The 70,339-nt window shown below is 46.8% G+C and overlaps 3 protein-coding genes across 3 annotated transcripts; all 3 read right to left on the minus strand.

Annotated features, from left to right (window-relative positions):
• Positions 1 to 17,659: 17,659 nt before the first annotated feature.
• Positions 17,660 to 39,719, minus strand: LOC118832687. Its single transcript, XM_036740018.1, has 7 exons — positions 39,620 to 39,719; positions 34,985 to 35,037; positions 34,640 to 34,648; positions 26,748 to 26,850; positions 24,276 to 24,295; positions 22,943 to 23,147; positions 17,660 to 18,431 (listed from the first exon to the last, which is right to left on the minus strand). The coding sequence occupies exons 1-7, from the start codon at positions 39,717 to 39,719 to the stop codon at positions 18,115 to 18,117; spliced, it is 807 nt and encodes a 268-aa protein (XP_036595913.1). The 3' UTR covers positions 17,660 to 18,114.
• Positions 39,720 to 41,499: 1,780 nt separating this feature from the next.
• On the minus strand, positions 41,500 to 44,019 carry LOC118832652 (basic salivary proline-rich protein 1-like). The gene is made up of 2 exons (XM_036739982.1): positions 43,785 to 44,019; positions 41,500 to 42,260 (listed from the first exon to the last, which is right to left on the minus strand). The coding sequence occupies exons 1-2, from the start codon at positions 43,996 to 43,998 to the stop codon at positions 41,872 to 41,874; spliced, it is 603 nt and encodes a 200-aa protein (XP_036595877.1). The 5' UTR covers positions 43,999 to 44,019; the 3' UTR covers positions 41,500 to 41,871.
• Positions 44,020 to 49,140: 5,121 nt separating this feature from the next.
• Positions 49,141 to 52,426, minus strand: LOC118832646 (RNA-binding Raly-like protein). Its single transcript, XM_036739966.1, has 3 exons — positions 52,174 to 52,426; positions 50,367 to 50,591; positions 49,141 to 49,792 (listed from the first exon to the last, which is right to left on the minus strand). Exons 1-3 carry the CDS (start codon positions 52,349 to 52,351, stop codon positions 49,524 to 49,526), a joined length of 672 nt encoding a protein of 223 aa, XP_036595861.1. The 5' UTR covers positions 52,352 to 52,426; the 3' UTR covers positions 49,141 to 49,523.
• Between the last annotated feature and the right edge of the window lie 17,913 nt (positions 52,427 to 70,339).

Here is a 70,339-nt window from a genome sequence, read left to right on the forward strand (position 1 = left end):
GCCAGGAGACCCTGGTCACTGGACTGAAGAGTATGTGTTAGGGGTGTAAGGTGTAAGAAGACTGGGAAGGTAGAGGATGGCTAGGTAAGGAAGGACTTTGAATGCCAAAGGTAACATTTTGTGTTTGCTCCTAGAGGCAATAGGGAGCCACTGGAGTTTACTGAATAGGGGTGGGGGTGACATGAGCAGACCTGCATTTTAAGAAAATCATTTCAGTAGCTAAACAGAAAATGGATTGGAATAGTGAGAGACTTGAGGCAGGGGGAACAGCCAGGAGGTCATTGTTAATTCAAGCATGAGGTGATGAAGGCCTGCACCACAGTGATAGAAATAGGACAGAAGAGAAGAGGGAGTATACAAGAGATGTTAAAGAGGTAGAACCAACAGAACTGGGCAACTGATTGGATAAGATGAGTGAGAGAGAGTGTGGAGTCAAGCATGACACCTAACCTTGGAGACTGGGAGGATGGTGGTGCCTTTGACAACAATATGGAAGTTAGGAAGGGAGGGGTACAAAGAAAGGACTTGGAAGAGTGGATTTTATTCTACACTCAAAAGCTCCAAGACGTATCACATCATGGGATGTTTGGTCATCGTGCATCTTGTACTAATGATAAATATTTCCAGAAAGGCCACCATGAAAATAATTGCTGCTTATCCATTATCATCAATTACCGAGGACAAAGTGATAGAAAAATTCTATGAAGAACTTGAAAGGACTCCCCAACTCAAATCAACATGTAGTCTGATACTTGGTGTGACTTTAATGCAAGAGTGAGGAAAGGTAAGGATAGAGAGAAATAGATAGGAAATATGGTGTTAAACCTGAAAATTTGGTTGAAGGAAACAACAGAGCTAGGTGATAGAAAAATCCATGTTGTTTATTATTTACCCTTAAAGCATAGCGGAGCTAGCTTACTTGTACGTACAAGGAGTCAGAGCACAAGCTCTGGCTGCCTGAACAAAGCAATGAGAAAACTTATGTATGTTATTTTAGCAGAGCTAGCAAGCCTGTATGACCTCATTTTTATGAACCCCATGTATGTTTAACCATGATACAAGAAGAGGATTTTCCTTAATGAAATAGAGTTGTAAAGGATGCTGACAAAAGTCAGTTGAAACTACAGCCCAGCGTCTCTGCGTCTCGTTACATTCCATAACATAGTATATACCTGTAGAATATTAAGAGAGGTAATCTCTCTTGGGGTTAGGGTAATGTCCTTAATGATCTGGCCCTGTTGACAGAGGGAAGGGTATTTCCTGAGCAAACTTTTAGAGAGAACAAAGAAGTCCAGGTCCTGGATCTTCATCCAGTTACTCATTAATTCAGGCTCTGGGTCTAGTTGAAATTAAAAATGATATAAAATAGTATAATATTTTCCGCAATGGTTTGGAAGAAAGAAATGAGAGAGAGTGAAGACTTACAGATTATACAGAGCCTCATATCTCTGTATCATGGAGTCTTTCTTCAAAAAATGAATTGGGGGGCACTGGATATGGTGGGCCCCAAACAACATCACAGAGTGAAACTGACTCCATTTTAACAGATAAGAAAATATTTGTTATTGACAGGGGAGGTGTTCCTGAGTCAGCTGTCTGTGCCAAGTTCAGCCCACCAGAGCTAAGATCCAGATTATAACAAACAAAAAGAAAAAGTAGTAATGAGAAAAAAGTTATGACATACAATTTAAAAGATTTAACCCTGAATTATTTTAAAAATCTACTGAAGATTAAAAAATGGGAAATGGACAACAGAATGATGTTACTATCAACTATAAAAAAATTTCATCCTGAAGTTAAACCAATCTAAATTAATTGCTACGATGAGAAGTCCAAAAAAGCTCAGAAAGCACCTTAGTCAGCACACATTTGACTTATCTGCCAAATGAAGAGAGAAGGCTGCCAAATTATGCCAAATGCCAGGTTAGAATATAAACTCATTTGGAAAATCTTATGAATAAGGATGATGGAGTATTAGCTCACAGAGCAGAGAAAAACGGTGGAGGGGAAAAGCAGTCCAAAGGAACTTTGGCAAGATATCCATATGAATAAAGTCATCCCAAGGGCATTCAAGGAGGAAAGCAGAATGAGGTCAACAAATGAACAAAATAGGAAAGGTTCATCAAATTATCCCAACCTGTTTTCTCCTTCAAGGATAGTGATACCACTTCGCTCGGAGCCCACCATCAAGGTTTCCTGAGGAGCTTATAGAGAAGGCAGAGATGACGACAAAGGGGCGGAAGTGACTCAAGGAGATCTGTCTTGGAATTGGGAGGGCATTGAGTGACCAGTTTGCAAAGTATTGAATCCCAGCGGGTGGAGGTGGGGGAGGGGGTCCTGAGGCATGGAAAAATTCTCTGACCTTACTGATTATTAAAAAGATCATGAAGAGGGCATCTACAACTGCCACTCACATACCTCCTCTCCTACCTAATAGAAAATATCAACGTGGGTCATCTACACAGAAATCGAAGGCCTCCTCAACGACTGTATTAGTAGGCTTTCACAGAGGATATTCACCAATGGACTACAGCTTTACCATCTCACAATGAACTAAAATATAGAGAGAATATAAGATGCCATCGTGTTGAGATTGTTTGTTGATTTTTTGAAACGGGTAGAAAGATGCCATTTTACAGAGCTCTTTTTTAAAAAAAGCTGGTTTCCTTTTTTTCAACGAACAAACATTTATTTTCTCCCTCTCCCACATCTCCCCGCGCCCACACACACTGAAAAAAAGAAAAACAAAAGCCTTGTAATAAAGGTGGATAGTCAAGAAAAACAGACACCCTATAGAACCTGGGATAGACAATCACAAAGAACCCAGAATGGAAGACGAGGAGGAGGGGCTGGACGGCTTTTGAGAGATTGCAAAGAGGTGTGAGAAGACGCCTTCCCCGAGGTCTGTGGGTCTGGAATATCGAATATAATGGCAGAACTGTGTTCACTGTGTTGACTGGTTTTCTTGATTTGTTCGCTTCTTTCTCTTTTTCTTTTTTTTCTAAAACCTTTTGTTGTAAGGAGTGACTTTCTGGGAAGGAAGGGGGAAGGATACCAAGGGAAATCTAGGCAAAGTGGAAACCAAAGATAGGAAAAAAATGGGTCAAAATTGTAAACAATACATTTACTGAAAAAGATAAGCATGATTCAGAGGGTGATGGAAAGGTACTAGTGAGTGTGAGCAGATTAAAATGGAGAAGCGACGAGGTACTTCTGAGGATTGGAGTAAAGCCTTCGACAGCAGACAAGGTGGGCAGGTTGAGGGGAGAGCGAGGAATGACAGTTGGTGGATGGTACAGTGGCTCACCTGGTGCCTTTGCAATGTGGGGACCCTGTGGGAAGACAGGGATGATAGTCCCACAGGGTGGGCAGGTGTGGAGAGGTTGGGATCTGTGTCACTGGAGGGAATGTTGGAGCACATGAGACACATAATTGGGGCGCAATGGACAGAGTGCAGAAACTGGAGTCAGGAGGCCCTCAGTTCAAATCTGGACTCAGACACTTGCTAGCTGTGTGACCCTGGAAAAATCACTTAATGTCTCTGTCTGCCTCAGTTTCCTAATCTCTAAAATGGGCATGATAATAGCATCTACTTCCTAGGGTTGTTGTGAGGAGAAAATGAGCTCATATTTGTAAAGTGCTTTGTAAACCTTCAAGTGCTATGTAATTGTTAGTTGTTATTATGATACACCAATATAGATATGGGTTGCTTCCTTAAAATAGAAGCTTCTTGAGGGCAGGGGCTGATTCACTTTTATCTCCATATTTCCAGCACCTAGCAAAGTGCCAGGCACATAGTAGGCACACAATAAATGCTTACTGATCAATATGTGGAGAGAGAGAGGTTACTATGAGTGCCAGAGAATGTCAGGATAACAAGAGGAAGGTGGTCTGGTTACTTCACAAAATTTAGGACATTGGAATCTACAGTCTGTTGCACTGCTTCAACTCCCATTACCTAGACTCAAGAATACCCTTCTTTGGGGTTTCTGTTTTGCTTTTACCCAACAGCCCTCAGAGCTGTCAGCAATAGAAGGGTGGACATTGTACCCATGTGTGTTGGTAAGCATAATGGGCTCCTTAGCACTTAGTTCACCAAGTGCCCTTGAAGAGTTTGGCTTTTGTTCCCTTTGAGTAATTCAGTGTCTTTGATTGAGTCTTACTAGGTGCTAAGCCCCAGGCCCAAACCTCTATTAGGTGTAAAACCTTAGTGGGTGTGGACTGGCAGCTAAGGTGGGGCCCAAGGTGGGGCTAACTCCAGGGAGGGCCTAGTTTACATGTCTGGGACAGCAGAGTGCTTTTAGACCATGTGGGTTTAAGTTGGCCTCTTTGTGATGATTCTAGGTCACGTGGGTGAGTCGCATGTGTGACTCACCCCTGACCCTGAAAAAAATATAAAACCAGGGGTTGGCTGTCTCTTCTTTGGAGCTCTTACCTACAGCAGTGGTGGTGCATGTGACTCTGGGCCAGCCCTTGTTCTGAGCTCCCGGGCTGAACCTAGATGTTGGTAACTATGAATTGTATTGGGTCTGTCTGTTGATGTTTGTAATTTGTTTCTATTTTGCTCTAAAGTTCAGGGTGCTGGCTTCTTCCCCTGAACTAAGTGAATGATGTTTGTGTGCTGAATTAAAGTAAGCTTGTCAAACCCCTTCACGTAGCTTTCCTTAGTTAAGCAGATCAAAAGAACCTGTGCTTTCGCTGCGTGCTTGTTGTTGGGGTTGTGTTGGTCTTACACCCCCACAACAGCTGCCAGCCAGATTGTTGAAACACCATGCCTGCTTTCAGGCAGAAGGGGCCTAGAAGTCCCCTGCTGACCCTGACTTGCCCCATTCCCCTACCCAGGGCTGGCCAAGAGCCCAAGGAGCTCCCCAGAGCTGGGGCTACTGCTCAGGCCCATTGGGCTAAGGGCTGCTCCTCCTCCTCCTCCCACATTCCTCCTGCTGCACTCAAGGTCCCAGGTCCTCAGGGCTCTGCTCCCCCCAGGAGGCTGAAGAGACAACCAGGGGCTCGGTGGGAAGAGCTCCCAGATCCAAGGAACCAGACAAGACTTGGAGGTGGTGAGGCTGCAGCAGGCCTCACAAAGACTTCCCTTATAGCACACAGCTGGCCTGAGGCCTCCAGAAAAGGCAGTGAAAGAGGCAGTGGGGGAGAGGATGTGGGGCCAGATCCTTGAGATGAAAGCTGGGCCTGGGAAGAGGGGCAGGTCCCTGATGGGACCACCCGGCTCCAGGGTGGTGCTTCAGCCAAGACTTGGCCCCTGGCTGCTGGCTCCCTGAGGCAAAGACCCCACATCCCTGCCCTGGTTAGGGCTTTACTCAAGAGGGCCTGGGCAGAGTGAGTGGGTGTGAGGGAGCATGAGTCTTTCCAAGCCACTGAGGCCAATGCCCAGGCCATCCCCTGCTACATTATCTTACCTGGCCCTAGGGTCACTCAACTGCTTTATTATACTGGGTCCTTAAAGACAGACAATCCTACTTACTCCAGGGTTTTGCTACCCTCCTCCCAGAGGACCCTTTTAGAAAAAAACCAAACCAAACCACAAATAGAGCAATAGAACTTTTAATTATTAAGCCAGAAAAAAGGTATGCCAGTGAAATGAGCCCAAATGCAGAGGCTTAACTGTATGAGTGGCAGGGACCAGAACACAGAGGACCAGGAAGCCTGAACTAAGATTGGGGCCACCTGTGAGCACATGCTCCAGGATAGCAGGGGAGGGGACCCAGGGAGGCTGACTTTAGAGGGGGGGCCCAAGAGTGTTAGCGAGAGCCGGTGGTGCCCCTGTCTGCTGTTTCACTGCCTTCTGTCTCCTTCTTCATCCTGGAATCCCCTGAGCCCAGCCTCTTGGCCTTGCGCTTCATTGTGTCTCTGGTCCAGCAGCTTCCTCCTCCCCCTCAGGCTCGTTGGCACTGGCTTTCTGCTGAAGGCTGCTGTTCCCTTTCTTCTCCTCCTCCTCCTCCTGCATCTCAAGCTGTTCCGGCTCTTCTTCAATGTCTTCCAGCTTCTCCTGCACAAAATCCCCTTTCTGCTTGACTGACGCCAACTCTTTCTTAAGGCCCTGGAGATCATCAACCCTCATTTTGGCAGATCGGGAGAAAGGGTCCTGCAGCCCAGTCTTGAAATAGAGGCCCCTTTTGCCTCTGCGGCGGGCTTTGCCTGATAATAAATAACAATAATAATGGTGATGAAACAGCAATAACAGCGTGGCAGCGATGATGCCAACTGGCATCGGGCAGGGCTTTCAGGGGCCCAGTCAGACAGTCATTATCCCTTCCACACCACATCAAGTTTTTGGCCCTCCCTTCATACCAAAGAAGAAGTCTGAATTAATATGGCATTAAAAGATAAAATATGTTGCCGTCATACAAAACTTTTCTGTGTCATCTGCTGGGCTTCCACCAAATTTCCCAAAATTCCCATTTAATGTCTTATGCTGACCTGCGATATGTTGAAACCAGGATGGGGAAAGTCGTGATGTGGAAGGATAACTGTGTATACGTACATAGTCTATGATCTATGTCTGTATCTATATATCTATGTCAGTCACAGATTTGGAGTTGTATGGGATCGTCACTTGTCACCGAGACCTGAGGAGCTGAAGATCACATAGCAAAGCAATAGGAGAGCCAAGAGGCAAACCCAGGGCCTCTTGCTCCTTCCATTGCAGCATACTGCCTTAGCTTACCCCTGAACTCTATATCCTCCCCTCCCTCCCTCTGAGTACTCCCTTTTTGATCATAAAGTAGTTGAGGTGGGTTGATTTTCCCCTTCCCAGCATCTCTTTGATGTGGCATCTCCCAACACTCCCACAGCTACCACAAAATGCAAGCCCATCTTCCCAGGACTTTGAGTATGTCCTCTCTCCAATCCCTCCTGCTCAGGCCATCAGAGTCATGTCTTTAAGTTCTATCTCTTGTCCTATCCAATCCCTCCTGCTCAGGAATCTTCCATAATGGCCAAATGTAGCCCAAGATATGAACACCTTTGCCCTACCCTGAGACAGAGTGGAGAACACTGGGGAGACCAGCAAAGCTGGTGGAGTAGGAGGAAGCTCTTCCTCACAGCCATTACATCAAAACCTAGGAAAGAGGACCAGACTGAGCCATGACTGAACAATCCAAGAACAAAGTAGAGGGAGTCCTTTCTCCAGTCCAGGTGAGCATGGACAGACAGAGACCTGAAGGCCCTGGGTCTGGGCTTCAGCCAGGAAGGCACAGCACAGAGCCTCCCAGCCTGGGACTGAACAGGGGCTCATGGCAATGTATTCGGGGAAGGAGCAGTCATAGATCCAGCCAGAAGTGAGCCTGACATTATATACCTTGCAATGGACTGGAATAGGAACCAGCCAGCAGCTGTGGCTCTGACCACAGAGCAGGGTTGGAGGTCCAGAATGGATTAAAAAGGAGGCTTGTGGCTGGTGCAGGGCTGACTTGCAGCTGTTCTCCAGTGCAAGGAATGGTTTCCCATCCAGCTCAGACCAAGGACAAAGAATATGATCAAACAGCAGCAGCGGGCCCCAAAGCAGGATGCCAAATTCAGGCCCTGGCCCAATCTGAAGCCTACAGCTGAGTAACCAGGCCAGCCAGGGAGCTCAGACCAAGGGCAAGCCTCTGGTTCTGTTGTTCTGACAGGCCAGGGCCAGCAGCGATCTATTGGAGTTTCAATAAGGGGCAAGGCTGTGGTTATGTGCTCTAGACCCAAAGCAGGGCAAGGAGCTCGCACCAGGAGGGCAGCAATCAGACTTTGCCCTCGGTGCCACTGCTCCACACATACTGAATGGCCCCTGAGATACTTGAAGAACACAGTACTCAGCACCTGAGGGAAGCAGCAGCAAGAACCCCAAGCATACAAATCAGAACCAAATAAGGCTCCTATAGTCCCTCCTGAGGTGTGCAGAGCTTGGTTATAACACAAAATCTTGTTCACGAAATCAGGCAGAAAGAATGAGTAAACAAACAAAAGACTCCTTTAATAAAAAAACTATTATAATGCCATGGATGCCAAAGACACAAACCCAGAAGAGAATAAATCTGGAAAAATCTAAGAATTGTTGGCCTGTCTGGAATCCATGACAAAAAAGAGCTTGGATATCATATTCCAAGAAAGAAAATTGTCCGGAGCTATTAGAACCAGAGCACAAAGTAAAAGTCACCTCCTGATAGAAACCCCCAATTGAAAGCTACCATGAACGTCATAGCTAAAATCCAGAGCTTTCAGGAAAAAAAAGAGTAAAAAGACTCCAAACAGCTAGAAAGAAAGAGTTCAAGTAATAAGGAGGCCTTAATCAGGATCACACAAGATTCAGCAACTGCTACCTTAAAGAATGAGAAAGCTTGTAACACAATATTCCAAAAGATATAGACTTACAACCACGAATGACTTACCCAGCAGAACTGAGTATAATGTTACAGGGGGGAAAATATGCCTTTAATGAGATAGAGGATTTTCAAGCATTTCCAAGGAAAAGACCAGAATTTTGTACAAACTTTGAAATACAAACACAGAAGTTAAGAGAAACAAAAGAGTGCACATATGTAAGCAATAAGAAGGAACCATATGAGGATTAAATGTTTATATTCTAATAAAGGAGTTGATATGTGTCCTCTCAGAACCCTAGTGTCATCAAGAGTCATAGAGGGAGTTAAATCAGAAAGAAGGCCCGATTTATGTTTTGTTACATTTTGATGATCTTCAAAGGAGAAAGTAAAGGGGGGAAAGGGCATACGCTAAGGAAAGCACTAGGAGGAAGGGTGACAAAAGTAATTATCACACACAATTGGAGTGTGCAAGTAGAAGACAAGGAGGAAGGGGTGAGCAATATATTTGAACCTAACTTTCATCCGAACTGGTAAAAGGCAGGTAGAACACATGTAGAGTTTGGTGTAGAAATACATTCAACTCAAGAAATAGGAGGGAATGGAGAGAAGGGAGGGAGGAGAAGAGGGAGGCTATGCTCAGAGAGGGATTAATCAGATACAAAATAAACTCTAACTTAAGAAGGTGGATCATAAAGACTAATAGAAAGAAAGGGTAAGAACCTGCAACCGGGACTGGTGAGGGAAAGAGGGCCAGGGTTACAGAAACAGATTTCATCAAGCATAGAGCACCAGTGCTCAGCAGACTCCTCTCACACCACCCCCTTCTTCTTTGTTACATAGGAGTGGGGAGCAAAGAGTGGGGGGGATATAAGAGACCAGAATTGAGGGAAGTACACAACTAATGATATTACCTGTGAATGTAAGTGGTATGAAGAGGGAAAGCAGATGGATTAGAAAGCACAATCCAACAATATGATGCTTGTGAGAAAAATGGTTGAAACAGAAAAAGTCACACCAAATTAAAATAAGAGGCTGGAGCTAAATCTATTGTGATTTAAGTCTACTAAAAAAAGAGCAGGGGTTACAATCATGAACTCAGGGAAGATGACAGAAAAAATAGATAAGTGAAAGAGTATATTATGCTGAAGGTACTATAGACAATGAATTAATAGCATGGACAGAATGGTATGGCATCTGAATACTTAAAGGAAAAAGCTAAACAGGTTCCAGGGAGACATGGATAGTAAAACTATAACAGCAGGGGAACATAATCTTTGGCAATTATTTATTGAATGGAAATAGAAAGGAATGAAGAGTTTTTTAGATGAGCTTGGCACCTTTACAAAAATTGATCGTTATCAGGGCATAAAACTTCACAAACACAGAGACACAGAAAAGATATTAAACACATCCTGTACTGAACACAATGCAACAGTTATATTTGATAAGGGGCTATGGAAAAAAGGATTAAAATTAATTACTGGCTTACTTAATCCTACAGGATTGGTGGGTCAAGGAACAAATCGTAGAAGCAATATATAATTTCATTAAAGTTAATGCCAACAGCGAGACATCATACAAAAATTTGGGAGATGGAGCTGAAGCAGTTTTTAGGGGAAACTTAATATCTCTAAACACTTTCCTTAACAGAAGAGAGAAAGAACCGTTTTGTGAATTGGATACTCGAGCAAAAAAAACCCTAGAAAACCAAGAATTAAAAACCAAAAAAGAGAGATTCTGAAAGTCAAAGATGAAGAAAATTGAAAGCAAACAAAACAAAAACAAACAAAGATTAAGAAACAGGGTCACACAACTGTTAAGTGTCTGAGGCTGGATTTGAACTCAGGTCTTCCTGAGTAGGTCCAGTGGTATTTACACTGAGCTTGCCTAACTGCTTATAATAGATAAGCCAATAGCTAATTTGATTTTTAGAAAGAGGAAAACCAAATTACCAGTAATAAAAATGAAAAAGAAGAATTCACAATAAATGAAGAAGAAATAAAGGAAATTATCAGAAGCTATTTTGCCCAAGTATATTCTAGTTAAACTTAGAACTGAACTGAAAGAATATTTGCAAATATATAAAAAACCCAGATTAATAGAAACAGAAATAGAGAATTTAAATAAACCAACTTCAGAAAAAGAAATTGAATATGCTTCAAATGAAATCTTAAAGAAAGAAAGACCTACACTAGTATTTACAGGCAAATTCTATCAAACATTCAAAGCACAATTAATTCCAGTATTATATAAACTGAAAAAAAATAGGAAAAGGAGTTCTAACAAATTCCTTCTATCTATAGAGATGAGAAAAATAATGAAATTCATTTGGAGGAACAAAAAGGAAAGAATCTCGAGGGAAATACTGAGAAAAAGTGAGACATGAGGGGGCCTAGCAGTAGCAAATCTCTAATGAACATTGACACAAACATTCTAAAAAATATTATTAAAGAAGCTATAGAAACATATCAAAATGATCATACAGGATGCTCTGGTTGGATTTAAACCAGGAATGCAAGGTTGGTTAGATGTTAAGAAAATTATCAATATAATGGATCCTATTGATGATAAGAGCGACAAAAATCTTATATTTATATGCATTGATGCAGAATATGCTTTTGACATAACATGGCAACCATTTCTATTTAAAAAAGTAAAAAGTATTTGAATAAATGGCTCTTTCATTAATATGATAAGTTGCATCCATGTAACAGCCAGAGGCATCATTATTATAATGGAAAAAATCCCAACCAATAAGATCAGAGACAAAGCAAGGATGTCTATTATCACCCCAACTCTTTGATAAAGTTTTAGAAGTGCTTGCCCTAGGAATAAGACAAAGACAAGAAATTTAAGGGAATAAGCATGCGCAAAGAATGAAAAAGGAACTATCACTTTTCAGAAATAATAAATATAATGATCTAAGTAGAGAATATAAGAATCAACTAACATTTAATTGAAACAATCAGCAACTTCAGCCAAGGGTTGCAGTATATAAAATGAACTCACATAAATCAAGATTTCTGTATGTTACCAAGAAAATTCAGAAGAAAGAGCTAGAAAGAGAAATTCAATTTAAAATTACTACAGAATATATAAAATATTTGGGAATCTACCTGCCAAGACCCACACGGGGACTATATTAATACAACTACAAAAACTTCTTTAGATAAATACAGACCTAAATCATTAGAAAAACATTAATTGCTCATGGGTAGGCCAAACCAACACAATAAAAATTATAATGCCACCAAACTTAATTTGCTTTTTTGTTGCCATACCAAAATACCAAAGGAATACATCATAAAGCTAGAAAAATAATAGAAGAAACAAAATTATCACTTTTTGCAGAAATTATAATGGTTTACTTAGCCCTAGAGCATCAACTGAAAAAATTGAGACAATAACTATAGCAAAGTTTCATGACATAAAGAAAATCCATATAGACCATCAGCACATCTGTCTATTAACACCGAAACAAAGGAGGAAGAGATAGAAGGGGAAATTCTACTTAAAATGTATAAAATATTTGAAAGTCTATCTGCCAAGATATGCAAGGGAACTGTGTGACTATAACTACAAAACTTCATGCTAATAATTAGAGAAATACTGATTGCTCATGAGTAGGTCGAGCCAATATAATAAAAGTAATAACACTGCTTAAATACGTTTACTTATTCAGTGCCATATCAATCAAATCACCAAAGGATCATAGAGCTGGGAAAATGATGAAATTCATTTGGAGGAACAAAAAGGAAAGAATCTCAAGGGAAATGATGAGAAAAAGTGAGATATGAGGGGGCCTAGCAGGACCACATCTCAAACTACATTAAAAAGCAATAATCATCAAAGTGACTTGATACTGGTTAAGAAATAGAGAGCTTTATCGGTAGACCAGATTAGATATGCAACATAAAGAAACAGCAGAAGCCAAAGACCATGGCTACTGTGCTTATATTGTTTGTTTTTTATTCAGTTGTTTCAGGTGTGTCTGACTGTCCATGACCCCGTTTGGGGTTTTCTTGGCAAAGATACTGGAGTGCTTTGCCATTTCCTTCTCCAGCTCATTTTACAGGTGAGGAGATTGAGGCAAATGGGGTAAGTGACTTGCCCAGGGTCACACAGCTAGGAAGTGTCTGGGGCCACATTTGAACTCAGATCTTCCTGACTCCAGGCCTGGCACTCTATCCACTGTGCCACCTACCTGCCCAACTACAGTGGTAAGGGCTCACTATTTGACAAAAACCGCTAGAAAAACTAGACAAAAACTCACCATTTGACAAAGTGATGACAAAATTCAGAGAAACTAGGTATAGACCAGAATTCACACCACGTAAGTGTCAAATGGATATGTGACTTAGAAGAAAGAATGACTATCTTAAACAAATTGGAGGAGTGAGGAAGACATCACCTTTCAGGTCTAGAAAAAAAGTTCAGGACCAAAAGAGAAAATCATAGAAGTTAAAATGGACATTTTTATAACATAAAACTTCAAAGATTTTGTGCAACAAAAAAACCCAGTGCAGTAAAAATTAGAAAAGAAATAGCTAATTGGGAGAAAATATTATAGCAAGTTTGATACCCATCAGATTAGTAAAGATAACAAAAAAGGAACATAACGACTGTGAGCAAGTTATAGGAAAACAGGAACACTAATGCATTGTCAGTGAAGCTGTGAATCGGTCCAGCCATTCTGTAAAGTGATTTGAAACCACAGTGAAAAAGGAACTAAATGGGGCATATCCTTTGGCCCAGCTAAAGCACTTCTAGGACTATATTGCCAAGAGATGAGAGAAAGAAGAAAAGGACTGGGCAGCTAGGTGGCACAGTGAGTAGAGCACTGGGCCCTGGAGTCAGGACCTGAGTTCAAATCCAGCCTGAGACACTGGACACATTAGCTGTGTGACCTTGGTGCAAGTCACTTAACCCCAATTGCCCTGCCTTCCCCCCTGCAAAAAAGAAAAAGAAAAAAAAGAAGAAAGTCACCCATATGTACCAAAATATTTGTAGAGCAGCAGGAAGGAACTAGAAACTAAGGGGGAATAGCTGAATAAATGACAGTACAGTAATGTAATAAATACTATTATGATATAAGAAATGCCAAAGGGGACAGCTTCAGAGAAAGCGTGAGGAGGAAAGTCAAATGTGTTCATTGAAAATCAATAAAATGCAATTGTTTTTAAAAAGGAAAGTGACAGGTTAAGTAATAGGAGGGCAAGGCAGTGGGTAGAGGTAAAGTACTGAGGAGGGCTAGGAAATAAGAGGTGTGCACAAACGTAAGATAAAGACATTGGGAACAAAGCAGGCCTGGCAATCATGAGCTCAGACCAAGGTAAGCTCCAATAGATTTAAGCAAAAGAGACACCTAGGGAAATCATGCTATGTGTCAGCCATGTTGGTCAGTAGACAGTGTAAGCCTGGAATATTGTTGTGACGTGGGAGATGATGAGTGGGTGGACTTAGAAAAACAGGGAATGACTTTGATTTCTGAAGGAAGACAAGCAGCACAAACAGCATAGTATGGTTTTATGTAGATGCATCTGTGTGTCTGTATGTGAGTATGATTATAGATAGGAAGTGTATGTATGACTACGTAAGGGTATGTATGCGTACGTATATATGTTTGTGTATATGTGGATGTATGTATATATATATATGTATATATATTTGTATGTATTCACACTTACTTGTAGCCTTCTTGGGGGGAGAAAGGGGAAAAAAGAATAAAGTAAAAAGTACACAGCAGAGAGCAAAAGACAAGTCACAAGGAAGTGAAGAAAAGCTGGACAGCTCGGAACACGATGTGGAGTATTTATTCTATAGCATTTCCAGATGTGGAAACGTATTGCTGTATATTTTGGATCCTCTCTTAGGTTCTGCTGTACACGTGCCAATGGTTATTTTTTATTTTCTAAATTCTTATTGAAGTTTATAATATGCTTCTTTTTCTTATTGTGCATTTAAATTTTAGTATTTAAGGTTAAAATAATTTTTTTAAAAAAGAAAGCAGTTAAGTACTGAATTTGGAGTCCAATGGTCTTGAACCATGGCCCTCCTAGTAAGCAGGTCTATGGCCTTGTTCAAATTGCTTCAACTCTCTGGGCCTCAAACTGATTTCTCTATTCAGAAAATAAGAATGTCATGTTGGATGATCTCTAATGGCTCTTTTAGCTCTGATAGTCCATGATCTGAAGGGCTGTGACTGATCTGGACTTGACTGATAACTACAGTGGCTCGGAATGCTGTAGCTTAGCCAGTGGTGGCCTTCTGTCTACCAGGGCTTGGGGGGGGGGTGCCATAGTATGCTGAACATTTCTGGGATGTCCCATTCTTGAGGGATATGGCGGAGCTGCTATCCTCCTCCTTGCCCCCTCCCACTCTGGGACAGAGGGAATGTAGTCTCCCATGATTGTAGGCTGGCAGGGCATTGGGATAAAGAACCATTTTTAGGCTGAGTAACCCCAAATGTATTGCAGGGAGCCCTTTTTATCTCATCCATTTTATCCCCAATCTTCCCCCACCCAACCCCCCCACTGCCCTTTTGCTTAAGACAGGGACATTTAAAAATTAGAAACTTACCCTCATCATATTCTCACCCCAGGAGAACAAAAATGCACGTAATAATATTGTGCTATAGTAGATGTTCCAGACATGGAGTCAGGAAGACTTGGGTTAAAATCTCACTTCAGATATATGGTAACCCTGTGACCTTGGGCAAGTCACGTAGCCTTTCTGTGCGTTGGGTTCCTCCAATGTAAAAAGAGGGATTGGTCCTGGCCTCTGAGGCTCTGTGATTCCAGCTAAATGCCTGACACTATCCCAGCCTCAGTTTCCCCATCTATAATATTAAGTGACTGGACTGATGTTCTCCCCATTGAGACTGTCATGAATTTAATTACTATCTCCATGTATGTGACTACCACATCGATATTTCCAGTCCTAGACTCTCTCTTGAGCTCTAGTCCTGTCACCAACTGTCTACTGGACATTTCAAAAAAGATGGCCCTTCCATTGTTTTCTCAAACAGAATGCATCATCTGCCCCCTACCTTGGCCAACTTCCCAACTTCTGTATTGTTACTGAGGGCCCCACCACACTCCCATCCACAGAAGTTTATAACCTGGAAGTTCCCTGGCCTCCTTCAAAACTCAGCCCAGATCCCACATTCTTCTGGAGGCCTTTCCCTGGCATCTGCAACCACCTGCCTTCTTACTGACAATACCTTCCATCTGCAAAGAGGAGGCTCTTCCCTCTGAGTCCTCTATTTTCCACTTGATAGAATGGGTGGGGGAGGGGGGAGATAGCAAGGCAGGAGAGGGAGGGGTGAAGACATGAGGTGGGGTGTCCCTGAGAGCCCTAATCCCTGCCAGATTGACTCAAGGCTTCCTTTGTACTGTTCCATGAAGAAAGCCCTGCCTCCAGCTCTGAAACCCTCCCATTCTAAAGGCCTTCCATATGGAGGCCACCTCAGTTTTCCACTTCCTCTATCCCCTTTCCTCTTTACAGTAACAAGTCTATACATGCCTCATGCAGGGCCTGGGTGCTGCCACCACTATCAAAGGGGGAGGGGCAGGGAGAAAGGAGGAGCCATCTTTGAGAGGGAAGATGTGAGGGGATATAATATATATAATATATATAATATTATATATATAAAATAAAAGGGTTTGGTTTTATGGGCTCTAAGGGTTCTGTAAAATCTGGGTGGTTCCTAAGAGTCCTAGTTTCTGATTTTCCCCTCCCTCCCCCAGCCAGTTTCTTTCTGTAAGATAGGCCTTTAATACTGAGACAGGCCTGGATACCTTAATCTCCCATCTCTGTAAAAACCCTCAGGGTGGCCCTTGCCCTGTGAGACTCAGTTTCTCTCAGTAAAGTGGTTCTGAACCCCTTAGGTACCTCCATCTTTGACCCCTGCCCTGATCGATTTACCGTCAGTTTCCATTTCCTGGTCTCGTGAGTCAGTACCAATCAAGGCGTGGTCCTTAGGGTCAAGCAGTGCAGCCTCAATGGAGGAAAGAAGCTGACTGAGAACTCTTTGAGGGACTGACTTCCCAGAATCCTCTGGGCAGGAGAGGCAGCCTGCACAAGCAGGGCCTGCCTCTCGCTTCACTGCCCCCCACAGCTTGAAAACGGCGAACGTCATATTGCCCTTATACGCTGTTCTCTGCATTCCCAGAGCCTCGCACCAGACCTCGGCAGTATATTATACCCCATGCCTTTCTCTTTTTTGTGATCGTCCTCTGAGATACAGATGAGCCTCTTTGCTCATAGGCCAGGGTCAGTCTGGCACATGTATCCCAGGACATGATGCTCCCAATGTATTCTCTATCACTGGAAATCTTAGAGATGGGGTTGGATGACTGAGGGCCAGGAATTCCTGCCTGGGTCCAGCTTGGACTGTGTACCTCTGAGGCCCCTTCCAACTGTGATCACTGACATTTCTGAAATGGCTCCCTAGGCTATTCCCCCATGCCCCTGTCTCTTGTTGGACGCCTCATTTGAAGAAACCCCTGGGGCCTTGGAAAAGTGCAAAGCACAGGGGAGTGTCTTTCCTGGCTCCCCTCACCTCTCTCAGTGGTCGTAAACAGTTTAGGGATCTATATTCAGCAGGAATGACCTCATCTTGCCACTACATCACACTCCCTTACTGGATAGAGGCACCATTGGAAGAGGAGAGTTCATCAATGATTGGGCTAATATGATTGGCAAAGACCCAACTGAGGCACCAGGTGGTCTGGATGCACACAGCCTGTACACAACTCATCTGGTCATTGCGAGCTCTCCACTCCACCTTTCCATTGGCTCAGAGACACAGGCACTGTTATTCTTCACCCAGAAATTTTCCCTCCCTCTCCCCAGACCTGGGACTAAGGACCCTAAGCTCTTAAGGAACACTAACCGAAGGATAGGTGCAGAAAATCTCAGAGTGTTGGTATAAAAACTTTCCATAACACAAAGAAAACAGAAATTCTCATGACATCCAATGGCATAGGGGCAGGCTGAAGACCAGAAGGCATGCAAATGGCAGACTACTAGAAGATGACAAAGAAATATGCCCCCTGATTGTTCGTTTCCTGGATTAAACCTCACGGCCCTGGCCTGGGTATAACCCTACCCATGAGATGCCTGAATGAGGAAGCAGGAACATTCCGCAGCCTCTGATAATAGGCCTTCGTTATCAGTTTCCCAAATAGAAAGACAAGCTTGATAGCTGCATATCTTACTGAGAGCAATGGGGTCCTTGCTGCTTTGCCATATTAGCTCCTGACAAACAGGGATTCCCACTAACTTCAAGATCCACACCACCCGTGCCCCCCACAGATCCTTTTTAAAAAATAAACCACAAACAGAGCAATAGAACTTTTTATTGTTGAACCAGAAAAAAGTTATGAGAGTTAAGTGAGCAAACTGACAGGGGCCTTACTGTAAACTCCTAGGGAGAGTCACAGCTAACAGGGAAGGGGCCACCTGTAGAAGGGAGGGGAGCTAATGAGCCTGGGGAGAGTAAGGTTGAGGACAACAGGAGCATATGCTGGAAGATACCATGGGAGAGGACCTGGGAAGGCTGGCTCTAGGACAAGGGCCTAGCTGTGACAATAAGGGGCGATCCTTTGATCTGGGACCCACGGGTGCTAAAGAGCACTGCTCGCCCCGAGGGTGTTTCTGTTGCCCTCCAACTCCTCCAGGGCTGCCGCTACCACTACCTCCACCACCACCACCCCTCCTCCATCATTCTAGAGCCACCCCAGCTGGTCCTCTCTGCCTTGATCTTCATTGTCCTCCTCCTCCAGGCGGGCCCCTCCTAAGCATGGTTTCCGGCGTCGTCATCGATGCCTCCACTCTCCTCCATCTCCATGTTGGTCTCAGCATCCTGCATGGTATTGTTGCTCTCCATCTCCTCCTCAGGTCTATTCCTCACGTAGGGTTCACATTGCTCACTCGGATCACTTTCCATCTGCTCCAGGCTGGCCAGCAGAGCATCCACCTTCTCCTCAATCTTCACCAGCTCCTTCTTAATTTCCTGGAGATCATCGCCTTTTGCTTCATCGGAAGAGAACGTAAGGGCCTCCTCATCATTCATGGAAGAGACGCCACTTTTGCCTTTGCGGGACATGATTCCTGAAAATGATAGTAATAGATGTGATTCTCCTAACTGGCATTTCTCTAGTTTTTAAGGTTCACAACAGGCCTAATGGAGAGGACCATTTCATTGGGTTCTTGCCACAAGGCTATCATAAAGGAACCCCAGCTGTTATGATCACCACTTGGTAGACCAGGGTCTCCAGGGCCTGGTATAGAATAACTGGACTTTATACACAGGGCATGAATACACTCACTGGAGACAGGGGTGTGGGAGGAGAAAGCCAAGTGTCCAAAATGCCAGTGGCAAGGGAGGTAAGGGAGCCCCAAAGGAAAAGGGATGGGGGTGGTGGTGGTTTAACTGCACATGAAAAAGTATGTTCATGTGAGGTAATCCATGAACCAGACATGTCAAGCTTTGCTGGTGAGCTTTTGGTTGAGATCAACAAAGAGACCATGGGAAGCCACCACGTCATCACAGAGGACTCGGTTGCTGGGGCTGAAGTAGTGGGAACTTTCATGGGAAGGGTGGACATGACTGCTCCCTTGCCCCTCGAGTCTGTAATAGGGCAGGAGACCAAAGTTGCAGCTAGTGGGCACGTGGGTGGTATGCACCCTAGACTCAAAGAGAGCAGACGGGTAAGGTTTCCAAGGAAGATTAGAGCAGACCAAAATTCTGAAGGAAAGTCAGCCCAGGGGGACAGGAAACTCTCAAGAACGAAATTTGGAAGCCCCAGAGGGACAGTCCCAGTGAAGCTGTCTGAAGAGACAGATGTGTGGCCTTGGAGTCAGGCAGCCCGGGTGCAAGGCCTGCCTGGACCCTGACTTGCCCTGGGGCACTGGCCTTTCAGTGCTCCAGGCAATACTCAGACTTTGAATGGCAGAGAAGGTGCCCACCTGCATTGGGAGAAGGAGCATCCTCATTGAGGATTTCCACCTGCCGAGCTCGTTTTGCCTTTGAAAGTTTTGAAACCATCCTCAAGATAGTTGGTCCACAAAGCCTCCTTTTGTCAACCCACCAGGGGGTCCAAGTGCCTCCCCCTTTGTTCCAACTCCAAACCTGAACCCTTGGATGAGTCTGAGTCAGCTTTGACCTACAACTTTTGAAATGTTATTTTTTTAAAAATTCTGAAGTACACAAGAAAATGACCATTGGTTTATGTAAAGCAGAACAGCAAAGGGAGTTTCAATGCCCACCCTTCTCAACTCCACCTCATCGAGCCGTTCTCTCCCTTTGAGGTGCAGCTAAGGTACCATCTTTGCCAAGAAAGCCTTTAGTGCCCCTCCTGCCTATCCTTACCCCAAAGTGAAATCCGCCCCCCCACTTGCTCAAACAACCTGGCATTTGTTTAGTGTTTATTCTCTCATGTATGGCCCAGCCCTCAAGCTTCTTGAGAGTCAGGATTGTTTCATTTTGTGTGTGTGTGTGTGTGTGTGTGTGTGTGTGTGTGTGTGTGTGTTTCCCCTAGCACAGTTCATGGCACATAGTAGATACTTAAATGCTTGTTGATGGATCAATATTAAAAACAATTTGCTTTTCTTTTTAAGTAAATAATAAATTCAACATGTCGTTTTCTTGGCTGGGAGGCCTTTTGGTTCACCTTCCGTTCTCTTCTGTGTTTCAAAAAACCTGTTTCAATGGTCCCTTTTTTCCCTTTTAAAAATCAATTTTGTTCAATTAACAATTTTTTCTCCCTCCCTTTTGAAAAAATGAAAAAAAATCAGAAAACAAAACTCTCTGAACAAACATGTATAGATGAGCCAAATAAACTCCTGCGTGTCTGCAAATGGGGGTGTCATTCAGTACTCTGAACCTATCACCTCTCTGTCTGGAGGTGAGAAACATACTTTAGCAGCAGCCTCTGTGATCCTGGCTCACTTTTCTTTTCCTGTTTTGGTTTGTTTTTTTTCCCTTTTCTGACCACCCCTTACTATCCCCTTACTATTCCCCTAGCCCCCTCACCTCCCCTTTTCTGGCCACCCCTTACTATCCCCCTGGCCCTCTCACCTCCCTTTTTCTGGCCACCCCTTACTATCCCCTTACTATCCCCCTGGCCCCCTCACCTCTCTATTTCTAGACACCCCTTACTATCCCCCTGGCCCCCTCACCTCCCTTTTTCTGGCCACCCCTTACTATCCCCTTACTATCCCCCTGGCCCCCTCACCTCCCTTTTTCTGGCCACCCCTTACTATCCCCTTACTATCCCCCTGGCCCCCTCACCTCTCTATTTCTGGACACCCCTTACTATCCCCCTGGCCCCCTCACCTCCCTTTCTCTGGACACCCTTTACTATCCCCTTACTATCCCCCTGGCCCCCTCACCTCTCTATTTCTGGACACCCCTTACTATCCCCCTGGCCCCCTCACCGCCCTTTTTCTGGACACCCCTTACTATCCCCTTACTATCTCCCTGGACCCCTCACCTCCCTTTCTCTGGACACCCTTTACTATCCCCTTACTATCCCCCTGGCCCCCTCACTTCTCTATTTCTAGACACCCCTTACTATCCCCCGGTCCTCTCACCTCCCTTTTTCTGGACACCCTTTACTATCCCCTTATTATCCCCCTGGCCCCCTCACTTCTCTATTTCTAGACACCCCTTACTATCCCCTGGTCCTCTCACCTCCCTTTTTCTGGCCACCCCTTACTATCCCCCTGGCCCCCTCACCTCTCTATTTCTGGACACCCCTTACTATCCCCCTGGCCCCCTCACCGCCCTTTTTCTGGACACCCCTTACTATCCCCTTACTATCTCCCTGGACCCCTCACCTCCCTTTCTCTGGACACCCTTTACTATCCCCTTACTATCCCCCTGGCCCCCTCACTTCTCTATTTCTAGACACCCCTTACTATCCCCCGGTCCTCTCACCTCCCTTTTTCTGGACACCCTTTACTATCCCCTTACTATCCCCCTGGCCCCCTCACTTCTCTATTTCTAGACACCCCTTACTATCCCCTGGTCCTCTCACCTCCCTTTTTCTGGCCACCCCTTACTATCCCCTTACTATCCCCCTGGCCCCCTCACCTCTCTATTTCTGGACACCCCTTACTATCTCCCTGGACCCCTCACCTCCCTTTCTCTGGACACCCCTTACTATCCCCTTACTATCTCCCTGGCCCCCTCACCTCTCTATTTCTGGACACCCCTTACTATCCCCCTGGCCCCCTCACCACCCTTTTTCTGGACACCCCTTACTATCCCCTTACTATCTCCCTGGCCCCCTCACCTCCCTTTTTCTGGCCACCCCTTACTATCCCCCGGTCCTCTCACCTTTACTCCCCCCCCCAAAAAAGAATAACATTAGAATTGTTTCCTGTGGCTGTTGATGGCTTGGATCTCTTCCCTTGAGAAGGACTGGTTCATAGCCTCTGACCATTTCTCTGTGGGAAGAATAGTTCTTGATTTTATCAATTTGAAGTCAGCCCCCTCTTCTATCGTTACCTGTTTCCCTTCTAATTTTAACTGCATCGGTTTTGTACGTACAGAACATATTTTGGGGGGGTGGGGGGTATGGACCCAGCCCTCCACCCCTGTTCCCCTCCCCCCAGTCCGGGCCCAGCTCCATGTTTCCTCCCCCAAACCTCAGGCCACCACAGGCTGACAGGGTACCAGGGGGCCTTAGGAGCCAGCTCTGCAGATACATGTCTGGGGGAGGGGGGGGTTACCTGACCATTTCCCCCTCAGCGCCGCCTCCCTCTGGCGTGGAAAAGGGGCACGCAAGACCATCCCCCTTGGCCATCCTCCCCCTCCCCCTCCCCCTCCTCGGGCAAGGGGCGCACAAGACCATCATCCCCCTTTTGCACCTTCCTGGCACAAGGCGATCCCTCCTCGCTACAGACCACCCCCTCCCCTTTCTAGCATGGGAGAGGGGCGCAAAAAACCATCTCCCCTCTCGCCACCGCCCTCCCCTTGGCGCGGGAAAAGGGCACATAAAACCATCCCCTCTCACCCCCGCTCTCTTGGCACGGGAGAGGGGCGCACAAGAACATCTCCCCTGGCACAGGAGCGGTGCGCCTAAGACCACCCCTCTGGTGCTAAAGAGGGACATACGAGATTATCCCCCTCCACCCCACCCCCCTCACAGAGAAGGGGTGCCCAGGACCACACCCCCCTCGCCACCGCCACCTCATCCAAGCACCACAGCAGTGCTCAACACCACCACCCCCCATTCCCTACTGCCCTCCCTCTCCCGCACCCGGGACCACGGCCCTCCCACCTCACCCCGACCCCCAGGACCCCCCCTCTAGTGAGCAACCCCCCTCCCCGCAGGCGCCCTGGAGAGGCGGGGCAGCCGCCGGGGCGCGCATCATGGCCCAAATCGGGCTAGTCGCCTGTGCCCCACGGCTGGGAGGGGATGGGGGGGCACCGCTGCGGCAGCCCACCTGCCCGGGGCTACTCGGGGCTCTTGCCTCTTCCCAGGGTACCCTGCGTCAGCCGGGCTGCAGGCCTGGGCCTCTGTCTGGGGCGCCCGGGGTGTCTCTGCGGGCGCACGAGCGGGCGCGGAGGCGGCAATCGGACAGGCAGACGGTCGGTCCCTGCCCAGACCCACCTCCGACTGGCAGCGGCGGCGGCGGCGGCGGCGGCAGAGGCGGCAGCTGGGGCAGCAGCAGCAGCAGCAGCAGCAGCAACAGCGGCGGCAGCAGCAGCAGCAGCAGCAGCAGTGGCTCCTCGCTCCCTCGGGCTCTGTCACCGACTGTTCCAGCTGCCTGCTGGGAGTCTGGCCTCCTGGGCCTCACAGGACTCGATATCACCACCTGCCACAAGGTTGGACATTGAGGGAGGGCCCACAACAGGCTAATCACCTCCCCTCCCTCCCTCCTTCCCCCTCCCTCCGTGGACTCTTCGCCAGTCACGGAGAATCTGCCTGGACTCCCTCCGCAATGGTTAGCATACTCCCACCCCCTCGTGCCCTCCCCAGCGCAGGGATTCGGGAGCCCAGCTGTCAGTGTACGAACCTCACTCCCTTCCCCCACGCCCCCTCCCTTCCTGCCAACCTGTCAAGGCCTGGGGGGGCCCTGCAGCCCCCCAACATCGCACTCCAGAGCTGCCCACCCCTTCCACTGTGCTCTCCGCAATGTCTGCCTTCCCCCGAAACCTCTCCCCTTTCCCATTCCTTCCACCTTCTGGCTCCCTCCAGATGACACAGCCTCCCTGGCCATCCTCTCCAACACTGGTTGCGCTTTCCCTCGTTCCCCAGCTCTCTAGGAGTGCGTGGTCCTCTGGGAGCCTCACTGCCCCTCTCTAGCTTACCACAATCACTTAGCAGCCGCTCATCATTCTGGAACTTGTCTTAATCCACGTATACATTGCCCACCCACCTCACAAGATTCTGGTGGCTGTTGTTTACTGACCTACAGGACTGTCTCCCTCCTGTTTTCAGCGTCTGACTCCCAGTCCTTCCTCCCCAACTCCTGCTTTCCCAGGGTTGGGGCGGTGGACTTCAACAGACAGACGGATGCTCCATAAAACACCGACCTCTAACCCTAACTCCATTCCTTCTTCAATTGGATCATTTCCCATGGCTTCCTCCTGCAATCCACCCGTTACCCACAGACATGGTAAAGTGGAGCTTGTAGCCCCCACAAATGTTTCTCTTTCCAGGGTCATCATTTGAGATGCCTACCTAACCTTTTGGGTGTATAGCTTTCCTCTTTACCTACCAAACAGCCCAACCTTGTTCTTCATCCTCACAGTGACCACCAGCCCTCCGGCCCTTCGGGTCTTTCCCAGGCCATGCCCCCTGAACTGACTATATTGTTTACCTTTTTTCATTGGTGAACCAGCTCAACCTTGAATACCTCAACCACCTTAACTAGCCCCAATCTTGCCAGGCTGAGCCTCAGCTTACATCACTCCCCCCTTTCACTGCCTTCACCTCTTACTCTCACACTGCTGAAGGAACCTGGAGAAGAATCAGGAAACCTTGCTAACAGGGTCCACTCCGAATGTATGGGATGTGATCTCGACTGGGTCCTCACTGTCGCAAGATGACACCATTCCACTCAGCATAGCAGTTTTTCTAACCCTTTTCATTTCTCCTCAAATCTCCTATGGCATCCTCCCAGCTGAAAACCTTGTTTCCCATTTCACAGAAAAATAATTGAGGCCACTAGCTTTTCAGCTCCCTCTTCTCCCCTCCTCTTCCTCTCACATCACCCCGCCGCCTTCTGCCACTATCTTATCCTTCACCCCTGTCTCACATGAAAGACGCAGACCTTCTTGCTAAGGCAAACCATTCTACCTGCATCCTTCCGCCTATTCCATCCCATCTTTTTCCGTAGATTGTTCCCTCCATCATCCTCACTAATCTTCGATCTCTCCCTGTCTGCCGGCTGCTTCCTTGCGCATTAAATACACCTCCTGACTCTACAAACACAGTTGTGACTCCCCAAAGCTTAAAAAACCTTCCATGATGTATCACTTATCATCCTATCTATCTATCCTAGCTGTCATCCTAGATCTCCTCCCTTTCATGGCTAAACTCATTGAAAAAGTCATCTGCAAGCTGTGTCTCTACTTCTCCTCTCCCTGTCTTCTAAACTTTCTGACATCTGGACCCTGACCTCATCATTCAAAGGTACCATTATCTCTCTTCAGTGCCAAATCTCGTGGTCTTTTCTCAATCCTCATCCCTCTTGACCTTTATGCTGCATTCGATGCTGTTGACCACTTTCTCCTGGACACTACCCTTTCCAGGTTTTCAGGAAACTCTTTATGTTCTCCTCCCACCTGCCTGACCTCTCCTGAGGCTTCTTTGCTGGCTCTTCATCTAGCCCACATCCACTCACCGTGGGTGTCCATCAAGCCTCTGTCCTGGCCCTCTTAACTCCTCCTTCTGTGCCATCTCCCACATCATCTCCCAACTTGGGGCATTTTTGCTGGAATTATCTCCCTCCTCATCTGTGTTTCCTGGCTTCTTTAAAAACTCATCAAGAAGCATTTCCCAGTCCCCTTAACACTAGCACCTTCCCTCTGAGATTCCATCCAATTCACTTCATATATGTTTTGTTTATACATAGTTGTTTGCATCCTTGAGGGGAGGAACTGTCATTAGCCTTTCTTTGTATCCCCAGCACTTAACACAGTGCCTGGCACATAGAAAGCACTTAAGAAATGCTTGTTGACTGACCAAAAAAAGTGCAGAGAGGGGGAACAAAACCCTTGTAACAAATACATATGGTCAAGCCAAATAAATTCTCATGTCCAAAAATGTGTGTCTCATCCTTGGCCTTGAGTCTGTTCCCTCTTTGGCAAAAAAGTAGATAGCATACTTCATCATCCATGAAGTGGTCATTATTTGGTTGCCATTCCACTTGCTAGGTCATGAATCACTCAGAGCCTGAGGGTTCAAACAAGCAATCCATTTCTTAACAATATATTCCAATGGCCCAAGGGGAAAGTGGATGAATGCCTCTTGTCAAGAAGATTAAAAGCATTTGATAAGGAGGCTCTTTGGCATTTCTTGTACGTGTTTTGTCCAAAGGGCCCACAGTTGGGTCCTAGATCAGTCCAACTGGGAAAAAAATTTAACTCGAACTATCCCAGGTCTGTTCCACAACTTTCTTGCTCTAAACAATCCTAGATCACCACTATCCTGGCCTACAACACTCATTAGAATGACGACGATTCTCAAGTCTTTCAAAGTTGCTTATTCTTATATTGTTATAGTTACTATATAAATTGTTCTCCTGGTTCTGCTTACTTCACTGTATCAATTTGTACAAGTCTTCCCAGGTTTCTCTAAACTGGTCCGGTTCATAATTTCTTAGAGCACAATAGTGTTCCATTATATTCACATACCCACAATTTGTTCAGCCATTCACCAGTTGGCGGACATGGCCTTTGTTCCAGGGTTTTGCCACTACACAAAGAGCTGCTGTGAATATTTATGAAGAGAAATACTTATGCAATACATTGGCGATTGTGGAGGTTTTCTGGCTTTTGGTTGGGGATATATAGTTCTTGTGTATACCTGATGAAATGATTCATTACCACCAACATAAGACTTAGGTTTTTGTTCTTTTCTTCCAGAGATAGGAAGTCAGTGCAGACAAGTATGATAGGTTTCCTGGTACTTCTAGTCTCCAAATATGCAGCACAAGTTGGTGGTACTTCCCTTTCTCCACAATGGCCACAAGTCTCACACTTCTTGCTGATATCTACAACCATCTTGGGCCAATAGAGTCTGTTTCTCCCCAGCTTCTTTGGCCCATATGTCCCCAGATCTCAGGTAACGTTTTCACATTCAGAGCGAATGGTTAGTGATACTCACTACCTAGCATTAAGTGCTTCCTGTTGCCATGTGTGGGATCAGTGACAGTCCTAGGATAAGTCCTCCATCACACAGCTCCAACTTCTGCCACTAGGAGACCGGCCCTTGACTCCTTTGCCATCACCACCTTGATCCTTGGCTTGCATCACTGCATACAGATCTTCATCGGCCATCTCCACTCTTTGCTGTGGACCCACAGACAACTGAGGTGAAGAAGGCTGGCCCAATATGCTACCATCATGCTGCTGACTGTTAGAACTCTGCTGCCCTCTGTTTGCATTCCGGTCCTTTGGTTGTTACATATGGCTTTCACTCCTCTTGTTATTACCATAATTTTGGTGTCACATGTTTTTTTGGACAAGGCATCTTCATCTACGTTAGTATTTTCTGGTTGGGAGTGAATGCTGAATTCACAGTTAGGTAGGACTGCTGCCCATGTCTGCCAAACAGCATTCAACTTGACACTGGTCCAAATATGTCAGTAGACTGTTGTCAGTCCACATGTGTTACTACATAAGTGTAGTCTTTGAATTTCTTGGTAACAGCCTATTTCAAAGCCAGGAATACCCGCTTGTACATGGGATCTCACTGTTGCTCACATGTTGGCAAATGCAACTGGTTTCATGTGACCATTGACCTCTTAGTAGTCTGCTCCTAAGACCTCCAAGCTGGCATCCATATGCAGTACAAAAGGCTTGCTTGGGTAGACACAGGTCAACACTCATGCATGTGTGTGTTTGTCCAACAATCCCCAAAGGGCTCTGTTCATTTCAAATCAACTTTATGTTTCTCATCTTTCGGCTTGACTATTCAGCGGTTTAGTAATAGCAGCACGGTTTGAAAGTAACCGCCAAATCTGAGAAAACTTCTCAGGGGATCTCCAAGGTGTTTTTTTCCCAAGGCCAAGTCAGGAATGCTCCTATGTTCTCTGAGTCAGTTCTCACAGTTACACTTGGTAGAGGCTCTGTACAATTGCCATTTTTCAATGGAAAGTTTCAGGCTGTGTTCTTTTAGCTGATTCAACACTGTCATCAGTCCTTCCTAATATTCTTCCAGGGTCTTCTCAAAGACAATGATGCCATCAAGGCACGCCAACACTTCCAGGTAGTTCATGTCTCCAACTAATTTTTTCATAGATCTTTGGAGAGTGGCAGGTGCCCTTGAGATGCCTTCAGGTGTACGTTCAAACTAGCAAAAAAAGTCCAGTCTTTGCCTTATCTTCCTCTACAATAGCAAGCCTGCACAAATTCAATACAGAAAACCACTAGTTTCCAAAGTGATGATCCAAGGCATCTTGAATTCTTGGCACAGTGTATTGATCTGCTTTGTTTCTTTTGTTTCAAGTCTGGTAGTCTACACACATATTATCTCTCTATTCTTTGGAACCATCAATATGGGTATTCCGCAGGTACTATTGTACCCTATGAACCACCAGGTTCTTGAAGCAGTCTCTGAAGTCATATGTCATGGACAAAGGGATCTTCCTAGACTTTTCCTGGAATGGTCTCCAGTCAAGTGAGCTGAACCTTGCTCCCTGTGTGCATCCCTCATCCCATTCATTCAATGAGACTTCATCTGTCCTATTGCTTCCTCCTCAGCCTCTCCTTCCATTCTTCTGGTACTGGGGAATCCCCAAAGTCCAATATCTCAAGGACCTACTTCAGTGACTGAAGAGCTAGAAATGTCCATGTAAGGTCCACTATCACCACTTAACTGGGGCCTCCTACAGAGATGGTCAAAGCATTCAGGTCAGGAGTCTCAGCTTGTTCTTTGCAGTATTCTGAAAAGACTGGAATTGGTCCCAATTAGAGCTGATGCCCCATTGACACATAAAGAATCCAGCTAGACTGAGCCCAGAATGTCCATTCCTTTGTTGATACCAACAATATCTTCATACAATTTCTAATGCAATTTCAATGCATCCCAAATATGGGCAGTTTTTGTCACTGCATCCTTCAAGGTCAAAGCCAGGAGAGGCTGTATAGGTATTTTCAAGTGTCTGTCATAGAATCATAGGAACATGATGGTCACTTGTGCTCTACTATCCATGACAGTAGTTCATTCTATATTCTGAATTTTCATAGTCAATTCTGTACCCATGTTCTTTTTCCCCTATTAAACTCAATTTTGAAATTCTGAATTTAACAAACATTAACCAAAATGAAAAGAAAGAGAGGGTTATGCATGGAACTGGGAGTCTTGATTATGCACAGCTTGCTTTACTTTTAAATTTTTTATATAGTAAATTCACGTTACTTTCAAGACTGTCCTTGTTTGTCTGCGATTTCTTCTGGTCTTCCTTTTGTTCTCTTCAGTTCATTTAAAAAAACAAACAAACGTATTTCAATGACCCTCATTTTTTTTGGTGACTCTATCTCTAATTCCCCTCTCCCCCCCAATTCCTCCTGAGAAAATGAATAGAAAACCTTTTGTAACAAGTAAGCACAGTCACAGAAAAGAAATCTTCATACTGGAGGTGTCCAAAAAGTCTGTGTCATTCTGCACCAAGTCCTCTGGAATTATGATTGGTCCTCGCATTGATTAGACTTCTTAAGTCTTTCAGAATTGTTTTCCTTTAAATTGTTGTGAATCAATCACTCTGCATCAGTTCATAAAGACTTTCCAGGTTTCTCTGAAATTGTCTTCATACATTATTGTTCAGTCGTCATGCAAAAGATATATTACTATTCTATACATTATTATTCCCCCAGTTATGTAAAGCAGTCCTTTAGTGGTTTTATTGGTATGGTACTGAATACGAAAATTGATTTAAGCAGTATTGCGTTGGCTCAGCCTACCCAGGAGCAATATTTCTCCAATTGCTTTGGTCTGTAAAGAGCGACTATAAATATTATGGCACATATGGGCCCTGAAACCTGCTCTTCTGATCAATGATTCCTTCCCTGGGACCACCAATTTAGGAAAGATGTAGCCATTTTCACTTCACTCATACCTTTACCTGTTACCTAGCCACCGTAAAAAAATTTCCACCCAGACTCCGGGCTCTCCTGAATGGGGACTCTTTCCTTCACGAAAATCATTTTAGGAAGGACTCCAGGCATACCTTACATCATAACTTGGCCCTTTCCTACCTCTCCAATATTCCTACCCCGTACTTGCTTCCATATACCCTGAGATCCAGTGACACCGGCCTCATTGCTGCTCCTCACATACAACATTGTGTTTTCTGGCTTCAAGTGTTTTCATTGCTTGTCCACTATGCCTGGAATTCACTCTCTCTCTTCTTATCTTTGCCTCACTTTCTTTGAGAAGACTTTCTTTGTCTTCCTTAGTCTTATGCCTTCCCTTTGAGACTGCTTCCAAATTATTCTGTATCCATCTCATTTGCATATTCTTTACATGTTGTTTCTCCCTGAGACTGTGAGCTCCTTGTAAGCAGGGACTGCTTTTTTAAAGCATTTAGTAAGTGCTACTTGTCAGGACTTGATCTCTGGATATCTCTCTACTCCTACCTCTAAGCCCCACTCTGTTTCTAACTCTCCCATTAGGATATAAGCTTTTTTAGGGCAGGACTGTCTTGTTTGCTTGTATATGTCCCCCCATCTCTTAGCGCAGTGGCGGGAACTTAATAAGTACTTAATAAATGCTCCCTCAATCTACATATCATGTATCTATATATCTGTCCACTTCTTCTTTCTTTGATTTCTTGCGGGGGCTGTTTTGAATAGAATTCTAAATTTCTTTCCAGAACAGTTGGTCCAATTCACAGTTCTACCAAGAGCATATCAATGTACCTGTTTTTCCTCGGTGCTTCAAAAATTGTAATTTTACTTTTTTGTCATATTTGCCAAACTGATAGGTATGAGGTAAAACCTCAGAATTGCTTTAAGTCAAGTTTCTCTGATTATTAGAGATTTGGAACATTTTTTTTATAAGGTCATTGATAGCTTGGATTTCTATCATTTGAGAAGGATATGGTTTATATTCTTTGCATCTAATTCTTGGGGAATGGCTCTTGTTATTATAAATATGAATCCATTCCTTACATGTTTTAGATGTCAGACTTTTGTCAAAGAAACATGCCACAAAGATTTTTCCCCAGTTACCCATTTCTCTTCTAATTCTTAGCTGCATTGCTTTTGTTCATGCAAAGTCTTTTAAATTTATGTAATCAGAAATGTCCATTTTATCTTTTGTGATGCTCTCTATTTTTTCATTGGGCATGAACTCTCCCTCTATCCATAGTTGTCGAAGATATTTCCTTTCTCACTCTAATTTTTTAATGCTTTAAATTTAATAATTATATATTTATACATATACATACATATACATGTATATGTGTGTGTGTGTGTGTGTGTGTGTGTGTGTGTGTTGTTCAGTCACTCAGTCATGTCCAACTCTTCATGACCCCATGGACGATAGCATGCCAAGCCCTTCCATCTTCCACTATCTCCTGAAATCTGTTCAAGCTCATGTTCATTGTTTCCTATCTATCCATCTCATCCTATGCCCTCCCCTTCTCCTTTTGCCTTCAATCTTTCCCAACATCAGGGTCTTTTCCAATGAATCCTGTCTTCTTATTATGCTGCCAAAGTATTTAAACTTTGACTGTATCTGTGTATATATGTATATATGTATGTATGTAGCCGTTTGGAACTTATCCTGGAATATGGTGTGAAATGTTGCTCTGTACTTAACTTCTGATATGTTGCTTTCTAGTTTTCCCAGAATTTTTTTTTTGAATAGTGAATCTTTACCCAAGAAGTTGGGGTCTTTAGGTCTGTTGAACATTATGCTACTGGGTTCATTTATGTCTGTATATTGTATACAGAATCTGTTCTAATGATCAAGTGCTCTATTTTTTAACCCAATCAGTCTGTTAATTCTTGCTTTGTAAGATAGCTTGAAGTCTGGTACTGGTAGACCTCCCTCCTCCCCTTTATTTTTTATTATTTCACTTGAGATTCTTGACTTTTTGTTCATCCAGATCAATTTCCTTATTATTTGTTTTAGTTCTATAAAGCAGTTTCTTGGTGGTTTGATTAGTGTGGCATTGAATAAGTAAACTAATTTAGGTAGTATGGCCATTTTTATTATATTACCTTGGTCTGCCCATGAGCAATGTTTTCCCAGTCATTTCGGTCTGTATTTACATAAAGAGCTCTTGTGGTTATATTCATCTTCAGGTACCGGTGTCTTAGTAGATAAACTTCCAAATATTTTATATATTCTGTAGTTATTTTGAATGGACTTTCTATTTCTATAGAGTCCTGAGGACTTTTGTGGAAATGCTGATGATTTCCATCTGGAAGCAGTTGCTGAATTATTATTTGCTTCCATTTTTAGTTCACTCTTTAGGGTTCTTTAGACAGACCATCAGGTCCTCTGAAAAAAGTGATATTGTTTTCTCTTTGTCCATACTTAATCTCTCTATTTCTTTTTCTTGTGGTATTACCATACCATTGGTAGAACCCTATTAAATGATAGCTGTGATAATGGATATCCTTGCTTCACCCCGATCTTGTTGAAATGGTAATAGCGGTTCTGAGTTTTAGATAGATATGACTCACCATAAGAAGGAATTGTCCATTTCTTCCTTTGCTTTCTAGTGCTTGAGCAGAGTAGGATTCTGGATTTTGTGAAAAGCCTTTTCAGCATCCATTGATATAGTTATGTGGTTTTCATCATTTTTGTTATTGTTTGGTCTATTATGTTTTTCATTTTCCTTACATCAAACCATCCTTGCAATCTCGGTATAAATCCAACCTGGTCTTAGTGCATAATCTTTTTAATATATTGCTGCAACCTATTTGCTAAATACTTCATTTGATATTTAATATTCATTAAAGATATTGGTCCATAGGAGCGGTTCTTAACTTTTTGAGCCATGGACCCCTTTGGCAGTGTGACGAAAACTAGGAATATTGTTTTAGAATAATGTTTTAAAATATATAAAATAAAGTAATAGGATTACAAAGGTTAGCAATTATATTGAAATACAGTTATCGAGCTGTTAAAACAACAACAACAGCCAGAAGCAGCTCATAGATCCTAGATTAAGAACCCCTGGTCTATTGGTTTTCTTTCTCTGCTTTCTCTCTCTGGTTTTGGTATCAAGGCCATATTTATATCATAGAAAGATTTGGGAAGGATCCCTTCATTTCTTACTTTTGTGAATAGTTTGCATAATATTAGAGTTAACTGTTCTTTGAGTGTTCGATAGAATTGGCTTGAAATCTATGTGGTCTGAGAGTTTTCTTTGGGAGGTCACTTATGGCTTGTCCAATTTCTTTTTTTGATGTTGGGGCATTTAAATCATTTAATTTTTGTTCTCTCAATCTGGGTGTTTTGTATGTTTGTAAATATCCATACATTTCCTCTAAATTATCTGTTTTCTTGGAATATAATTGGGTAAAATAGTTTCTCACTGTGACCTTTATTGTCTTTTTAATTGTGAATTCATTTGGTTTGGTTTTCCCCACTTTCTTAGCATAGCACACTAGCATGTGGTCTATTTTAGTAGTTAAAACACCTCCTACTTTCATTTACCAACTCGATGTCTTTTTTCTTTCGATTTTGTTAAGATCTTCATTGATTTTCAGGATTTCTCTTCTGTAATTTATTTTTGAAAATTTGTTGCTTTTCAATTTTTTTAGTCGTGTATCTTACTAATTGATATGCTCTGTGCTTTTTTATTGATGAATGCATGTATATGTAGCTCTCTATGTGTATATGTGTGGATGTATACACACGGATATGTTTTCCCTTCAAAGTCTATGTTAGCTGTAGCACATACACTTTGGTTTTTTGGATGTAATTTTCTGTTTCTATGATTTGTTCTTTGTTGTTATTGTTCAGTCACTTCAGACTCTTCACGACCTCATTGGGGGTTTTCTTGGCAGAGATATTACAGTGGTTTGCCATTTCCTTCTTCAGCTCATTTTACAGATGAGGAAACTGAGGCCAACAGGATGAAGGAACTTGCCCTGGGTCACACAACTGTTAAGTGTCTGAGGCCAGACTTGAACTTACAAAGATGAGGCTTCCTGATGCCAGGCCTGGCATTCTATCCACCACGGTACCATCTAGCCGCCCTTACCAGTTTTTTTACGATTTAGTCTCTAATTAATTTTTGATCTTTTCTTTAAAGGCCCAATATTGAATATGAGTTTTATTACGCCATGGTCAGTAAAGAATGCCTTTGATATTTCTGCTTTTATGCATTTGTTTCTGAGATTTTTGTGCCCTCAAAACATGACTAATTTTTGTAAAAGTGCCATGGATATTTGAGACTATGTGAACTGTTTACACTCAATAGTCATCACAGGTCTAGCTTCTCTAACTTTTCTAAAGTTCGATTCACATCTTTCGCTTCTTTATTTTGATATTATTTTGTAATTAGTTAATTTGCTTTTCACTTAACAAACGGGGCCAGGACTGTCTTTGGTTTTTATTTGTACCCCCAGCACTTAGCACACTGACTGGCACATACATAGCACGTCCTTAATACATGATTATTGACTGACTGCCTCAGTCTGCACGTTAAGTTCATCACCTCTATCAGGAGGTAGGTAGTGGGGCAGATGGGGTGTTCATGGAGGACTAGCCTCTCTGGTGGGAGGGCTGCTTATCCACCTGTCACCCAACTCTCACCTGTGGCTCCAAGAAGCTGGAGCATGTGCAGCAGCCACACCCCAATCGAACTGTCTTAGCAGATAGTTGAGAGGGATATCTACCCCAAGCACATGAAGATTTCCCCCAGCAGAATGGGCGGATGAGAGAAACTTGTTCCAATGGCCCTGAAGGTGGCAGAAGCAGGTGCTATGAAGCGCTTGGAGCTTGGTGAGACATTGAAGATGCCAAGGCTATCCATTGCATCCCGGCCACAGGACTTCAATGACATGGAAGAGAGAGTGAGGCTGATGACTTTGCACAAATCACGTACAAATCAAGATCTCACCCAGCATCCCCTATTTTATTGTCATTATTTTATTACCTTACTGTTTTACCTACCTTGAAGTCCTGTGGTGACAGGTGAGGGAAGAAGTAGCAGGTGTGGATACACTGGGGGCTGCAGTGGTAACCCTGCCCACAGGTGGCCCAGAACATAAGGTCCTCTTCTCACAGGACTGAAGCAGCAGTGGGATTCAGAAGCCCCCTGGGGGTCTGAGCAGCTTTTTTTTTAAGGACTGCACTTCTCACCTCTGGGCATGAGAAAGGAGCTGGAAAAGGTACCCTAAAAATTGTCTGCTTCACCCAACCCTGGCCTACTTCCCAAGCAGGTAGGGATCCCATCCTTCGATCAAAACACACACCAAAAAAATGTACACAAATTTTTGCAATGGTGATTCCACTCACCATTGGCACGTGGAACTCATGAATGCTCATGGAGAACATGAAATCCAGTAGACCTGAAAGAGGAATGGCTCATGTTGCAAGAGAACTCAGCAGGTAACATACAAATGGCAGCCCAGAGGGCAACAGAGGGCTGGTAGGTAAAGGCCAGCTTGCTGAAGTGGAAGCTGCATATATGTTTGTCTGGAATGGTCGCTGTGATGGGGAGCACTGTGAAGCTGGTGTAGGTTTCACAATCAGGGCTGTAGAGCCACTGTGTTGACCTCTCTGTTGGATGCCTGTGAAATCTGGACAGTCTACCAGCGCCAAGCCAGGAAACAGAATTGCTTCCATTTGAATTGTCTTAGGAAGATTCTGGAAAGATAAGGTACCACGTCCTATCTCAAGCTGAACTGCCAAACATTCAAACTCTACTAGAGAGAGCACAACTCTGATGGGCTGGCCACATTGTTCAAATGCCAAATGTACGTTTGCCTAAAAGACTATTTTATGGAGAACTCACCCAAGGAAGGCGCTCACATGGAGGCCATACAAGGACATTCTCAAAGTCTCTCTGAGGAACTTTAGTGTCTATTGTGAGACATGGGAGATGCTGGCCCTGGCCTGGCCAGCATGGCGTGCCCACATCAAAGAAGGTGCTGTACTCTATGAGCACAAAGGAAATGTGAGATGAGCAAATCTAGAGACAGCTCCAGCCCAAATGTTCACATGGACTATTTGTATCTGGCCTGTGGTAGAGCCTTCCAGCTCATATTGGACTGATCAGCCACAGCTGGACACACTGGACCTTGACCCTGACATTGTGGTGACATTGGTCTTCGAGTACGAAGGACAAACAACAACAGCACACTCAGTCATGAGGCCCCTGGAATTCCAGTTGATCATTACGTTGGCCAGATTTTCCTCTTTACTTTCTAGAAAGAAGAGGAGGGTGAGAAAGAAGGAGTGTAGTCTGGTTTTGATGCAATCTGCCTCTCTTCTCTTTCCCTCACCCAGCGTCCAATCACAAACACATTCTTATCCTTACTTTCTTACTTAATTGTCCCCCATCCTCTTCCTTCCAGTGTATTCCTTTTCCCTCCTTCCCTTTCTTCTTTTAAGGGCACGCACACGCACACACATGCACACACACGCACGCACACATATGCACACACACATGCACGCACGCACGCACACATACACACATACGCGCATGCACAAATGTGTTCTCAGATCCTCCCTCTATGACCCCTAATGATCCTAAAATTCTGAGGAGACACATGTATCATCTCCCCATATTGGGATGTAGCAGTTTGTGCTTATTTATTCCGTTATGATTGCTCACTCATGTTTAATATTTAATATTATTTTAATTAATTTATTTTATATATTATATAACTATAACAAATAAAACAATATATTGAGATTTATTTAAAGTATTAAATTAATTTTAATTTAATATTTCCAAATTCCTGACAGTTATTAATATTTCATATTCCAGAATGAGAAATCAGATTTCCTGGGAATTCTTAGGAATTCCTGAAATAATGTTATTCTGTATTTTTCAGGATATTTTGTTTAGGTGTTTTAAAATACTATCGAGTGATCATAATAACCAACAGTAATTTTGTTTCTGAAAAGGGGTTATAACTCAAAGTTTCAGAGGTTTTCTATAAAAAAATTACAAATATGTGACTGATGATTATTACAAACCAATGTATTTCGACAGTGATTTAAAATGTATCTGGCAAGGAGCTTACTGATTTCCTTTATCTTAAAATATTTCCAACAGTCTTCATATGCTTTACTCAATATCATGGATGGCTAAAAATTGTTTAATAAATAAAAATATTAAATTTAGTAGCATTTCCAAAGAACTGTAGTCTATAGCAAGAATTCAAACACTGGAAAACTCCAGTGAACATTATTGGGTTGTACTCAAATCATGTAACATTCAAATCTAGAATGGCTAAAAGCATTATACAGAATCATGTGTTGAAGTCACCAATTTAAGGACTTACATTGCATCCACAACTTATTTCCTGGACCATCACTCGTAGGATTTGTATAATGTATACTATACACATAAACTTATTAATTTTTTTGCAAGAATCATTCGTGATTAGCCACATTAGACACAGCTACAAATACACACATATAACGTGGAAACAGTTCAAAGCATATACTGATGAGATCATGACTGCTTCTCTCCTATGTGCTTATGTCCTGGTTCCAGTAACCTTTGACCGTGCATGTCAGCATTCCCTTCTTTTGCTTTCAATTCGATGTCAATGGCTTCCTTCAAATCAATAACATCTCCATGTTGATTATTAGCTTTAATACTTTTTTAAAATTTTCAGATTGATTTTTCTTAGAGTTCAGGATTCAGGAAAAAAACCCATGAATTTCCTTAGAAATAGTGGGAAGAAATTCTTGCATGGAAAAACCATTCATATTTATCTTTTTAAAATTTGTTTGTATGTGTGTTTCTTATGCTTCCTGGGTTTGCACTTCAAAGTTTCTACACATCTTTTAGTCTTTTCATCAGGAATGCTTAGAAGTCCTCTATTTCTTTAAAGATCCGCTTTCTGCCCTGTAGAATTATACTTTTTGCTGGGTAAGTTAATTTCGGTTGTAAGCCTGTAACTTTTGCCTCCTTGAATACTGTGTTCCAAGCCCTCTGCTCATTTGTAGTTGTGGTGGCAAATTCTTGTGAGATTCTGACTGTGGCTCTTTGGTGCTTAAATTCTTTTTTTCTTTTTCTAGCAGTTTGTGGTATTTTTTCTTTGATTTGCACACGCTAGATTTTGGCTATCATGTTTCTGGAAATTTTTATTTTGGGTTTTCTTTCAAGAATCAGCTAGTAACTTCTCTCCATTTTCACTCTGCTCTCTGGTTCTAATAGCTCTGGGAAGTTTTCTTTGATCATTTCTTGAAATGTGCTATCCAGACTCTTTTTTGTTTTTCTTGATCACAGCTCTCAGGGAATCCAATGATTCTTAAATTATTTCTCCTTCATCTGTCCAAGTCAGTTGTTTTTGATATGAAATATTTTACACTCCTATTTTTATCAGTCTTTTGACTTTGTTCTAATATTTCTTTTCTCATGGAATCACTAACTTCTGTTTGGTCAATTCTAATTTTCTAGTTTTTTGTTGGTCAAGGTTTTATATCTCTTGTGCTAAGATATTAATTCTCTTTCCAATTCTTTCTTTCATAGTTCTCATTTCTTTTCCAATAATTTCCTTTAGCATTCTTGTTTCATTCATAAAATTTATTTTTAGCTCTTTTTTCTAAACTCCTGCTTCATCTCTCCTAGGAATTCTAGTTCAAATTGTGCCAAAGCTGTATTTTTTGTTAAGGTTTGGCTTGTAGATGCTTTGGAGTAATCGTATTTCTGTGTGTTTTGTGTCTTGAGTGTCTCTATAACCATCCTAGCTCTTTATAGTGGGATTCTTCTTTTCATTTTCTCATTCTTCCAGCTGATTTCCTGACTTTGAACTTTGTGTTAAGGCCAGGGTCAGGGTCAGAGCCACATAGTTGTTGCTTGTTTCTGTAATTATTCCTCACTCAGCACACAGTCTAGGTCCTTGGCTGTGCTTTGCTGTGGACTTCTATCCCTAGGCACAGGTCCCCTCCTCAGTCTGCACTAGATCTGTGACCTAGCACTAGGCAGTGAGTAATAGAGCTGCCAGCTGGCACCCATTCTTCTTACATTTTGGACAGAGTTTTTACCTTGGAATATCAGGTTAATGCTGTAGAAATAGATCATGTGGCTTTTTAGTAAGGTGCTTGATAAAGTTTCTCATATTCTTGTGGGAGAGATGTGCATTTAATGATAAGACAATCAACTGGATTTGAAACTGGTTGAATGGCCACAGCCAAAGAGTAGTTACTAATGATTCATTGTGAACTTGGATGGTAGTCTTCGGTGGAGGATTGTAAGGATCAGCGCTTCATTGGCTCTGTGCTTTAAAGCATTTTGAACAAGGATATGGTGAAGGAATAGAACAACACTTCCAAAGACAAGATACAAAACTCATCATTATATAGCTTTGAAAATAGTCTGGAAGTTTCCATGTTCATTACTGGGCACCCCACCTTGGGAAGTCCATAGATAAGCCAGATTGCTGCCTGGGAAGGACAAAGCCACAACCTCATCCTGTGCAGAGATCACCTGAATATGAAATGAAGGAGTTTAGCCTGGAAAGGAGAAGGCTCAGAGGTGGGGGTGGGGGGCAGAATATGACAGCTGACTTCAGGCATTTCAGTGGCTATCATGTAAAACAGATACCAGCCTTTACTTGGTCCCAAAGAAGAGAAACAGGAGCAGTGGGTACAAGGTAAAAAGAGGAGTTTGGATCTGATGTCAGAAAAAAACAACCTTGGAGTTAGAACTCTCCCACAAGGGAATGACCCATCTCTGGAAGGCTTCAAACAAATCTTGGATGCCAATTGTGTCGTACAGGGGAATCTCTGTGTATGGGTTTGACTAGATGGCCACTGAGGGGCCCCTTGCAACCCTGAAATTCTGATTCTGAATGGAGAACGATGGTGCTGGGAGAGACCATTAAAGTCACCTAGTCTAGCCCTGATACTGCATTGATAGAGAAAACAAGGCCCAGAGAATGGGAAACAGACTTAGCCAAGGTGACTCACCTAGGAAGTGGCCAAGCTGGTACCAGATACTAGGTCCCTGCTGATGCTGCTCTCTTTTGGGACTGACACTTGGGCTCAGATCAGGGAGGCCTAGAGACATGGCAGGTTTGGATCATGCTGGTTGAGGCCAGGGTAGAGAGCAAGGCCTCTGTCCCTAGCCAGGCTGCCTGGGGTGTGTTGCCTATGGGTGACCCCAGAGCTCAGACTATGATTCAGCACCAGGAGGAGAGCTGGCAGAGGTCCCTGAAGGCCCAAGGCCAGGCAGCCAATGCACAGTAACTTCTGATCACCCCTAGGCCAAGGCACCCGCAAAGGCAGGGCTGTAGGAGTCCCGTCAGTGCCTGGCCCCATCCCAGTAAGCTCCCTCAGGCAAACCTATGCCAAGGGCAGAGGCAGGAAGAGGGGTGAGGGAAGGGGTAGAGCCTGGAGGAAGGAGAGCAGTTAGGAATGTTCAGGATGTGAAGACCATCTAATCCAAAGCCTTCATCTTACAGAGGCTGAACTGAGGCCCAGGGATGGAAAGGGGTCACCTAAAGCTTCACACACTGAATGTCCCTAATAATACTGGGGCTCAGGCATAGAGTGTTGAGTCTCCCAACAACCCTGGGACAGAGATGCCCCAGTCATGGTTCTCTCATTGCCTTCGCTTTCCCACTCCCCGTACGAGGAGAGTGAGGGCTTGAGAGGCTGAGAGACTTGCCCATGGTGAGCCAGGGAGAGATGTCAGCGAGCCCGGGCCAAAGGGCTGCTGCCCAAGTCTGGAGAAGAGGCAAAGCTGAGCTGAATCTCCCAAGGTGACTTTCCTCTTTCAACTAGATCTCCTAGATGTGGAGAGCCCCCAGGGCAGACCCCTCTGCACCAAGGCAGATTGGCAATGCCCCAGGAACTGACCTTCTTGCTAGGGGGCTGCATGGTGGAAGGAGATGAGGACAAACCTACAGTTGTGCTCATGTCCTCATTGAGACCTCAAGGAGTGGCTGTTGCCTTTAGGGCTGCAGATCAAGCCTATTCATTCCTGTGCAATAACATACTGGTGGCAGGGGCGGGGGGCGGGGGGAAGCAGGGAGAGGACCTCCCTGGATGGAGCATCCCCAAGAAGAGCTTGGGGTAACCCTGCTGAGTTCTGCCCTTGGCCTGTGCCTAGTGAAGGGGTCCAGGTGGGGGCCACTATCCCTGGGCATTCTCCAACAGCTCCCTGCTCTTATTGTCTCCTCTCTGTCCAGGGCCTGCACCCTAGCTCAGGACAGATATCCCTCCAGATGATCACTGGGATGGAGGAGGCCAGCATTGGGCTCAAACCCTCACTCTGGGCACATTTGGCACATATCTGAACTTAAGTCAATTTAACAGCACCTGGAACCAAAGTGAGGAGGGTGGGGCAGTGGAGGAGCATCCCCTGGGGTGAAAGCCAGACCCCAGGAGGGGTACAGGGTCTCTCTAGCACCATGAGCTAGGTAGGAGTGGGGGAAGGCTGAGGACCATGGAGAGTGAGGATTGTGGCAGACAGTACAGCTGCTCACAAGCCCCTGGGCCCCTGAGACAAACAGTCTGCATCTCCACCCACTTTCTGGCTCTGGCCAAGGGGGCCAGGACAAGTTGAGACTGCATAGCAGAATGTGAGCCCCTGACTGCATGTCCTCATTTCCAGCCCTCTCCCCACCCTCCCTCTGGGGGGACCAGCTCAGAAGTAGCCACCATCTGGGCCATCCCTCTGCTGCACGGTCCTACCTGGATGGACCAAGTGGCTATTTGCTGCTTTGCTATGCTGGGTCCCAAAGGATGGGGACCCCCATTAATTCCTGGCTGCTGCTTCCTCACCCCCTCCCTCATTCCCTCCCTCAACTGGAGTTCCCTTTTAAGAAAAGAACATCACCAAAGGAGCAAGAGAATGCTTTTTATTGTTAAATCTGCAGAGAAACGTTATGAGAGCTACAGGAGCAACATGGCAGATGCTTTACTGGGGGGCGCCTCCGAGGAAGGCTGCGGGGGTGGAAGGGGCGGCCACCAGTGGGGAGCCAAAGGGAGGCCACCTTCAAGAAAGCTGAACTAGGGAGCCTGGAGCGACTAAGATTGGGGACAATCGTGCTGGAGGATACTGGTGGGGGGGAACCCAGGTGAAGCTGGCTCTAAGACGATGGCCCAGGTGTTATGGGGAGGGGGCCACTGTTGCTGCTGCTGCCTTGTCCTGGAACCACCCCAGCGGGTCCCCCGGCCTTGATCTTCAGCATCCCTCAGTCCCAGGCTCCACCCCTTTAGGCCGACTTGTTGCCACCGCCGCCGCCAAGCTCGGCCGCAGCTGCCTTGGCGCCTCCCTTGGACCTCTTGTGGCCTTTACCACCCTGGTGCTGCTGCTGCGGGGCTGGCAGAGACGGAGCAGGCGGAGGCGGAGGCGGAGGCGGAGGCGGAGGCGGAGCCTGATCAGACTGTGGCGATTCCTTCTCAGCAACAACCGGCGGAGGTCCAGCCTCCTTGGTAAACTGATCCATCCACTCCAGCAGAATGTCCACCTTCTGCTCAATCTTAGCCAGATCTCTCCGGATGCCCTGGGGATCCTCGCCCTTCCCTTTGGACGACTTGGGGTTCGGGCCTCGCTGCCCACCCTTGGCTCCAGAGCCTCCTTTGCCCTGGCCCTTGGAGCCACCTGATAATGAGCAAAGAATGACAAGGAGAGTCCTCTGGTTAGTAGCTGGTCTTTCCCCGGGGGTTTTTAGGGCTGCAGAGCCCCTTCCTTCCATCCAGGTGCTCACCTGCCCCCCACACACACATTGCAGGAGATGGGGGACGGGGGTCCCCCTGATCCCCACCCTTGGCAGATCAGGACCTACATTAACCTCTCCTGAATCACACCATTGGTACCTGAAGGGTCCCCTAGAGACCACTCACTCAAAAAGTCAAACATTTTCACTTTTCCAGATGGGGAAACTGAGACCAGGCTTGGTGACTTGCCCTACATAGCTAAGGGTAAGGAAGTAGCAGAACCTCGGACTCAAACCCAGGTCCTCATACTAGCCCCATCACACCCTTTCAATCTCTCCCTCTCTGTCCCTCTCTGTGTGTCTCTCTGTCTCTCTGTGTGTGTCTCTCTGTCTGTCTCTGTCTGTCTGTCTCTCTCTCCTCTCTGTCTCTGTCTCCCTCTGTCTCTCCTCCTCTGTCTCTGTCTGTTTCTCTGTCTCTGCCTCTCTGTCTCTGTCTTTCTCTGTCTCTCTCATTGCTGCTTTTTTCTATTTCTCTAGATTCACTCAAACCTCTCAAACAGACAAGGTGGGTTGTGTTTTCTTCCCTGTCTCAGTACCCATAACTCACTCTGGGGCAGCCCTCCTTGCCCCCCTCCCTTGGGCTCCTCTCCAGGCGTCTTGGTTGCTGGCTCTACACTGAGCCTTGCTCCCTCAAGCCTTCCTGTGCAGGCCACCTGAGTCACCTGCCTAAAGCCTGGCTCTGGGTCCAAGCATCGATTCCCCATTGCCCACCATGATACCTCATCCACATTTCCACTCCCTTTGGGCTTTGCCCCTAGCCCAGCTCCTTCAAGAAGTCTTTCCTGAGTGCCCTGGTTCCACCCAGAGCAAATGAAGAGCTGAGGCTCCAGGGGGTCTTCAGCCACTTCAGCCTAACTGCCTTCACCCTTTAGTGCCCAGTTTCTGCTGTTGGTAAAAGGGGGGAGGAGGCTAAGTGGCTCGATGGTCTCTAAAGGACCCCATTTCCTCTCTGCCATGCCATGCCACAGTGGCACTGGATTCTCTTCCCGATTTTTGGGCTCACTGCCTCCCTCTATGCCTCTATTTCTCCCCCTGTAAAATGCAGAGTGGGAGTTGGATTTCCTGATGGCCCCGGGGCCCTATTCCCTGCCTAACTGCCCTCTCTGAGCCTCACTTGGTTTTGTAATGAAATGAGGGCTCGGACTCAGTTTCCCCTAATAACCCTGGTTTCTCCTCTGTGAAAAGAGGCTGGATTTGTGACTGACCCCACAGGCTCCAAGAACTCTGGTTCCTGAGCTTTCCCCAGGGCTCCACAGTGGTTTTCTGATCTCTATACTTAGGGGCTCCCCATCCCCAAGAGAAGGAATGAAGACTATGTCACCCAGAAGAGCCCTGGTGACCTCAGTTTTTTTTTCTGTAAAATGAGCATCCAGCCCTGACATGGTTCCTCCCCACGCCCAGCTCTATACCTTCCTCCATTTCTCGGTCTCCTGAGATCTCCAGACCTGGGTCACAAGTGGGGGACTGGTCAGCTGAAGCCGCCCCAGCCTGAGAATCACCCTGGAAAGGCACTTTCTTGGGAGTCTGACTTCCCTGGCAGTCTTCTGCACTTTCCTTGGGCCAGGCCTGCTCCTCCTCGTCAACCTTGCTGGTTTCATTGCCCCGTTTGGGGTCTTCACTCATGGTCTCACCCAGGCAGCAGACTGCCCCAGTCCCAGCCTCTGCCTGCAGTTATATAGTCGAGAAAGAAGTTAGCAACATTGAGAAAAAGCAAGGTCCAGCTCCTATTGGCTGCTGGCAAGATACTCCTGGTCCCACCCTCTCCTCCCTGCCTTCCTCCTGACTCCCCCACCCCCTAGGAACTTTCCATGCCATCTTGCCACAAGTCACCCCTTCCAAGGGTTGAAGGGGGCAATCTCACCATGGCCCCCCTAAATCTTCTCTTCCACCTGCTAACCAGCCCTATCTCTCCCAACAGGTCTTCCAGAACCCCTGCCCTCCCAGACCTCCCCCACCCTAGTGCCCTTGCCCAGCCCTCTTCCCCTCCCCCATCAGCACCTGAGGAACATTGGCTCTGGTGGGGGTCAGGAAAGAGGGCTATGGGGGGAGAAAAACATGAAAACATTTGATTCAATGTTAAAACCTACAAAGAACCCAGGGACCACACAGTTCCCTGGTAGTTGTGTGAGCAGGCTGCAAGGGAAGGAAAGAGGTCAGCAGCAACAGATGAACCCTGGGGGGGGGGCAGAAATCCCCCAGCCCAGCTGGGTGCAAAAGGGCCCCCTCCAGCTCATGCCATGGCCACCCCAAAGCCCAGCTGAAAGGCCCTTCCAACAGCCCACCTGAAGTGGGGGCTTTCAGAACCATGGCTGCCTAAGAGCCAGAGAGAATCTGCCCTTTCCTCCCCTCAGAGGGTCTGGGCTGCTTATTGGCTAGAATGGGGCTGCTGCAGTAATTCCCACTATGGTGTGAAAGACTCCCAAGGCCTCTCCTTCCTGGAGTATCCCACAATCCCAGAATTTCAGCATCCAAAGGGGCTTCAGCAGACACCTGATCCCAAGTGTGCAGGAAAGGATGCTTCCCCTCCCCCAGTCCCAGTGCAAAGGCCTTGCCCAGGGGCCAGCAGGTCTGTGGGCAGACCTCCAAGCTGGGGGGCCCATTGCCTGCTGGGGCAGTCGTTCCACTGTGGCGGGGGGGGGGGGGGGGGGGAGGCGGATCTGAGTCTCTGTAGGGAGGCCTTCCCCTCCATCGAACCTACAATGGCACTCCTCCCTTCCACTCACTGCTCCAGGTTCAGTCCTCCAGGGCCAAGCACAAAATGGCTGAGCCCTCTTCCATGTGACAGCCCTTCACATAGAGCAGTCAGGTCCCCTTTCCCAGGCCCCCTCCCCTGCCCTCCCCAAGCCTTTTTTTCTCCTCAAGAAACAGGCCCAGAGCCTTCAAAGCATACCCCAATGTCCCTTTCTTGAGGCCCTTCCCCAGCCTGGATGCCCTCTGGACACTGCCCAGCTCCTCTTTGTCCTCCCCAGACTGCGGCCCCAAGAAGGGAATGCCCTGCTCCACATGTGTCCTGGCCTGGGCCCTTAAGGCCCACATGGGTCTCTCACGTTGCCACCCTGCACCTCCTTCTAGGCCCTGTGGTTCCCTTAAGGTCCATTAACATGGCCCTGGAGACCTTGGCCCCTTTGGACCACATTGTTGTTGCTCATGGAGCTTGCAGCCTACTCAGATCACTGAATCTTTTTCAGATGGATTGCTGTCTAACCAAGCTTCTCCCATCCTGCACTGCTGAGCTTGTTTTCTCAAACCTAAGTCTGAAGCCTGAAACCTACTTTAGGTTTTGATCCAATCGATTTCATCATTTTTGATTCAGCCCAGTATTCTAGGCTGTCTAGATCCTGGGAGATCTGGGCTCTGTCATTCCAGAGTGATGGTTACCCCTCCCAGCTTTGGGTTGTCTGCTAAATGGGGAAGCACTGACATGTGGGCTTTTTTGGTCCAAGTCACTGCTGGGATGTAAAGCAGCACAGGGCCAAGCATGGATGCTTGGGGCATCCCACTGGGGACCTTCAGCCAAGCTGTCCTCGGGCCCTTAGAGACAACTGTGTGGGCCAGCCCCGTGACCAGTTCTGGGCCCTGTCACCATGTCTGAGCCCTTTGTCCTCTGGGGTCAGAAGCCACCTCAGATACTTACTAGGTGTGTGACCTTGGACAAGGGGGCCTTCCTCTCTCTAGGCCATCTACAGAGGGATAGGGCTGGACCTGAGGGCCTCTGATGTCCCTTCCCACTGGAAATCTAAGTAAGGTGCTATGAGCTAGGCCACAGTTCCTCATCCTTGCCACCTGAATGTGGGAGACACTTGATTCAGCTCTTTGCTAACAAATCTCAACTCCCCAGGCTGGCTGTCTCAGGCCTCCATGATCTGGGCCCACTGACCTCTCCCTCATTGAACCTCCCCCCATCCCCATTATGGCCCCTTGGGCCTGGTCGGGCCATCTCCTTCTGCCTCAATGAGAGGTCATGCTTAACCCTGATTGGGGGCTAGGGCCAGGCTGCCCCTGAGCCTTAGTAGGTCATATTTTTCTTCTCCCCTGGAACTGCCTTCCTTGGGCCTCCTCCTGCTGCCCTACCCTAGCCAGCCTTGAAGGTTGAGATACTTTGTATGCCAAACCAAGAACGTAGAGCAGAGAGCCAGGAACAGCCTGGCCACCCTGGAGGGTTCCCAGGGGCAGTGGTCTTCCTCCTCCTCTGCCCAGGACTGGACTCTGTGTTTCTCTTTGGGGCAAACAGAGCCCTGATAAGGAACAGTAACAAATCTCCAGCCCAGTAGCAGCTAAGGAGGTGCAGGGTGGCAACAATTTACTGTACCCTGTGTACCTTGTGTACCCTGTGAAATCTGCAGGGAGTGAGGTCTCATGGTTGATAGGAAGCGTGGGGTTCAGCAGCTCTGCTCTTTGTATCAAGAAGAAACTAGGCCAGGGCTTCCTGGAGCCTAATGGGGCCAGACCCCTAACCTGCCTCCCTGCCCACCAATGGGCAAGACTGGAGGCCTGGGTATCTTCAGGCCTGGCTATCTCTGGCCATGATTCTAGTGGGCCCACCTCCTCCAATCTCCTGGCCAGGAGTCAAAGCTGGACTTCCTTCCCTCCAGGTGCTTTCTCTTCTGAATCTCTCCCCCCACAGGTGGCCCTGAGCAGGGTTGCTATCACCTCTCTGCTCATTGCTCCCTCACTGACCATGCCCACAACCAGAGAAAACCAGGCCACCCAGAGGAGCTCCCCCTGGGCAGCACACAAGCCCTTTGATCTCCAGGAAGTAGAGTGACAGAATATGGAGGTCTAGGCTCCAAGGAGGCAGGCATGGGGCCTCCTTGCCATTTCCCTCTGGCCTTATGGTCCCTGGGAGCTCCAGTTCAGGCCCTTAGGGACCATCTCAAGTGGTATCAGGCTCAAGTTAGGGACCCTCAGCCCTCCAGAAGGATCTCTGTGGAAGCAGATTCCTTTAGGAAACCCCATGTCAACATTCCCTATGTTTTCTTGAATTTCCTTTGGGTGTGTTACCTGTTTCTTAAAGATATTGTCATCTGGCTCTGGGCAGTCGGCGGAGGGGGGGGCGGGGCATGGTCTTGCAGGCCTAGTCCAGGTGGTTGACACCCCTGACCTAGATCAGTCTCTTGCCTTTTACAGAAGGGGAAACAGGCATCCAGAGGCAGAGAGGCTGGTCCCTAGGTCAAGGGATCAGAGCATGTTCAACCTGGAACTGACCTGGGCCATCCTGGAGTCCAGCAGCAGCTGCTCAGGCCCACAGAGAGGCTGTGACTTGCCCAAGGTCGGTGACATACGCAGTTTGGCCATAGAACAGCAGTGCTACAAGGGACCCTGGCCATCCTGGACTTCAGCCCTCTGATTTTTGAGAAGGAGAAAGGGAAGCCTAGAGAGGCCAGGTGGCTGTGCCCTAGATCCCCCAGGTCCTCTGTCTCAAGTCCCCTCCTCCATGCTGCCTCACCCCGCAGCCCCACAGACTGGCATTAAATCCATTTTGTGGGGCCGTTGGCCAGCATGGACCTCACCTAGAAAGTCCAGATGATGGAGAAATTGGCCCCAGCCCAGTGAGCCTCCAGGGGGTCTGGAGGCAGATAGCCTCCTTGCAGCTCATCCTGCTCTTCTGAGCTCTCCCCGGCCCCTTCCACTGGCCCCCAGACCTAAGCATTGGGTGGCGTTCCTTTCTCCCTCAAGGACTCCCTCCGTCCTCCTGGTCCCAATCTCCCCCATGTGCCTGGGGTTTAGGGCCTTGGGAGGCAGCTGCCAGACTGAAGGTCAACCCCAGAATGCTGGGCCCAGGATATTGTGGCACCATTCTGAGCTCGAACCCCAGGCCTGACGTGAGCTGACCCAGTAGCCGGGGGAAGCCTCCTGGGCTTGGGTTTTTTTGTGGCTGTGGACCTGAGAGGCTCTGAGGATAGGCAGGGATGCTTATGTGGGGGTGAAGGAGAATATTTGGGATTCCCCAGGATTTGTTCTCATTATGTCATGCCTGGTTTATGGCAGCAGCCTGCTGGTGGGTCTGCCTGCTGTTCCCATCCAGCCTCCATTTAGTCATTAAAGTGATTTTCCTAAAACCAAGGTCTGAGTATGCCTCCCTATGGCCTCCAGGAACCCAATACTCTGTTAGACATTCAAAGTCCTTCACAGCCTGCCCCAGCCTATCTTTCTAATATTCTTAAACTTTCCTCCCTGGCATGTTCTCTTCCATCCATATGGCCTCCTGGTTGTTCCATGAAGAAGACCCTCCGTTTCTGAGCTCTGGTGTTCTGCTTTTGGCTGGCCGGCCTGCTTGAAATGTGCTTGTCCTTCATCTCCAACTAGTGACTTCTCAGGCTTTCTCTTAGTCCCAGCTAAAGTCCCCCCTTCTTCAGGAAGCCTTCCCCACCCTGTTTCCTTCCAGGGCATTCACTCTGGTTGGTATTAACTATCTGTGCTGTGGAGGGCCAGCTTCATATATATTGGTTGGCAGATTGTCTCCCCTTCAGACTGTAAGTCCTTGGGAGCCATGAAGTTTTGCCTCTTTTTGTATAGGCAGCACTTAGCACAGTGTGTGGCACGTAGTAGGTGTTTAATAATAGTTTCTTGATTGTTTTCTAGGAGCCCTGTATGGGAGAGCCGAATAAGAAGTGGCCAGCCTCTAGAACAGCTCCTAGCTCCATTGTCTTATGTGGATCATGGGGTTCTTTGCCACTTTCCTACTGTGTCTTGAAGGACAGAGATTCCCATGATCTCTTAGGTTTCAGTTGCCTACCAAGTCTTTAAGAAAAAAAACAACAAAGTGCAGAAGGAACAATGCATTTTATTTATTTTTGAGCCAGAACAATCTTTCTAAGAGAATGAGGAACAATTCAGTGGTTTTAATGTAATTCTTTTTTACTGGGAAATAGACCACCTGTAGGAGCCTGGAGAGGCCAAGAGTGAGGACAATAGTGAGCCTGGGCTCAAATATCTGAGGGTGAGGGCCTGCTGAGGGTGGCTGTAGAATGTGTGCCTTGGTGGCCCACTGAGGCCGGCAGGGAACACAGCTGTTTGGCCTGTGTGGTGTTTCTGCTGTGCTCTAGCTTCTCAGCAATGGCAGGCTGTACCTCCAGCATCCTGGAGCCACCTCAGCAGGTCCTGTACGCCTCAGTCTTCTGTGTCCTCCTCTTCTAGGCGAGCCCCTACTAAGCAGGGCTGCCTGTGCTGCCCCATACGGTGACTGTTGGTGCCCAGCTCACCCTGCGCTTGGCTGGCTTGTAGGTTCTGTTGTTCCTCTGTTTGTTGAACTGCATTATGGTGTCTTCCATGTCGGGCAGTGGGTTTCCTTCCTCCTCAGTCTTCATGCCTTCCTTCTGCTTCGCCTGGTAACAGCCTCTTCCTCCGGAGGATTGGGATGTAGAACTGCCATAGCCAGTGTTGGAAGCAGCGGTCTGTTTGTCATTGCTTGACTCGCCTGTCAAAGAATGATAGAAGAAGTGCACATGTTAGGCATTGATGGGAGCTCAGTTGTGGGGTTGTTAAGGCTCACAAAGGACCTTCTAAGCAGTGTGTCATTTGATCTGGTTGGTACCTGAACCCCATTTTATTCACCAGAGCTCAGGGATGTAGATGCAAACGACTGAACTTGGAAGAGATTTTTGAAACCGTTGAATCAAACCTCTTTCATCTTTCCATAGGAGTGAGCTGAGGCACCGAGACTGAGCACAAGGTCTCCCCATACTGAAATATAAAGACCAACCTTTGAGAGATAGAGATTTTAGGAGATATCAGAAGGTTCCAGAAAAGCTCATAGGTCCCACAGTCTCCTCTGAGGGAAGTGGGTGAAGGGTCTGTTAGGGGTAAGAGTGAGACTGGGAAGCCAGTTGACGGGTGTCTGCAAGCCAGTCAGCAGAGGTGGGATGGGAGGTGGGAGAGGTTGTACTCTCCTTTTCCAGGTGTGTGCTACCCCTCCACCATGTCCTCCCCCCATGTACCTTCCCCACGATTCTTCTTCCCCATGGCTGCTGCTTTTTCCCCAGTTTTGTTACCTTGCTTCTTTGGAGGCCTGCCCCTTTTCCTGCCTTGGGGCTTTTCCTTGTTCTCCAGGCGTTCCACGCAGGACAGCAGAGAATCCACTTTGTTCTTGATCTTGGCGAGCTCCTTCTTCACGGTGTTCAGGTTTTCCACTTTCTGCCTGGGAAGCTTCCTGGCAGGACCCTGCTGCATCCTCTTCAAAGGCCGGGCCCTTTTCCCACGGTGGGAGCTGGTTCCTGCTAAAATATGTCATTGTTGTTTTAATGAAGTTGCTTGGGCACTCGTGTAATTAGGTAAAAGGTAAAAGAGACCGAGGGCAGCCTTCAGAGGGAGGAGGTCTGGGTTTGAGTCCTTCTGTGTGCCTTTGGGTCACTTTCTCAATGTTTTGTAATGGACTTCATCACGGCCTTTGGGGTGTTTATCGGGCAGTGGTTCAATCTGTGAGCATTTCTATTTGCTAGTGCTGGGGGTACAGACTAAGAACTCCAACAGTCCCTGAGTTCAAGTTGCTTTAGTTACTTTGTGCTTGTGAGTTTGGGGGAGTCCCTTAACTTTTGCATGTCTGCTTATGTGTAAAATGGGGAGAAGGATGATATTTACCTCCTGGGGTTGTTATGATGATCAGATGAGGTAATAATTGTTATAAGGTTTGGCACTGTGCAGTAGAGCACCAGCCCTGGTATCAGGAGGACCTGAGTTCAAATCTCGCATCAGACACTTGACACACTTGCTAGCTGTGTCACTTAACCCCAATTGCCCTGCCGTGCTTCCAAAAGAAAAAAAAAGGTTTTGCAATGTTAGCCATTATATTGGCTTATGGGACGGTTCGTGGTCCTTTCTCCTGGGGGTGCCTGTTGTCATAGAATCAGAGGCTGGGACAAAAGGGACCAATGAGGCAGCAACTTTTGCTGGTGTTTTAATGAGCAGGAATGTTACAGATTAATCACCCAAAGGCTACTTAAACAGCAAACCAGTCATCCCCCATCATAAGGGGGAAAGCGTGCAAAGAGCAACCTCTAAGTGGATCATGTTTCTTTGAAAATTGTATTTTAAACCAAAGAACCATAGCAGAGAGCTTTATGGGTTTCTAATTAGCATCACAAAGGAAACACCACAAGGTTAATAAGAGCTGGTTAATTTGGATGGGGATGGCAATGAGGCAGCATTTTCTCTATTATATTATATATATCTATTATTTCTATTCTATGCCTTCAGAGAAGGGAGGAATACAGGTTGAATACAGACTGAAGCAGGTGAATTTCTGCTTTTTTTTATTTGTTTCTCCTTGTACAGAACGACTAATGTAGAAATGTTTCCTGCAACCACACAGGTGTCGTGTGTATGTGATTGTTTATTGTGTTCTGGGTGGGGCACAGGAAGGGGGGGGAGGGGTTTAACCTGGAACTGAAAACTACAAACAAACAAACATGCTTTAAACATGCTGTTCTTGTTGTATTTGAAACTTTGTAAAACTCTGTGGCTGTGTGTGGGCGTATATGTGTGTGCATGTGGGTATATGCGGGGGAGGGGATTCCTTGGGCAGCCCAGATACTCTTCAGAATTATGATTTTAACATACAAAATGCAACCTAAATGCTTCCAAAGGACTCTTATCATACCCAAGTCTACATTAAGCTGGAATTTTTTTGGCCATGAGACCCTTAAGAGATTGGAGGAAGCCATTTTGTCCTTAACATTTTACAGGAAAGAAAGTTTTTAGAAGAATCTAGGAAGTTTTCTTAAGCATACACAACTAAAGTAACCTCACTTACTTGTGCCCCCAGCCCCCTTCACCTCTCCCCTCACCCCCCACCTTGCTTACCTTGAATTCCCACCTCCTCACGCTGAACAGCATCCGATGCGGCCTCTAGAAGTACACCACCATTACTCCACCACTTCTTTGGTGGTGTATACTTCCGACGTAGGCCAGCCCAACTGCAGCCATCGTCACGGACCTCCTCCTCCTCATCAGAGCTACTCAGGCGGACTACCTCACACATTGGGCCCACCTCAATTGGGCCCACTAAAGAGCCTGCCTCCCCACCACTCCTTACAGCTTTGCAGCACCAACAAGAGCACCCAACAGGAAGTGATATTGCCCCCTACTGGATGCTCCCTGACCCTATCCTTTCCCACTTCCTGTTTCTAGAAACTTCAGGACCTTTCCATGGATTACTGCCAAGAAGGGGGAACACAGTAGCAATTTTGGAGTCTACAATTATGATTACATCACCAAAACATACAGCATCTCTCACAAGTAACCATCCAACTCTGACTTAACAAGAGGCCCCTTTCCTACCTCCCCAGACGCCCAGGCCACATGACAACAATATTCATTCCTAATAACATTGAGCCCAAATCAGCCTCCTCTCCCTGGAGAACAAGAAAAAAAATGTTGACCCCTCTTCCCCATGACATTCCTTCTCCCATCTGAACACAAAAATAACATGTCACCCACCTACTTACCTGCTCAAAATCTGCTCTACTCAAAGCCAAACAATCCCACCTCCTTCAACAGCACTCCCACATGACACGACTCTCCATCCTGCTTCCCCTCCACTGGGCATACTCCAGTGTGTCAGCGTCCTTCCTAAATTTAGACCCCAGAGGTGAGCCCAACGCCCCCAGATGGGGCCTGACCACAACAGGGGACAGGAAGGTTCACATCCTCATCCCAGAGCCTCCGACTCACTTCAGGGTCGTCCAAGAGGGGATTCCTTCGGTGACAGCCACACCACACCACAGTGACTCCTCTTGGGCTGGGAGCCAAGTCAGACTCCAGAACCGTGAACACAGACTGCTATCTATTCACGTTTCCCCCATCCCAAATTTGTGAAGGGATGGGTTTTAACCTCCCCCAATCAACCTTTGATTTCTCCTCAGTGGATTCCATCTCATTCAATTCAGCCTTTGAGGGATCCCGACTGTCCCCCAGCGTGTGAGTGACCTCTCCCTCCCAGCTCCGCATCGTCTGCTCCATCAGATGACCGTGCCACCTCCGCTTCTCCATCACAGACTCCCACTGACTGATAGCCGTCCATGACACAGCCCAGGCCCAAGCCCAGATCCCCAGGGCACTCCACCGGGGACTGACTTCACCCAAGTCCTCATCCAACCTGTCTGGCCTTTCCAAAAGCTCCGAAGCCACATCAATGTACAATCATCTTTGGGCAGCCCATTTCACTTGGGGACCGCTCTCATCGTTAGAAATCATCTCCTTCCGTCAAACCCGAGTCTGCTTCCCCCATTCCCCCCAGGTTCTCCCCATCCCTCTTCCCACATCCTCAACTCTGTCCTCGGGGCCAGGCAGAAGAAAACACCCCCCCTCCTCCACAGGACAACCTTTCCCAAACCAGCAAACTCGTCTCCCACAGACTGCCACACTTCCAGCCCTCCCTCATCAGCCCTCCATCCTTCTGTCTCCAGCCTCCCCCCTCCCCCAATGGCCCTCTGCTCCAGCCCCAGACACATCACCCACACCACCAGAGCGGTGAAGCTCTTCCAGGACTGAAGCAGCCTGGATGCTCCCCACAAATGGCCCCATGACACTCACGTCTCGCTACCTGCCTGCTGACTCATTCATCACATCTTGAAGCTTTTTTCTGCCATACAAGTGAAAGTTTCCATCACACACACACTCCCACACACACGATCACATATTCTGTCCCAAACATACAGACACACTCACACCCACCCAATCACACACTTGCTCCCACACACACACACACACACACACACTTCTCATTTGTGTTTCTATTTTCCTTGCCCAGCAGCCCTCGGAGCTGTCAGCAATAGAAGGGTGGACACACGTACCCACACCTGCTTTCAGGCAGAAGGGGCCTAGAGGTCCCCTGCTGACCCTGACTTGCCCCATTCCCCTACCCAGGACTGACCAAGGGCCCAAGGAGCTCCCCAGAGCTGGGGCTACTGCTCAGGCCCATTGGGCTAAGGGCTGCTCCTCCTCCTCCTCCTCCCACATTCCTCCTGCTGCACTCAGGGTCCCAGGTCCTCAGGGCTCTCCCCCCCACCAGGAGGCTGAAGCAACAACCAGGGGCTTACTGGGAAGAACTCCCAAGACCCAAGGAACCAGACAAGACTTGGAGGTGGTGAGGCTGCTGCAGGCCTCACAAAGACTTCCCTTACAGCACACAGCTGGCCTGAGGCCTCTAGAAAAGGCAGTGAAAGAGGCAGTGGGGGAGAGGATGTGGGGCCAGATCCTTGAGATGAAAGCTGGGCCTGGGAAGAGGGGCAGGCCCCTGATGGGACCACCCGGCTCCAGGGTGGTGCTTCAGCCAAGACTTGGCCCCTGCCTGCTGGCTCCCTGAGGCAAAGACCCCACATCCCCTGCCCTGGTTAGGGCTTTACTCAAGAGGGCCTGGGCAGAGCGACTGGATGTGAAGGAGCATGACTCTTTCCAAGCCACTGAGGCCAATGCCCAGGCCATCCCCTGCTACATTATCTTACCTGGCCCCAGGGTCACTCGACTGCTTTATTAGGCTGGGTCCTCAAAGATGGAGATTCCTCCTAACTCCAGGGTGTCCCTTCCCCTCCTCCCCAACAGCCCCCCTCTAAAAAACAAAACAAAACTGCAAAAGGAGCAATTTATTTTTTTAATTATCAACTGAATAAAAGTGTCAAAGTTAAAAAAGCAAAACTACTGAGTTTTCACTCTATCTCCTGGGAGACTTGCAAGAAGGGGGAAAGCGTGAAAGGCAGAGGGAAGGCAGCTAAGGGGCCTGGACAGACTAAGACAGAGGACAGTGGAGAGCACATGCTCAGAGACCCAGGAAGGAGGCCTTGGGTCCCAGGGAGTGGGGTTGGGCCTGGCAGAGCCACCCCAGCCAGCCCTGGCCCCCCCAGGCCTGACAGAGCCAATCCACCCAGCCCTGGCTGCCTGGATCCTCTTTCTCCTCCAGGCTGGCCCTCCTAAGCATGGTTCCCAGCAGCTGCCCCATCATTTTCAGCCTGGGCCTCGACCTCGGCCTCGGCCTCGGCCTCAGCCTCAGCCTCAGCCTCAGCCTCAGCCTCAGCCTCAGCCTCCTCCGGCATTATGTCGCCCACCTCCTGCTCTGCTGCCTGGGCCCTCATCATCTCCCGGAACCTGGTTGGTTCTTTCATGAACTGTTCCAGGTGATCCAGCAAGGCATCCATTCTCTGCTTAATGTGCACAAACTCCTGCTGGGTGTCGTCATCTTTGAATTCGGACGATGCGGACGATTGACTCGGCTGCCCACTCTCACAATCGAAGTCAGCTTTGGCTCCATCGGACATATTGTCTGATAATAGATCATAATAATTATTACAAACACCACCTCCCCCAAATAACAGAGTGAACAAAGAGATGGTAATAGACCTGGCCCAAGGCCCAGGCCCACAGTGATGTAGCTATAGCGTGGACTGGTACATATTTAAGGTTTTTTGTGATCTATCACCATGCTGAATACTGTACTCAGCAACTCTAAACTACATGGGATGAAATGCTTTCAAACTATAGAGACGTCAAAGAAGAAATTAAAATTCAAACCATGTAGGCCCTACACAAGGTACATGTGTGGCATCCCATGCATGGGGACTAGGAGGCTATAGCAAGTATACAGAGCTTCTATCCTAGTCCTTTGTTCAATGACAAAATGGCTGTCCTTTTGTCTACCTGCAAAAGACATTCACAGGGCCCTGAACTCACAGCTAATGCCTAAGGCGAGGCCTTTCTGTCTCTCTGCCTCTTTCTCTGTCTGTGTGTGTCTCTCTGTCTCTCCCTCACTCCATGTGTCTCTCTGGTTGGTGCTTTTTTCTATTTCTCTAGATTCACTCAAACCTGTCAAACAAACAAGGTGGGTTGCATTTTCTTCCCTGTCTCAGTACCCATAGCCCCCCTCCCCACCCCCCACTTTGGGCTCCTCTCTTAGCCCTTGACTCCACTCTGAGTCTTGCTCCCTCAGGCCACGTGAGTCACCCGCCTAAAGCCCACCATGACAACAGGTCCAAAAGCTGGCAGTTCTGTGAAGACTGCGACGTTGGGTTTGGACACAAAGGACCTGACCTTGTCATTTCATTTCCTTCTCACCTGGAGGAGCCTGAACTCAAAGCTAACAGGGGAAGTTATAGAAAAGGAATGGGGCAGGGTTTTTAACTCAGTACTGGAAGAGGGTTAGAACAGTGGATAGGGCTCTGGACCTGGAGTCAGGAGGACCTCAGACACGTCCTAGCTGTGTGACCCTGGATAAGTCCCATAGCCTCTGTATGCCTTAGCTTCCTCACGTGTAAAACAAGAATGGTAACAGCACCTACCAAAGGAGATCATAATAGTAAGCACTATGCAAATGTTGGCAGCTATTATTGGATATGGGACAGTGATTAAGGAGATCAAAGGCTGTATTCAAAAGGCGGGGGTGGGGGGTGGGGAGGAGGCCATAATTACAACTCAGGGATTCTCTCATCCCAAGGGTCTTCTGCCACCTGTCCATCATTTTCAGCTCTTGTAAATTAAGGGCATCGAACCTGACGTCCGATGAGACTGACTCCTCTGACCTTTGGTGATATGTATGATCCTCTCTGGGCCTGCTTCCTGAGCTGTAATGTTAGGGAGCTGGACTGGATGTTGTCTGTGAGGTGGCTCAGCTCAGATGTTCTCAGTTTCTAAGGGATTCCTCCAGCACAGATGTTCTGAGTTTCTAAGGGATTCCTGCAGCTCAGATGTTCTGAGTTTCTAAGTGACTCCCTTGCTCTGGGCCTCAGTTTCCCTTTGGCTCTATGGATTGAGTTCCCAACTCTGACATTCAGCAATGCTGAATCACCTTCACCCTGTCTAAGTCTCAGATTCCTCCATATCTGTAAAATGAGAAAATTGGACAGTGATTCCTGGTCTAAATTTCTTTGTGGGAGCTTAAAAGTCTCCTCCTGCTCTGGACCTCACTTTGTCCCTCTTTAGAGGGGGGTGAGAACTGGACTTGATAGGTTTGATTTGAACTCAAGACCTTGTGATACCAAGTGCTGCTCACTTTCTTCCTTCAGTAAAATGAATTGGGGAGTTGGCACAGAGTTAGGCACTTAATAGGTGCTAGTTGACTGGTCTCAAAGGGCCTGGATTCCTGCTGTGATTTTTGCTAATCGACACCCCCCCCACCGCCACCCTCTAGGACTTTGTTGCATCTTCTATCAAGTGGGAAGGTTCAAGTGGATGATCTCCAAGGGCCATCCCAAGAGTGCTCCCTCTCTAACCAAGGGCTGATTCCTTTCTGAGAACCAATTTTCCCTTTTTTTAAAATGAAGAGGCTGGATTTGATGGACTCTAAGGGCCTTGCTGCTAATGCTGACCTTCTGTAATCTTAAGTCTCTTTCCCTCTTTGGGTCTCAGTTTCCCTTTCTGTAAAATCAGGGATTTTCTAAAAAGCCTGTTGGAGCTCTGATTCCTAAGTTTGAGCTTTCCTAAGAATGTTTCTCTCTCTAAGGCTCAATTTCATACCTTGTAAAGTGACGGTGTTGAACTGGGCAGTGTCTAAAAGGTTCTCATTGCAACTCTGAAGGTTAGTGACCAGACCAGTACCCCCTATGAACCTCAATTTCTTACCTCCACAAAACGAGCTTAGTGTTGGACTGAAGTCTCCCAGCTCCTGAATTTATGCCCTGGGATGCTCAGGGTCTCTCCAGCCCTGTGGGCTCCAGTCTCCTCCTCTGCAAAAGTCCTCAGGACCACCCCCCCCCCAACACCACCACTATCCCACCATGTGGGACTCAGTCTCCCTTTATAAAATGGTACTCTGGGATCCTTAGGGTCTGTACTGCCCTGTGAGACTCAGTCTTCCCTAGCCCTGTATGTGCCTCCCCTTCCCTTTTCCCTATCCATGCCCATTTACCTTGGTCCATTTTCTGGCCTGGTGAAGGTCAGGGCTAGGAGAGGGATCACGCCGGCTTCTGACTTCTCAGAACAGGTAAGGGGTCTGTCTGTGTGGAGATCTGCAGAACAACTGCCTCCTACTGGATTCTTTAAGGCTCAGCTGCCCCACCCCTCCCTCCTGCCCTCCTTCCAGCCTGCCCTTCTCCTTCCCTCCCCTCCTCCCGGATCCAGAATCTAATCTCTCTCTCTGTCTCTCTGTCTCTGTCTCTCTCTCTCTCTCTCTCTCTCTCTCTCTCTCTCTCTCTCTCTCTCTCTCTCTCTCTCCCCCTCTGTCTCTAACTCTCTCCATTTTATTGTGACCTTGACAAACACAAACATTTCCACATTCGGAGAAGAGTGAGAGGCTTATACAGAAATCTGAGAAGTGTATCACAGATGCTCTTTTACAGGTATATAAGAAATTAACCCAACTGTCCTGCTTGACTCTGGCTCCTTCAGAAGTTCACTTTCAAAAACTGCTTCCTTGAGGCTCTTTTTTCTTCTTTTTTTTTTCTTTTCTTCCTTGTTAGGTGGATCACTCTCACCCACTCCACACCTTCCTCCCCCTCCTCCCGACCCCTACAGCCCCTCACCAAAGGGAGAGGCCTTCTTCTGAAACAAATAGAGCCCAACTCCACACTGTGGTGGCATGTCTCAGCTTTCTGCCAGGAGGTGGTGGGGCACTTGGGGCACGCTGCTGATTTGCATTGGTTCTAAAGTCTTTCAAGCAGTTTTCCCTGATTGTTGTGTATATTGTTAATTACAGTGTAATTAGATAGAACACTTTACATTCTAGTTCACATATTGCATAGAATCGTTGTCAATGCAAATTACTCTCCTTCTTCATTCTCCATTGGTTCACACCAGGCTTCCTAATTTCCCCTGAAGCCATCCCTTTCATCATTTCTTAGGTAATGTTCCATTTTGTGTGTGTGTCTTGGGGGATGGCTAAAGAAATGGTAATATATATACACATATATTATATATATAGACATACATGTATATGGGGGTGTGTGTATCTAAATCTATGTGACTATGTATATCCAAATGATCATTTTTTCAGCCATTCTCCAATTTGCTATAATAAAAGAAGGTTGCTTTGTACATGGGAGCCCTTTTGCTTTTTCTTGGAACTTTTTAGCATAAAGGCCCAGCAGTGGCATCGCTGAGTCAAAGTGTAAACATGTTAGTGACTCTTTGGGTCTAGTTCTAAACTTTCTAGAATGCCTGGACCACCCACAATGCCTTCATGTACCTGACATCCCAGATCCCCGCTCCCGCAAAAAAAAAAATTGCCATTCTCCTTTTTCTACTCATCTTTGCCCATCTGATGGGTAGGAAATGAAACTCAACTTTTTAAAATTTGCTTTCCATTTATTATTAATTCTTTAGGGCTTTTCTCTCATTTTTTTACACATGGCTTTCTTTGCAATGCTTCTTTTGAGAAGTGCCTGTTGATGCCCTAAAATTATTAATTTTACTTCCTATGATGTTCTCTAGCCTTTAAGACCTCTTCCCCCTAGCCATAAATGTGAAAGGTATCAGGTTCCTTTCTCTTCTAATTAGTTTATGAGATGACATTTCAAAAGTAGGTCATGGAAACATGGGGAGCTTCTGGTGGGAGATGTTAGTAGACTCCTAAGCCAAACTGCTGTCCTCTTTTCCCAGAGGCCTTGCCTCCATAGTTGGTGTCCTTGGACTTACCGAACCCGAAGTTAATATTTTCAATTCCGTGTAGGTCTCATGTCCTTAATCTGTTCCCCCCAACAATGTTGCTTGTGCCATTGTCTGATATCTGGCGCTGCTAGGCCCGCTTCCGGCCCTCTTTTTTCATTATTTCCCTTGAAATTCTTGACATTTTGTTCCTCTGAGTATATTTTGTTATTACTTTATCTAGTTTTACAAAGTAAACCTTTGGTAGTTTGATATGGCCCTAGATCTGTCAGTAAATCATGCAGTCTTAGAATTTCTGTTACATAGACACAAGTGAACTCATGGAGCCTGAGCCCTGGGAAGGACCTCAGTGGCCCACAAGTCCAGCCCAGTCAGCCCGGGGGCGGGGGGGGGGGGCGGCAGGGAACCTCCAAGGAGGGAGAGCCGACCCCCTTTCCAAGAAGCTGCTCTGCTTGTGGCCAGCTCTCATTTCTAGGAAGTCTTTCTTGCCATTGGGCCTAATTTAGCGCATTCGCCAGTTCCCCACACTGCTGCTCCTGGTTCTGCCTTCGGTCCTTCCTCCGCACAGGAGCCCTCTGAGTACTGGACCACAATGACCATGTTGTCCTGCCACAGTCTTCTCTTTTCTGGGTAAACATACGCAATTCCTTCAGTGTCACCCCCTATGTCATGGACTCAAGGCCCTTCCCCATGGTGGTTGCCCTTCTCTGGACACTCTCCAGATTATCCATGTTCTTCTTAAACCATGGTGCCCAGAATGGACCACAATGTTCCAGATGGGGTCTGGCAAAGGTGGAAGGCAGAGGGCCTGGCACCTCCCTACCCAACTTGCAGTCCACTGAAACCCCCAGATCTTTTCCAAACTACTCTTGTGTAAGGAGGCCCTTTTGCTTTAAAGTACGAGACCTTACAATTGCTTACATGTGTACCCCTACTGAATTTTATCTTCTTAGATTTAGCCCCAAATTCTTGCCTTTTGAATATTGACTTCACCACCTCTTTGGCTAATTCTACCTCCCAGCTTTGGGTCATTTGCCGATTGGATGAGCATGCCATCTATGCCACTATCCGAGACATTGATAAAGATGTGAAAGAGTACAGAGCCAATCAGGCATAGATCCCTGGGGCACTCCACTAGAGACTTCCTGCCATATTGACATGGAGCCAGTAGTAACTACTTTTTGACTCTAGCCATCCAACCACTTTTGATTCCTTCTGACTGTATTATAATATAATCACTTCTCTATATGAACAGTACGAAATACTTATCAAAAACTTTGCTAAAATCTAGGTAAGCTCTAGCCATGGGCTTCCTATCACCTGATAATTTAATCATCCTTTCCCAAAAGAAAATTAGCTGAGTCAGGCATCAGCTGTTCTTAATGTAGTCCAGCTGGCTCTTAGCAATCCCAGTTTCCCTTTCTAAGTGTCTGCAGTCACTGCCTTAATACTCTGTGCTAGACTTTACTCAGGAATCAGTTAGGCTCATTGGCGTATTGTTTATATACTGTTTCTTCCTCTGTTTTTGGAAAATCAGGCCATTTACCCTTATCTGCCCTTGAGGCACCTCTCCTGTCTTGCATGGTCTTTCCAACATCTGAGCAGTGGCCCAGCAATAACATCTTCCAATTCTTTCAGGAACTGACCCTTCTAGGCCAGGTGACTTGAATTTATCAATGGAAGCTACATGGCCACTGTGTCTTCTCACATACCTTGGGAATCAACTCCCTTTGGTCATTTTTGTTCTTGGGGGCCATTCTCCTGGCTGATAAAGCAGAGACTAAATAAGAGCTGAGTAGCCATCTTTGCCTTCTGTCAGTTGGGAAGCATGGTTCCCCTTCACTCCAAGCATGGGTCCTAGCCCTTCTCTGACCTTCCTTTCTCTCCCAGTATAGCTTGGCAAAAACCTAACACCGTTTTGTTTGCAACCTGTATCTCTCCGATTATTTCTCTTCCTTTATTTCCAAAAAAGATGTTGGGTGGTTCTATTCATATAATCCCTGTCTGGGTCGCGGTAAGTAGTGTCATAGCTTGACATAACAACAATCCTTTGCACTCACCCTCTGGCAAAATCGCACAATCATTTTATCACTCTGACCATCACCTGGCGTTCTCTGAGGTTGGACAAGTACCTGCTGTACCCATGTTGCAGTCAGGAAGCCGTGCCATGAATCAAACTTGTCTCATTGTTGCCCTTACCCCTCAATGTATCCATTAGCATAAGTATTGAGAGCCCTCATTGCCTCAGGTGCCCCCACTAGGGGCGAGACCCCTGCACATGTGTCTAGATCTCCTCCTTGCTCACAGGCCATTTCCCTTACTTTGAAATTAAACTTCTGTTTGACTCCTGACTCTCCTGTGTCTAGCCTGCTCCGTTTGGCTCCAGCCATCCACAGGTCAGAGGCTGGTTCGGTTGAGTTAACAGTAGACCCCCAGATGTTCTGGACATTCTGTAGTTCTTTTCGATGGAATGTCTATTTCTATTTCTCCTTTCTCGGTTTTATTAGCAGTATACAGAAATGCTGAGGATTTGGGGGAGGGGACATTATTTTCTCTCCTGATGCTTTACTGAAGTTATTGTTTTAGTGACCTTGAAAGGGTGTGATGGGGCTAGTATGAGGACCTGGGTTTGAGTCTGAGGTTCTGCCTGGGTCTCAGTTTCCCCATCTGGAAAAGTGAAAATGTTTGACTTTTTGAGTGAGTGGTCTCTAGGGGACCCTTCAGGTACCAATGGTGTTATTCAGGAGAGGTGAAGGTAGGTCCTGATCTGCCAAGGGTGGGGATCAGCAGGACTCTCACCACCCCATCTGTCTAAGCTAACCATTGTCATGTGCAAAAAAGTAACCATTCCTCTTTGGCTCTGCTCATTAGCTCTTTTTCTTTTTCATGGCAATTCCCTGCATTTCTAGAACTATATGAAATAATAACAAACAAGCAAATATTACATCAAATATGACATCAAATGATCCATCGGTAAGGATGGATATCCTTGCTCTAGACTTGTCCTTGTGCTAGTTGGAAAAAAGCCTTTGGGGGACATGGAAGGAAAGAGAGTGAGCTATTATGAAGTACTTACAATTCTGGTCTCCTTTGACCTTCCCAGGAATGGAGGGGGAGAGGAGGAAACAGAGGTTAAATGACTTGCCCAGGGTCACACAGCTAGTAAGTGCCCGAGGCCAATTCTGAACTCAGGTCTTCCTGATTCCAGGCCCAGAGCTCTGTACCACCAGCTGCCTGCTATAAATCTAATCTTGTCATAATCTATATCCCTTTTGAGATGTTGTCACCTCTTTGCTTCAACAAAAATTTGTATTCAGTATTTTCACATCTTTATTCATTAAAGATATTAGTTTGCTTTTCTCCCAGTACTTTATCTCTCTCTCTGATTTGAAAACATGCCCTCGCTTAGCTCACAGGCACCTGAAATGGCAGCTTTCTCTATGGTTCCAATTAATTGTTCTTTCGTCGTTTGTAAATCTGCGCAGGCCTGGGGGGCCCGACAGGGGAGCTCCTTCATAGCTTGTCTAATTTCTTGTTTCACATATTGTTATTTAAACTCTTCTGCTTATTCTGTGAAGTCAAATATTTTACATTTTTATAAATATTCGGGCATTTTATTGAAGGCATCAATTTCGTCGGCATGTAATTGGACCACACGGCTTCTAATGACTTTCCTTTCTTTCCTCTTCATTTGTTGGGAATTTTTGTTTTGTTTTGTTATTTATATTGCCCATTGGGCTTTTCCTTTCCTTTTTTATTAATTGGCTAACAATTTCTCAATTTTATTCATTTTTCCAACCACCTCCTAGTTCTGCTTATCAAGTCATTTTTAGGTTTGTTTTCAATTTTACCCGTTTGGAATTTCCGATTTCCTATTTTCAAGGGTTTAAAATGTGTTGCTTTTCTAACTTTTATAAAAAAATTTGCATGCCCAGTTCACTAAACTGTGCTTTCTCTGGTTTGATGAAAGTGTTTAAAGACACGCATTTCCCCCTATTGACTGCTTTGCCTGCATCGCAAATATTTTGGTGTGTGAGCTCATCCTTGCCATTTTCTTTAATGAAATTATCCCTGGTTATTATGGCTTGTTCTTTGACCTACTGATTTTTAGGATTGAATGATATAGTCTCCATTTAAGATTGACTCCTTTCTTTCAGGCATGCCACTTGACTGCTAAGCAGTCTGCCTCAGTTTCCTCACCTGTAAAATAAGAATAATAATTGCCCCCCCCATCTCCCAGGGTTGTTGTGAAGATCAAACGGAATAATTTTAAAGAGCTCAGCACAGTGCCTGGCACATAGTAGGCACTATGGGAATGTTAGCAATTGTTATCATTACCACTATCTGTGAAGATCCAATGAGCTGGTGCTTGATAAATGCTTGCCCCCTTCCCCTAGCACATGGATTCTCAAACTTTGTGGTCTCAGGACCCCTGTACACTCTTACAAATAACTGAGAAGCCAAAAGGGACTTTTCTTTATGTGGATTAGATCTCTCAATATTTACTGTTAGAGATTAAAACAGAAAATTCAGTAAAATGTTTATTAATTCATTAAAAAAATAGCGATAGTCCGCCCCATTACATGTTAAAATAAGGAGGTTGCTTTTTTGTTTGGTTGGTTTTTTTGTCTTTTTACAAAAAAAAGCTCTATTTTCCAAAACACTCCCCTCCCCAAAGTTAGTGAGAAGAGCAGTATTGTCTCACATAGGTTTGCAAATCTTTTTCATCTCTGGCTTAACAGAAAACAATTCGATTCTGCTATTGGCTTCCGTAGTCTGTCTGTTCTCTTATGTTGTTTTGGTTGAAATTGCTGAAGAAAATCCTGCCTCACACGGATATGTACTTGGCAAAGGTGGGGTGATTTGACAGACCAAATAATAACTTAGTATTATTATGAAAATGATCTGGACCCCTTGAAAGGGTGTCCAGGACTCCTGGGCTCTTTGAAAACCACTGCCCTAGCCCCTGGTCATTTTCTATGAAGAGACTGGCACAGCCTATGTGTGTGTTTGTAGCTCTATAAATGCAGGGTATCCCAAAAGGCTTAGTAAAGTCTGAACCGTCCTGTATATGTATGTATACTCCTTTATTTTCCCATTCAGTAATTATCAGAGATGTGTCATATAGAACTTTTCTAAAATTCTATTTGAATCTTTAACTCCTTTCTTCTCTCTTTGTTTGTTTTGTTTAGGCCTAAAAAGGGTTCCTTGAGGCCCCCAAGTCTCATCATTTTGTTGTTTACTTCTCCCTATAGCTTGGCTAAGTTTTCCTTCAGGTGCTTAGATGGTCTTCTACTCGTTGCATTTATAAGCATTGCTATTTTGTCATCACCAAGGACAATCACTTGTCAGACAAGTTACAGTGAGGGTTTGGGGTATGGGCTGGGCACGATTCTCACTGGTTCTCAAACTGTGGACTTCAGGGCTTCTTTGGTGCCCTGCTTTTACCATGTCTGTTTTTAGCATTGTCTTGCCTGGGATCACTTCTGCATTTATGAATTCCCCTGAAGCACAATCAATTCTGCTTCAGCCCACCAATTTAACCCTGTGTGAATGTTTCTTTTCTAAAATTGTTTCAGAAAAAAAGTTGAGAAGGGAGATGGTTGGACCCTGAGGTCCCTTCTACCTCCAGTCTCATGAGGTTCACTTCCACACGAACTCTCACGTATAAAATAGGAGCCAGGAAACATACACTTCTTATGACGTAGGGTGGCTGGGAGGCTCAAATAAAATGCAATACCTAATGGAAATCCTAAAGCACCACCGGCTAGCATTTTTATGATTTCTCAAAATTGTTAGCAGGCTATAGCTCCTACTGGGCCAAAAGTGGCTCCTACTTCATGTCTTTATTCAGATTGACTGAATTAAAAGATGATGATCCTCAAGCAGAAAGTTGATGCCCTTCAGATCTGCCTGGACAAAGAGCCAGACCAACAGGTGGAGGGGCAGGAGAGGGTTGACTGGGCTCAGGGCAGCAGCAGCAGCAGCAGCAGTACCACCAGCAGCACCTCCAAGGATCCCCTGACAACATGAAGATGGACACTGAGGATGGCAGCAACAGTGGCAGTGTCAGAAACTGGGCCTAGGAGGGTCATCCTGGAGGAGGAGGAGGAGGACACTGAAGGTCAAGACTAGGAGGACCAGCTGGGGTGGCTCGGGGACAATGGAGGAAGATTAGCAGCAGCAGCAGCAATCTCCAGCACCCAGGGCCTTAGAAGTCTCCCCTGGGCTCACTAGAGCCAGCCTCACCAGGTCCCCTCCCTTGGTATCTTCAGGCTCCCTAGATGTGCTTTATCCTACACGTGGACCTTTCCCACCAAAGAAAAAGTAAATTTACAGAGTGACATGAAGACAACTGAGCTTTTCCTCATTGACTTAGAAAACTTGTTCTGGTTTAAAAACAATTCTGTCGTTCCTTCTGAAGTTTGTTTTTTAAAAGGGGGCAATGAAGGTGTGGATAGGGGAGTGAAACCCAGGAGATAGTCAATTTGTTCCCAGAACAGGAAAGCAACAAAGAAGCCCAAGATCCAGGGAGGCCAGTTCGGTAGGGAGGTCCTGGAGGCTGGCCCCTTCATAGCCAGGCCTCCCATACAGTACTAGTTGGGGACTCCCAGATATTCTCCTTCACCCCCAGATAAGCAGCCCTGCCTATCCTCGGGGCTTCTTAGGTCCACAGCCACAAGAAAGTCCAAGCCCAGGAGGCTTACCTTGGCCGCTGACTCAGCAGAGTTCTGACTGTGCCTACAACAAGGGTTGGAAGCCAGCACAGACCTGCTCTGCCCAGAGCACATTATCACATTATCACTGTAGTGATGTTGGTCCTGACCAAGGCTTGGAACTGCTGGACATCTGGGACGCATCAAGGGGAAGGAGGTATGGGGGAATACCCAGGGAGAGTGGCCTCCAACAAGACACCTTCCCGAGGCATAGCCCCAAACTTAGAGCACAGCATTGGCAAGACTCTGTGGCCAGGTGAGAGATAGTTCCTGAGGCCTTGGCCAGGTTCAATGCCAGGGCTGGAGTGGCCCAGGCAGCCACACCTGGGGCCTCGGGTTCATGCTCAGAATGGTGCCACAATATAGCCAGGGCCCAGCATTCTGGGGTTGACCTCCTTCAGTCTGGCAGCTGCCTCCCAAGGCCCTAAACCCCGAGCACATGGGGGAGATTGGGACCAGGAGGACGGAGGGAGTCCTTGAGGGAGAAAGGAACGCCACCCAATGCTTAGGTCAGGGGGCCAGTGGAAGGGGCCGGGGAGAGCTCAGAAGAGCAGGATGAGCTGCAAGGAGGCTATCTGCCTCCAGACCCCCTGGAGGCTCACTGGGCTGGGGCCAATTTCTCCATCATCTGGACTTTCTAGGTGAGGTCCATGCTGGCCAACGGCCCCACAAAATGGATTTAATGCCAGTCTGTGGGGCTGCGGGGTGAGGCAGCATGGAGGAGGGGACTTGAGACAGAGGACCTGGGGGATCTAGGGCACAGCCACCTGGCCTCTCTAGGCTTCCCTTTCTCCTTCTCAAAAATCAGAGGGCTGAAGTCCAGGATGGCCAGGGTCCCTTGTAGCACTGCTGTTCTATGGCCAAACTGCGTATGTCACCGACCTTGGGCAAGTCACAGCCTCTCTGTGGGCCTGAGCAGCTGCTGCTGGACTCCAGGATGGCCCAGGTCAGTTCCAGGTTGAACATGCTCTGATCCCTTGACCTAGGGACCAGCCTCTCTGCCTCTGGATGCCTCTGTTTCCCCTTCTGTAAAAGGCAAGAGACTGATCTCGGTCAGGGGTGTCAACCACCTGGACTAGGCCTGCAAGACCATGCCCCGCCCCCCCCTCCGCCGACTGCCCAGAGCCAGATGACAATATCTTTAAGAAACAGGTAACACACCCAAAGGAAATTCAAGAAAACATAGGGAATGTTGACATGGGGTTTCCTAAAGGAATCTGCTTCCACAGAGATCCTTCTGGAGGGCTGAGGGTCCCTAACTTGAGCCTGATACCACTTGAGATGGTCCCTAAGGGCCTGAACTGGAGCTCCCAGGGACCATAAGGCCAGAGGGAAATGGCAAGGAGGCCCCATGCCTGCCTCCTTGGAGCCTAGACCTCCATATTCTGTCACTCTACTTCCTGGAGATCAAAGGGCTTGTGTGCTGCCCAGGGGGGAGATAGCAACCCTGCTCAGGGCCACCTGTGGGGGGAGAGATTCAGAAGAGAAAGCACCTGGAGGGAAGGAAGTCCAGCTTTGACTCCTGGCCAGGAGATTGGAGGAGGTGGGCCCACTAGAATCATGGCCAGAGATAGCCAGGCCTGAAGATACCCAGGCCTCCAGTCTTGCCCATTGGTGGGCAGGGAGGCAGGTTAGGGGTCTGGCTCCATTAGGCTCCAGGAAGCCCTGGCCTAGTTTCTTCTTGATACAAAGAGCAGAGCTGCTGAACCCCACGCTTCCTATCAACCATGAGACCTCACTCCCTGCAGATTTCACAGGGTACACAAGGTACACAGGGTACAGTAAATTGTTGCCACCCTGCACCTCCTTAGCTGCTACTGGGCTGGAGATTTGTTACTGTTCCTTATCAGGGCTCTGTTTGCCCCAAAGAGAAACACAGAGTCCAGTCCTGGGCAGAGGAGGAGGAAGGCCACTGCCCCTGGGAACCCTCCAGGGTGGCCAGGCTGTTCCTGGCTCTCTGCTCTACGTTCTTGGTTTGGCATACAAAGTATCTCAACCTTCAAGGCTGGCTAGGGTAGGGCAGCAGGAGGAGGCCCAAGGAAGGCAGTTCCAGGGGAGAAGAAAAATATGACCTACTAAGGCTCAGGGGCAGCCTGGCCCTAGCCCCCAATCAGGGTTAAGCATGACCTCTCATTGAGGCAGAAGGAGATGGCCCGACCAGGCCCAAGGGGCCATAATGGGGATGGGGGGAGGTTCAATGAGGGAGAGGTCAGTGGGCCCAGATCATGGAGGCCTGAGACAGCCAGCCTGGGGAGTTGAGATTTGTTAGCAAAGAGCTGAATCAAGTGTCTCCCACATTCAGGTGGCAAGGATGAGGAACTGTGGCCTAGCTCATAGCACCTTACTTAGATTTCCAGTGGGAAGGGACATCAGAGGCCCTCAGGTCCAGCCCTATCCCTCTGTAGATGGCCTAGAGAGAGGAAGGCCCCCTTGTCCAAGGTCACACACCTAGTAAGTATCTGAGGTGGCTTCTGACCCCAGAGGACAAAGGGCTCAGACATGGTGACAGGGCCCAGAACTGGTCACGGGGCTGGCCCACACAGTTGTCTCTAAGGGCCCGAGGACAGCTTGGCTGAAGGTCCCCAGTGGGATGCCCCAAGCATCCATGCTTGGCCCTGTGCTGCTTTACATCCCAGCAGTGACTTGGACCAAAAAAGCCCACATGTCAGTGCTTCCCCATTTAGCAGACAACCCAAAGCTGGGAGGGGTAACCATCACTCTGGAATGACAGAGCCCAGATCTCCCAGGATCTAGACAGCCTAGAATACTGGGCTGAATCAAAAATGATGAAATCGATTGGATCAAAACCTAAAGTAGGTTTCAGGCTTCAGACTTAGGTTTGAGAAAACAAGCTCAACAGTGCAGGATGGGAGAAGCTTGGTTAGACAGCAGTCCATCTGAAAAAGATTCAGTGATCTGAGTAGGCTGCAAGCTCCATGAGCAACAACAGTGTGGTCCAAAGGGGCCAAGGTCTCCAGGGCCATGTTAATGGACCTTAAGGGAACCACAGGGCCTAGAAGGAGGTGCAGGGTGGCAACGTGAGAGACCCATGTGGGCCTTAAGGGCCCAGGCCAGGACACATGTGGAGCAGGGCATTCCCTTCTTGGGGCCGCAGTCTGGGGAGGACAAAGAGGAGCTGGGCAGTGTCCAGAGGGCATCCAGGCTGGGGAAGGGCCTCAAGAAAGGGACATTGGGGTATGCTTTGAAGGCTCTGGGCCTGTTTCTTGAGGAGAAAAAAAGGCTTGGGGAGGGCGGGGGAGGGGGCCTGGGAAAGGGGACCTGACTGCTCTATGTGAAGGGCTGTCACATGGAAGAGGGCTCAGCCATTTTGTGCTTGGCCCTGGAGGACTGAACCTGGAGCAGTGAGTGGAAGGGAAGAGTGCCATTGTAGGTTCGATGGAGGGGAAGGCCTCCCTACAGAGACTCAGATCGGCCCCCCCTGCCCCCACCACAGTGGAACGACTGCCCCAGCAGGCAATGGGCCCCCCAGCTTGGAGGTCTGCCCACAGACCTGCTGGCCCCTGGGCAAGGCCTTTGCACTGGGACTGGGGGAGGGGAAGCATCCTTTCCTGCACACTTGGGATCAGGTGTCTGCAGAAGCCCCTTTGGATGCTGAAATTCTGGGATTGTGGGATACTCCAGGAAGGAGAGGCCTTGGGAGTCTTTCACACCATAGTGGGAATTACTGCAGCAGCCCCATTCTAGCCGATAAGCAGCCCAGACCC

This window comes from Trichosurus vulpecula, chromosome X (genome assembly GCF_011100635.1).
Source record: "Trichosurus vulpecula isolate mTriVul1 chromosome X, mTriVul1.pri, whole genome shotgun sequence".
Lineage (NCBI taxonomy): Eukaryota > Metazoa > Chordata > Mammalia > Diprotodontia > Phalangeridae > Trichosurus > Trichosurus vulpecula.

Bases quoted from the DNA above. Each gene is read 5' to 3' on its own strand.
- LOC118832687 (XM_036740018.1), bottom strand. From the start codon at position 39,719: ATGTCTCTAGGCCTCCCTGATCTGAGCCCAAGTGTCAGTCCCAAAAGA. The intron at 24,296-26,747 runs GTTGGAGCTGTG...ATTCTTCTCCAG, and splicing joins CCGGTCTCCTAGTGGCAGAA to GTTCCTTCAGCAGTGTGAGA. The intron at 18,432-22,942 runs GTGGGTCTGGGC...TATCATTTTCAG, and splicing joins GCCGCCGCTGCCAGTCGGAG to GAATCATGTCCCGCAAAGGC.
- LOC118832652 (XM_036739982.1), bottom strand. From the start codon at position 43,998: ATGAGTGAAGACCCCAAACGGGGCAATGAAACCAGCAAGGTTGACGAG. The intron at 42,261-43,784 runs GTATAGAGCTGG...GCTCATTATCAG, and splicing joins AGACCGAGAAATGGAGGAAG to GTGGCTCCAAGGGCCAGGGC.
- LOC118832646 (XM_036739966.1), bottom strand. From the start codon at position 52,351: ATGTGTGAGGTAGTCCGCCTGAGTAGCTCTGATGAGGAGGAGGAGGTC. The intron at 50,592-52,173 runs GTAAGCAAGGTG...GACATATTTTAG, and splicing joins TGAGGAGGTGGGAATTCAAG to CAGGAACCAGCTCCCACCGT. The intron at 49,793-50,366 runs GTAACAAAACTG...ATTCTTTGACAG, and splicing joins CAGGCCTCCAAAGAAGCAAG to GCGAGTCAAGCAATGACAAA.